Source organism: Sebastes fasciatus, chromosome 20 (genome assembly GCF_043250625.1).
Source record: "Sebastes fasciatus isolate fSebFas1 chromosome 20, fSebFas1.pri, whole genome shotgun sequence".
NCBI lineage: Eukaryota > Metazoa > Chordata > Actinopteri > Perciformes > Sebastidae > Sebastes > Sebastes fasciatus.
Window position 1 is genome coordinate 18,326,139 of NC_133814.1, and position 72,089 is coordinate 18,398,227.

Sequence of the window (72,089 nt, forward strand, 5' to 3'; positions counted from 1 at the left end):
GCGGGCCATGGTGATATATTGTCATGGCTCCCTCTATTTTCAAACGGATGTTTTTATTTATTTCATTTTCATTTTTACATCTTGATTGTGTATCACAGAGAACATGTCCTAATCTTCTCATGGCATCAAAAGCGATCGATTTACTCATGCTGGATGTTTGGTCGGTGACTGTTGAGATGGATAAAAACAACGTTTAGCCTGCCACAGCCTGCATGTGCTGCTGCTAATCTCCTCTGATCTCACTGCGCTGCCGTCTGAATCGGAGTGGGAGACGAATGGAAACAGGAAAAAAAAAAAGGGCTGCTGCTACATTTTAAGCTCCGGACAGCGTCCCTGCTGAGAGCCATCAAGAAAAGGAATGTACAGTATTGATCCGTGATGGGATGAAACTGTGACGCTGCCACAGGGGGAAAATAAATTCTCATATTTTTAGTCTTTTTCTTTTTTCTTTTTTTTACTGCAATTAGCCAGTTTTCATTGTGTATGTATGTATGTGTGTGTGTGTGTGTGTGTGCAGGGACTTTCAGTGTCTCTGATGATCTTCTTGTATTTTTTTTTTTTTTGGCGTTCATTGTCCAAAAAAGCTGCGAGGAGAGACGTCATCTGGAACCCTCCCCCCCCCCAAAAGAACGTTAAGTTTCTCATTGTGTGAGCCAGGGAACATTTTATGCGCAGTTGCTCAGTGTCCAGTGGACCATGCCGCTCACACCGGGGCAATATGGAGGCCAAGGCCATGGTCCTGCAGGTTGATTTGGTTTCCATGGTAACTAGTGCCGGTCATAGGCAGTGGCAGCAGTTGGAGGGGCGGAGCCTCTCGATGCGGCACTATAATAATAAGGGGAACCTGAAAGTTAACAGAAGAACGGACCATTTGAAACAACAACAAAATACCACTTAACAAATGTATCATCATTATTAGTGTAATTGTTAATAAGCTGTTGTTTTACACATTATTCCATGCTAAAAAGCTGATTTACTGAAAATGTTTATGGTTAATTGACCGTTCACTAAGCCCCACCCTCTTAGTTGCGATTTTACGATTGCAGTGGGCTGAGTTGTAAAGATAGAGTGAAGATACTGGTATCATATGAAACTAGAAAACCTAAGTCAGCCCGTGTCATACTAGCTTGTCGCAAAGGAGGTTAACTGATGTGTTTGGCTAACATAACGCTAACAAAGGGGCATACTGGAAAAGAGTGGAGGGAGAGAGAGAGGTTTGATATGCAACAAAGGTCCAAAGGCCGGAAATTGAACCCGGTACGTCGTATTTATATAGCATGTGCTGTAACCGTTCAGTTACCAAGGTGCTCCAACAGGGCTTCTTTTTCTAAATGCAACCTGTGACCTCACATAATACTGTATTAACTTAATGATGGGCTCCTGGCTTTAGAAGTTACTACTGTAAGTAGTAAGCTTGTTAGCAGGGCATGCCAACAATAGCAGCTCAGGATAGAGCAGATAAACACACAGTTTTATCTTTACACTTTCACTCTTCTGTTTTTGATTTTAGAAAGCCAAGAAATTAGACAGCACCCTCCAAACTCCTTAAAGTATCACTCTTATTACAGCCCCATGCACATGACGCACACTGCTTTAGCATGTGGAGAAATCCAAAGATGCTGTGCCTAGTTACGGTTGCTAAGGCTACAATTGGACAATCGCTGCTCGGGGGGGAGGGGCTTAGCGAACGGTCAATAAATCCAGTTTGTCACTCTCTACTCACTTAGTAATGCTGGGTTACTGAATCGCCAGGCGTCATTGTAGGTTGTGTACTGCGGGTGACTGTAGGGGTTCCCCGAAAACTCGCTCCCTGCAAAACAAAACAACAAATCAATTAGCATTTCAATGCATCAAACCATTACCCCGTTCACATGCAGTCATTTCTCGTCATTCAAAACAGGATGCAATTTGAGGGGGAAAATGATAGTCATCGATGTGTGGCCAGTCAAGCAAGTAATTTATTTCTTTTTCATTTCACTTAAGTTATGCAACACTGAACAATACAGGATGTGACACTGAAGGCGGCTTTCCCTGTCCCATTTATGGATATCTACCCATTCTTCTTCCTCCACTATATTCCAAACCCGTCTAATAAATACAGAGTGGTAATAAACAGTTTCATGCATACATTTTTGATATGCTGCAATAAATCCTGCAGCCTTTCTTGGAGGAATTTTTTTAACATCTCCAGTGTGAACCCGCTCCGGTCTGAGCTCTGGTGTTTGGCGCGACAGGATTTCATTGCAGGGGAACTAACTTGGAGCATGTCAGTGAGCACTGCTGTTGGTTCAACACGTTTCTTTCTTTTACGAGACAATAAAGGCTAGATTTTATATGAAGCTGGTGAGAAATGGCTTTGCTTTAACAGTGTTTTGTGCCTGTCACTAAATCTTAGTGGTTGTGTATAGGATGAATGGGTAGTAACACAAAACCACAAGCCATGGGATTAAGGCCCTCATCTTTTGCTTTGTGCCACATAAGAACAAATGGAAAGTAAAAGTATGTTTGACTTGACGCTTTTCCACCGACATGATTTAACAGTTTTATTTGTTAAAATCCTAAAGTAAATCCAGACTGCCACTGGGTGCTACCACATCTCCCTCTGTTTTTACTGGTAGCTGTTAAATGGACTCAACTGTTTGCAGAAGTATTTAAAAAATGTTTGTCTCTGTATTCAAAATAGCGTTTCATAACAGAGCTGTAAAGCACTCAAAGAGTGCACGCCTATGGTGTGCCAAAGTTTATTTAGACTGAAATGCCAATATAAATGCATCATTTTAATAATAGAAAATGTTTAGAAAAGAGATCTACATCAAAATACATAGTTACAAATTTTAGACATTATTTTCTTAAAAAAATACTCAAACTGATTAATTGATTATCAAAATAGTTGGCGATTAATTTAATTGTTGACAATTAATCATCGCAGCGCTAAAGAAATCCTTTAAAATCCTTGTTTCATGACCTAATTTTCAAGTTTCATTGATATAAAATCATTATTTTTTAAAGAATATCTGCTTACTAACAGACTAAAACAAATGGTACAGTTAATATAACCCTCTTGGCTGAGGTGATAACGAAACTCGTCATCGCAGCCCTTCATGAAGGAGAAAAGAGGACCAGCCAGAGCCTTTGATGGGTTGTGTGATTGGTAAATGATATGCAAACACAGGACACACTCCACTGGTTTCCCCATCCGTGTGGTTTAATCACATCAAAGCAAAATGCCGGCTGTGGTTTTGGTGAAAATGTGTGTGTGGTGGTGATGCTGGAGCTGAAGAAGCGTATAAAAAGCCCAGCACCAAAACTGCATCCCTGGCAGTGAAACACAAGCCTGACCTCCTCAGAGAGACAGCGATTTGAATATTTACCGGGCTCCCATGCCTCTGCCTTTTGACCCTTAACTGTTTGCTGTGAACCTGAACTGCAGGTTAAGTAGAGGAGGGGAAAGGGATATGCTCTGGAGCGCAGAGGCTGGGGAGGGCTGGTAGTGCCGGTTATCGACGGCCGGTGTGAACGGCCACTCGGGGAGATAATGAGCCAATAAGGCAGAGAGGGAAGCAGGAAGGAAGGGAGAGCGAGTGTCCTCTCCCCTGTCTCTGATCACTTATTCAGCCTGTCTAATCCAATCATACACACGGAGCTAATATAAGGATGTGTGTGCCTCTTGCTCTGCAGGTCAATATTTATCGCCCTTCTGCGTAATTTGGCGCTAAAGTCTCTTCACTCTGCTTCTGTAGCTTCTACACCTGTTCATTTTCAGGGTAATGCCACCTAAATTAAGTTAAATAGACCCCCTAATGAGAATATGAAGCGATGACGTCGTCTCTGACTCACCAGGAACCATCCCGGCGAGCGTGGAGGTCGGGTAGCTGCCCTGGCCTGTGGGGGGAACGTGAGGGGGATACCCGGGTAAGGTTGTGTTGGCCATATCCCGACCTGGAGAGACAAAATGAAACAAAACAACAAAACACACTTCATCAGATTAACACTTCCAGTTTTAATCTGGGACTAGAAGCATTAAAATAATACTTTCTGGATTGAATATTGTAGTGAAAGAAGACTTCGGATCAGCAATACAGCATCGAAAAACTACTCTATTACAAGTAAAAGTCCTGTTCAGAATTCTAATCAAGTATTATCATCAAAATGTGCTTACTGTAAATGTCAAAAAATACTCATCATGTAGATTGATCCCTTTCAGATCTTTAGTGTTATATATTGAGTCACTGGGATATTATTAGTGATGCATTTAATGATGTAGCAGGCGGAGATGGAGCTAATTTTACCTCCTATATACACTGTTGGTTAGTTCTGGCTGTTCTCATACACCGTTCATAGCTATACCTACAAAAAGTAATGCACTCGTGTATATAAATTTCTATATAATCGTGAACCAGGAAATATAAAAAGCCCAGGAGACCGCTGTTTGTAGACATACTTGCCAACCTTGAGACCTCCAAAATAGGGAGGATTTCAAAACCCAACCAACCAAACTAATATTTATCAGTTTTTATTCATTTTTTTGGCCCTGCCTGAGTATTTCTTTCAGTTAGCTCTCTCCATGTCTCTCACTCACTGAAGGCCCTTTCACTGCACTCGGAAACCCGTTATTTCCATTGGCATGCGCCACGCCACTACGGCTTTTCGCTACGTCGAGCAAAGCCCGACTTTGTGCGCTACATGCTCTGATGTGTGCTTAACGGCGGCGACCGCAGCTCAAACTGCGCTGGGTCGCGAGCATAGACTGCTCATTTCCGCCGGGAAACGACATTTGGTGTTACTCTATTGCCGTAACAGTAGGGCTTTTACACGCTTTACAATTCCAGAAACACATTAAGATAATGAAAAGGAAAAGAAGTGTGAAGATTTGCCATAAATTGGGAGAAATACGGGAGAATTGTGACCCTGGGAGGATACCGGGAGAGGGCAATGAAAAACGTGAGTCTCCCGGGAAAATCGTAAGGGTTGGCAAGTGTGTTTGTAGGTCGTGTGAAACTAGAACTAGTCAACGTTGATTTATTATATTCACATCATTTCCGTGCTTAAGCTAAGCCACTTCCACGATCTTTTCCCAAATCTAACTAAGTAGTTTTGTTGCCTAAACCTAACCAAGTATTTCAAGCGCAGTTATTTGAACTCAAACCACGATCTTTTCCTAAGAAAGTTGTTTCCTGTAAAGACAGAAGTTTATTTTGCAAACACTGTATGCATGTAACAAGCGGAATGTAACACGTGATTCTGAACATTTGTAGGAAAACACATGAAAAATGAGGAATAACTTTTCGTAATTTATCATACGAACCGTTGTAGGAGGATACGTTGGTTAGTTAAATAAAACAAAAGGGCATAACTATAGCTGTCAAATAAAAGTAGACAAGTAAAAAGTACAATGTTTCCCTCTGAAATGTCATGGAGATGAAGAATAAGTACAACTATCTTAAATACAGTACTTGAGTAAATGTTTGAGTTTCTATCTCTGCTTTTAGTATTCAATTTCAAAATGCAAACCAGCTCCTGCACTTATGACACAGCCATTTCACCACAAAACAGGATGTTACTGGACATCATGACTCATCACCACCACCGCAGGTCAGTCAGCACAACAACTCATTGTAGTTAGAGATAGTTTCAAAGAACGTAGTGTCATTTACTGTAAACCGGTTACTGAACACCAGAAAGCATCAGTCCGCCTCTCTAGCAGTTGAACCAAAAACAAGACAACAGCTGCTGCTTCGAGCCAACTAACTGAATACTGGGTCACATAAATATGTCTCCTCATTACAGAGTTCAAACCAAAGTCTAAATATGGCAGCCTCTGTCTTCCTCTGTGGCTGTAAAGTCCGAGCTCGGTGGCCCCTCTGCAGAGCGTCACCCGTCCGGCTGCAGATATTCAGCTCTGTAATTGAGAGTGACGGTTGGGTTGTCCTCGCTGGCCACGGGGACGTTGGGACAAAACGGCACGTAACCCCAATCTGCACAAGGGCTGGGGTATAGGAGAGGCCCCAGTTATATTGTCAGCTGTGAGGGCCACTTGGACTCAAAGGGAAAATCATCTCCCAATGGAGCTTTAATGAGGAACTAGTGGGCAAATGCACCGCAGCACCACAAGAAAACTGTTGTCCATGTTGTTGCCTTTACAAACTAACTCTTGACTACCTAAAGGAAAACAGATCAGGATGGTCAATGAGAATGCTACTATATTTTAGATAATTTTGCAAAATCATACCGGTTTATTCATCTTAACTGAATGTTGTGTGTACTCTTTTGTAATATGACAGTTGTCTTAGTCTGTTTATGTTGTTTCTATTGTTGTAACAATGTTTTTATGCTATCTTCTTGGCCAAATGTCTCTTGAAAAAGACATTTTAATTTCAATTTAACTTTTACCCGGTTATATTAAGGAAACATTTTGCATTTATGTACCTGGTAGAGAAAACCCCAAATTATTTGTTTTTGTACGTTGCACCACAACTGAATGGTTTCAGTTTATGCAAAGAAAAATAATATGTACTGTAATAGAACAAAATATTCGGCAAAAATAATCTAAAAATTAATTTCATGCTTCATTCCGAGAATCCAACTCTATTGAAACACGTCACCTCCCAAGTACAAAACACATTTATCTGTCCAAATATCGACTCTTGTTGCCAATTAGCATTGCTAATGAGACCATAAACCACAGGCAAATTTAGATATTGACTTAAAAATCCAATTCATACATGAGCAATATCATGAGAAACTTATTTGTTTAATTGAGGGTGAGCGAATGGGCCCTCTGGGTGTTGAAGTACCTGCTACTACAGGCTGGCAGGCATACTGGCTGCAAGGGGGGGGGGCTGGGGAGTGAAACGGCTGGTGAAGAGGCAGGGTGGCAGGCCTGGAGGTCCACGAGACTCAGGCCTGCCAGGGAGGAGGAGGAGGAGGAGAAGGAGGAGGAGGAAGTGGGGGTGGAAGAAGGAGCAATGGAAGCCATGTGTGGCTATTACACTAATCTACGACAATGAAATCATCTACAAACACGTGCAAAAAATACTCAAATTACAGCAACAGGACTTGTTTTCAAGGCTGTTGTCATGTGACACTTTTAGTTTAAGATATCCAATGAAGTGCAGTTATTCAAGTACAGTACTAGTTTTGAGGTACGTTAATGTACTACTTCGATTCAAACACATTTCTGAAATATTGCACTGTTTACACCACTGAATCTATTTTACCGTTAGTTACCAGTTGCAGATTAAGATTGTACATACAAAACATATTGCTGGTAACTAACGGTAAAATAGATTCAGTGGTGTAAACAGTGCAATATTTCAGAAATAGTGTTTGAATCGAAAGTAGAGTAGATTAATACTAAACTACTATAATCTCACTTCATGATACTTAAATAAAAGTGTTACATTACAACAGCCTTGAAAACAAGTCCTGCTTGCTGTAACTTTGAGTATTTTTTGCACGTGTTTGTAGATGATTTCATTGCTACTTTTACTTAAGTAAATGATCTGAATACTACTTCCACCGCTGGGAATGCTGTCCCAAAAAGGTTTTTTCAATGCTGAGCTTCCACCTCTGCATTAGAAATATACCATACTGGTGTCATAGAGTGCCAAGAGTCATTACTGGCTTTCTGTGCAGCAGCTCCAAGTTTGTCAGTTTGCTTAACTAAAGAGAGAATTATTCAAAGTCACTATATTACACAATATTACAGAAACTACATATGGGAAATATATTTTGAAGTGGATTCCGAATTAAAACACATGCCAAAAAAAGAGAACTTTTTCATTTGTGATCATGAATCGTACGATAGAGAAGCGACTCAGTCTTACTGCTTTCTATTATTTGCAGATCTCAGCACTGATGGCTGTATTGTATGCGGCCTGCTGAGATGTGACTTTTGGTTAAAGCGGCGAGACCGGAGGGCTGCGGCGTTAAAGAGCTTTACAGAGAAGAGTGAGGTCATGCCGGACCTTTCATTTATAATAAGAATTAGTTAGCCACAAGCCAGTGCACATAAGTCAAAGGGAGCCGTGGGAGTACTGTAGGTGGGGGGTCCAGCGGGGGTGAGGCCATTGTGTGTGGGTGTAGACATTGGTAACTATTGTCTAACTGTCTCAGCAAACACTGACCCAATCTTTGCTCCATTATTATTGCAGCAGTTACAGCAGTCGTACATGTTTAATAAAAGTAAATACTCTTATCTCTTCATTACCTTGCTTCAAAGAGATGAAATGCATAATGAGGGCCGGATCCCTGCCTTTACTGTTCAGTCTTAAACGAAACGTGTAGTTTAATCTCTTTAAAACGTTGCTAAACTGCAATGCTAAGAAATGCTATTTTTACCTAGAAAGTTGCTTTTATTGCAACTAGAGATGCTTTTCCCTCTTCAGATACTGATTCTGAAACTCCCATACACCAAACTCCATTCATTTTTGTTTAAATTGTTCTAAAAGGTTTATAAAATTGCATTTTTACAATTTTATAACATCAGAGAATGGCTAAGAAACTGTTCTTAATGTGGGTCGGTCACTTCCTGATCAATATTAGCCCTGATACCGATCCAGTGTATTGGATAAGGGCATCAATACTTTCAACTTAACCCACATTGGGGACTTCAATCTTCATTCTAACCTTAAATAGCAACAATAAAACACACAATTTGGTGTTTCTTTTGCTTCGTTTTTGGGAGCAGACGAGTGAAAATCGCCATGTGTTTTGGTGAAAGCAGGAGTTATTATTTTAATGTGCAAATATACGAAAGCGGAGATGTGGAGAATATGTTTTCTTACCCAATAAGAAATCAGTTAAATATCAGTCTTTTCCCATCACATTTTGACTGATAATAATAATCATAATAATGCTGTTTTTGTGTATTCCGGGATCCAGTGGGCAGCGACTGCCAGCAGCTCTGTGACTGTTGCTTTATGTCCCCTTTAAGGCCCTCTTTTCTGAGAGGCGCCAGTTCGCAGAACTCTCTGTACACCAATGATAGCCTCATTAGCTGCTTCCTAGCCTTTGTTGTTTTTACAACAGAGATGTGTGTCCAGATTCTCATTAAAAGACGGGCTTCTTTATATTGTCTGCTTCCTCTGACAGTCCCCTTAGATTGAACGCCAGCAAATCAAGCTATTTATTTTTGCCTCGGCCCTCTTTTTTTTTTTCTTTCCCCCTGCAAAAATCAATTCAAAGATTTTTTGGTTTGCTGTTACAAAAGCCTGTTGATTTCCGTCTTAATTTGAGAAGTGGCTTGTAGCAGTTGAGCGCCGCTGAGCTGGGAATACAGTATTTCCTGCTTTTAGTGTGCCTCGGATATCTGATTTTTTAAAGACAGGATTGTGCTTGTGCAGGTATTTGACAAACTGAGAACAAATGACAGACAGTAGCACTGGTTATTTCCTTGATTTGAGTGACTGAAAACATCATACAGTTTAAACTATTTTTTCAACACTTGTGAGAAGACAAACAAAGATTTTCCACAACAACGTGACAAGAAACTGTTATGCGCGTTTTTCTTTACATTACCATCATCTCAGTTCCTTAAAACGCAAACAGAAAAGCGAGATGACCTTCCCTTTATTTGGCACTGGAACAAAGTCATTTGCGAGCGACTCTTTTGCTTGCGAGAGTATTAAATTTAGCATGACAGGGACACCTTCATGTTTGCTACAACAACAACCAAAAAATCTTTGACCTCCGTTTTTCTAGGCTATATGCAGAATGGGGCAATTTATCACCAGCCAAAAAATCTCAGCACCCTAATTAATTACAACTAAGTAAAGAATGTTTGGAGAGCCAAATTGCTTTAATTCCCCAAACGCCGGCTGAAAGTCATCCATTATCAAATGTGTGCTCAAAGGTTAGTTTGCTTTTGTGAAGACGAAATAAGCATTAATTTCGGGGGCCTGCGTTTCCCCCTGTGGGGAGACGGGCGAGCGGTTTGTCATGAAGGCCACACATCACTTACGGCAGGTTCGCCGTCTGATCTTTGCTCGCTGCTCACTGGACAACGGCGGGTCCTGGTACTTCCTGTGTAGAGCACTCACTCACCTTAATTGAATGTTAAGTGTGGATGTTTTTTTTGTTTAGAGAATTGACAGGAGTGTACAGCTGCTTGAGGAGGAGAAGTGTCATTGACACGGCGGCTTTAAGCCTTTAGAGGCCTCCATTAACAGGCCCAGCAGGGAATATGTTTAAAGAGTCTTCAGTATGCTGAGTGGAGATGTGTAAAACTCCCACTGAGTGCTCGAGGGAATCCGCTCTTCAGCCTGAAGCACCATCAAGAAAACAGGTGACTAATTTCAGGAAATACAGAAACCCTCTATAGAAATAGTGGACAATCGGCCGTATCGAGGCCATCTCTCCATTTATTTCTCAAAAAATACACAAAAAAGTTCCTCCCGCTATTCACAAATTCACCCACGGCTCACACTATTTGAATTTTAAGCAGTTCGAATGAAGAAGAATAAGAAGAAGCACTTTGAGATGAAATCCATCTCTCGAAAGGGAATTCATCAAAGAAATTACTTCCCATATCAACAATAGAAATTACCTCACAATATGCAATTGTCCTATCCACATATTCATGGAACCCTTTGGTGTTTTTATGGGGTAAGAGGGACTATTTAGCAGGTAATACAGCGTTAATGTGGAGGAGAGGGAGAGAGAAGAAAAAAACAGTTTTAATGGAAGTGGCTCTGAATTTCGATGATGTGCACAATGCCCTTAAATCCCTTTCTTATTTGAGCCCGCTTTGCAGGTACTTTTTGAGCCTTAATAGGATAAGCGGAGGACACAAAAGATTTCTATCTCTCAAGTCTTTCAGTTCACTGAGAATCCCGATCTCTCTGGCAATGAGCACTTCATGAATCATTCATTTTTAATAGATTATGCAAATTCCGGGACATAAAAATCAACAAGATCAATAACTGCGGGCGTTTTTAATTGGTGTTGGGAAACATTTTAAGGATGAACATAATCTCCGGTTCTTTCCCCCGTAAAGACACAATTAATTTGAAATTGGATCTCGGCCTAAATACTGCAGATAATTTACTACTTTTTTTGCATGGCTTAAAATTCCTCTGGTGGGCTTATCGCTGGCAAGTAAACTGTAATGCTCAGCCATTAGAGAGACCACACACCTGAATATCACCTAATATGCACACAGGCAGCCACTGAGGGAAAACCAAGCATGAGGAGCCACTAACCAAATACTAATTACCAAAGTGGAAGTTTGTTCCATTAGTTTGACCTCTGCGTGCTTTATTTCTCTGCCACCAGAAAAAGGGCATGGAATAAACTTAACACAAAAGCATGACAGACACACACAGACACTAGGGCGGGGATGATTCACCTATCTCCCAATTCAATACTATCACACTACATGGGTGCAGATTCGATATGTATTTTTAAATATTACGATTTATTGCAATTTGTGTCAAGTTTTTTAACACTAGACCATGGGAAAAAGTTAAATCACACACTTCTAGGGACTTTTACTTCAGAAAATATCTAAATTAATACAGTAACAATGTTTGATTTTCAGCAAGTATGTAGTCAAAGATGTCCTGAAGTCAAATATATCAGTAATTGTCAGGAGGTATTTATCAAAAAAATTCCAGCAACCCGAAAATCAAAGAATAAAAACATTTCCCTCACAGATTAGTGGTATTTTCCCTTTAATTTATAAGGGACATGTAATGTTTTATACTTCTGGTGAATATAATCCAATCAATCTTATTTCCATATATGTATTTTGTATCTACAGTTCCCTTTGTTAACACCTTATTTTGAAAACCAGACGTAGTGACATGTGTATACTTCCTCTTAACTTCTCCTAGTGCGTCGCTAGCTCTCCCGTCAGCTCCGTTCTCTTTATACATCCATGGTCAGCTCCATCGGGGCCGTTTGAATGCATTTTACATAAATGTCAGTATATGGGTGCTCTACAGTTGTAGCGTAGGCCGATTTGACCACAGAGATGCGAGTGACGGCCGGCTTGACCGCACGTTACTCCAATACAATAACGTTTCCTATCCATGACAGAGTTAGCATGCAGCTTTTAACCATGATATCTAGCTCTGCTTTTCCTGGCGATGTGTGAAACCCAAAGTGTTTCCATCCTTTACTGTATGTGTCGTGTCTACCACGTTGGATTTAAAATGTGAGAGTGCAGGTTGTATCAACGCTGACCCTCCGCAGTTTTCTACTTTTTGTTTCGGCTCGCGACGGCCGCTTGCTGTTTGTTTTGGTTGACGGATACGGAAAGGATACAACGTCACGTCACTCGGACTACAACAATAAAAGCGGTAACTTCCTTTTACCTCTGCATAGACTCAAATGAAGCAAATATATCGATTCTGGCGTTAAAAAAGCTATTTCAAAATTGCGATACATAGGTGACTCAATATATTTTTTTTCCCACCCCTAACAGACACACACAGGGGTATACATACAATCCCATCTTTCTTCCTCTACATGTCTCTTTGCACCTGTAAAGCAGTAAGGAGACCCTCTCTGCAGATCTAAAGTATCCCAGGTGCAAACAAAGCCGCCTGCATTCTACGGGGGCCATCAGGGCACAAAGGACAAACACACACCTTTCTTCTCAGGAGGCCTGCCTTACCGGGGAAATCTACCTCCCACATATTAATGAGAAAAGGGCCCTTTCTTTTCTCATAAGACTGCTGCTTGGCTATCATTTGAGAAAGGGAGAGGGGGGCTGCAGCAATTTTCAATCACCCTGTCCTCCCCCACGCAGAACTCGTTGCCTTTGATGGCTGCTGCATAATTATATGAATTTTAATAAAAGCTCTGTATATTAATCTCAGGGCCCCCCGACAGTCATCGTAAACTTTCAGTAAACTTAACCTTCTTCTTGGTAATAACACGGCAACAACGAAACAATATTTCAATTAGCCAGGCAGTCATTAACTGTGACAAGGAGAGGAGACGACGAGGAGGAGGGAGAAAGAGAAAGAGAGAGAGATAGGAGGAGGGTGAAATAAATGATCATGGTGTTAGAGTTAGGCGGCAGAAATGCCAGAGCGTATTTACCGAGGCACATTACTCGTTGCTTTGAGACACACAAACTGTCTCCCGGCGAACAAATCACAGGAGCAACACAGCAGCAGCCGAGTCAGTCCTGCATGGTGGCCTTTTTTTTTTTTTTTTTGTGCGAGACCTTGCTCTGATACACAGTCATAGTTCTGATGTGCTGACACCCAAAGGTCCTTGTCCAGCGGTGACTGAACAGCCCCCCCACCACCACCACCACCCCACAATCTCTCTTATCACCCTGCTTGCTCAGCAGACGGGGGACAGCTGCTAAGCTTTTATCGCATCGTTGTACCACCTTTTCAGCTCAGAGTGAAATGGTATTAAAAAAGCCTTCACACTTAACTTTTTGGTTTGCTTTTATTTTCACATTTTTTCGTCAAATTGCACAAGCATTCTTTAGTTGTTTTCGTTCTTTTTACATGGTTGAAACCCCCTCAGCTGAAGCTGTGGCTCGACAGCGTAAAGGCGTATACTGTACGGCACTTGATCTTACCTACAGGGTAGCTTTGCGACACGCTGGGGCCCAGGTCTGGGTTGACGCTGGAGGATAAACTGGGCTTGACTTCGTCCAGGCTGGAATTCAGGGCAGGGAGCGAGTACTCATTAGCCTGGGAAAAAGGACAGTTGAATCATTACACAACCAAACAATACCAAGATGGAAATCCTCCCTTCTCCTCCTCCATTAAGCGCTCCACACAGAGCCTGGTGCGAGTATAAATTTGTATGAGAGCATTGTGTGTGTGTGTGTGTGTGTTCAAGCTGCAGGGTGGCAGTTCAAGCATATCATGAATGTATTTTGGTATTGTCTGAGAGGAAGTGGGATTTTGAGATGAGTGAAAAGCCAAGGCGTCAGCTGGCCCTTTGTGCTTGACTGCAGTCCTAGCCCTGATCAGCCAAGGGAGAAAGCAGTTCTGCTTTGTTACAGGCTCACCATGTGGCCCTGTTTCAGAGACACCATTTACCTTTTTTTTTTTTTGTGCTTTTTTTGCTTTTAATTTGGAGTCTAAACCACCTTTAAATTTCATTACCTCTTATCTCTGAATAGAATCACTTGTACAACCTGCACTTTTTGTTACCATTTAGCTATTTCGCCTCTCGTGTGCATTCAGATGTTGTATTAAAGGACTAGTTCACCCAAATCACACACAAAAAAACACATTTTTAATGCTAGCCATGTCTAGCGATGCAAATAATTTTATGTGCTCAGGCTTTGAGATGTCTACCTCTGAGTCTTCCATCTCAACCCCGCTTTAACGTTGGTGAGTTTATTTTTTCAAAAAACATTGACATTTTTTTATTAAAAAAAAATGTGTATCGTTTGAACATTTTCTAAACTGGTGCCAGCTAGGACTGCAACTAACAACTATTTTCATTGTTGATTAATCTGATTATTTTCTTGATTAATCGATTAGTTGTTTAGCCTATAAAGTGTCAGAAAATGGTAAAACATGTCAGTCAGTGTTTCCCAAAGCCCAAGATGACATCCTCAAATGTCTTGTTTTGTCCACAACTTAAAAATATTAAATTTACTATCATAGAGGAGTAAAGAAACCAGAAAATATTCACATTTAAGAGGCTGGAATCAGAAGAATTTACTTTTTTTTTCTTTAAAAAATTACTAAATCGATTATTAAAATAGCGGTTTTGAAATTTCCATTTCTGAAACTTCCATCTCCACCCCACTTTAACGGTGGTGACTGGAATTAGTGTGTTTGCCTTTATTTTTTTCAAAAAACATTGAACATTTTGATTAAAAAAATTTGAAAATGTTCTATCCTGTGCCGATATGATACCCGAGTTATCCGAGTACCAACAGCAACGCAACACTTTTAAAATAATTTATACCTGACACTTTATTTACAGAACTGTTCTTATCTTTTAACAAATTAAGTCAAACTTCTTAAATGTTTGATTTTTTTCTAAACACAGCTGAACCCCAAATAGTCTAAAATCTGCAAAATTATGATTTAAATCAGATTCACAAATAAGTAAACAAAACTATGAATCTGACCAGCAGATTTTTGATACCCAGGGCCAGTTTGTGCCACAAAGTGTGTCTTTCCAGAACAATGTCCTGGATAATCAACTAAAATCAGTTTTAATACGGACTGTTTCCTGAGTAGAAAGTAGTTCCAGTAAAAAATATTCACAGTTAAGTCTGTCTGGATGTAAATAAAACCAAATGTGTCTTTTTGTAATTTTGGTGAACTGACCCTTTAATAAAAAAAACACACATTTAAACTCAATCTAAAAATAATCTCTTCCCAGCTTGTCTCCCATCGTCATGTTTCTTTTTGTAAATCCACTAAAAGACACTCGTGGCAGATGTTGGCAGTTTTCATTAATGAGATGAGACTTCCGGAGTCTGAGTGTTGACAATGTTTGTCCAAAAGCCCAGTGTGAGCCTGAGTGGCTCAGTGGGCCGCGCTCCCACAGGGGGACGCCCGTGACCCCGCTCTTGTCTGCCACTATCACCGATAAACTCTAATTGTCTGCTACAACTGTTCACTGGCACAATGTCGGATGTTTTCCTCTATTCTCGGAGGCTTCAGACGCCAAACAGACGTTTTATCATGCAGATAAAGGGCAGAAGGGGGAAAAACTGAAAAGATGGGTCTGAAAGGGATGACCAAATGGCTAGCAGAAGTGTGGGAGGGGTGAATCCATTGAGTTTTGCATCTCCAGAATGGGTTTTTAATGCCTCGCTACAGAACCCAGACACTGGCTAATAGGGCCAAAAAGAGAAAAAAAAACGTGAGGCACCCATGAAAGGGAAAGTGCTCTGATTAATATTGCATTAAATTAAACCTGATTTTTCTATCCTGGCCTCCTTTTTTTTCTCCCTTACTTGCCCTCTTTTTTAGTCTAACCCTTTTCCCCCTGCCTTTTAATACTCTCCCTGACGCTCTTTGTGATTGCAAGTCATTTCCAATTCGTTTTGGTATTGATCTTCCAGTAGAAATCAGTTTTGTAATTAGCTGCAAATTAGGCCCTCTTCTGGAGGTGAGGCCTGTCCCACTGATTTATCACCTGCGTAATTCGCCCCGATTGGAGAGAAATTAAAATGAACTCAATTAGGGCGACTGCTTTTGCTTTATGGGTCCGACTTGTAGTTCGGTGGGAGAAATTAATAGTCTCTTGTTGTTTAATAGTATAATGAAAGTAAATAAAGGTTATCCATTGTAATAAGCCCAGAGCTTTTAATAAGCGGCGGTTTCTGGCTGTCGTTTGTGGCGTGGGGGGGTGGCTGCTCCCCAAATGCCTCTTAATTTTTGAAATGAGGATGGATGGCGAGTGTGGGTTTAATATGGAGCAAGAATACATGCGTTCATACATTTTATGAATACATGTTACAATCGAGACTGCGTCAGTCATTAAACATGAACGTATGACACAGAATTGGAAAAATGAACAACAAAGGCAAGAGTTGAATAACACAGCAAAAATGGAGAAAATCTAGGTATTGATTAATTTCATGTTGCCTTACTGTTATTCTCAATTATAGGGGATACAAGGAATGTGTTTTTCATCACAAAATCAATAATGTGTGGGAGTTTTCCTGGTGATCCCTCCAGCATTATACATGCTTGGTTGTAATCCAGTGCTTGGACGTCTCTGACGTTTGTTTAATTAGCTTTCTGGGTTGGGAATATTTGTGACAAAAGTGGAGTTTTTTTTTTGTGCTTGAATCAGCATCACATGCACAGTTTGGGTGTATTTGCTTGTATGTGATGAAGAGCTGCAACGATTAATCGATTAGTTGTCAACTATTAAATTAATTGCCAAATATTTTAATAATCCACAAATCAAGTCATCATTTTCTGATTCCAGTTTCTCAAAGGAACAGTGTGTAATATTTTGGGAGATCTATTAGCAGAAATGGAATATAATATTCATACCTATGTTTTCATTTTAATCACCTGAAACTAAGAATCAATGTGTCTTCGTTAGCTTAGAATGAGATATCATGGTGTCCGCCGTGTTTGTACAATAGACCAGAACGGACAAACCTTTCAAGAGAGCCTTTCGGGTTTTTACATTACCTGAAGGCCACCGTAGTTCTCCGACATGCTTGTGAAACTGCGGTAACGTGAGCCGCAGAGTGCAAAACCGTGGTACTGCCATCTGCCGTCTGACTTCCGTTGCTCCTAAAATAGTGTTATTATGTTAAGGACGGCCTCTGAGTGAGGCGAAAGGCATTACAGTTTTGCACTTGCAATGGGAGGAGTGAGTGGAGGGGTACTCAGTTGGTTGCAATCTGCAACCACACCACTAGATGCCGCCAAATCCTACACACTACCTATAAATATGTTTTTTTTTTTCTGGTTTCTTTACCCCTCTATGATGGTAAAATATCTTTTGAGTTGTGGACAAAACAAGACATTTGAAGACGTCAACTTGGGCTTTGGGAATCGTCATCTCTCTGACATTTTATAGACCAAACAACTAATCGATTAATCGACAATGAAAATAATGGTTAGTTGCAGCCCTAATGTGAAGAAAGAGCAGAAGTGAGTGGGTGAGTGAGTGAGTGAGTGAGTTGCAGCGCTACTAACCTGTTCAGGTTTGACGTGCTCCGATGTGGGGAAGACGTCAGGGTACGAGGGGCGTTCAAAGACCCGGTCCAGCGCTTCCAGCTGCTGCTGGGTGAAGGCATCTGCCCTAAGGTGTTTCCGTAAACTCTCCACACTACCCTGAGAATCACTGTGTGGGCCAGAACCATCTGAACCATCTACAAGAAGAGAGAGCAACAGTCGAGACACTGACCCCGGGAAGCTGGCCTTTACTTCAAGCTATAAGCACTTTATATTCTCCTCATGTGTTTTCTGCACCACCTCTGTGGGGGATCTGAGGAGGACAGAAAGGGATGGAGTGCAGGTTTTTCCCCACTCCTTAATGGCTGTAGTGAACCACTGGCTACATCACACAGGTTTTTTTTCCCCCCTGCACACAGTAGTAACACCATCATGATCTGAAAGCCCTCTGGTAATTGATGGATTACCATCACTTGCAAATATATATATGTTGTGGCAAGCATGTATACTAATGAAAGCAGCAGCTAGCCCATTATTTTCCTCCTTCTTTCCTCCCCAAAACCCCCTTGGTGCTCGCTGAAATCAGTTTTCTTTTAAAGCACAATTTCCCTTTCACAATTCAATACTGCTTTCATTCCCTGAGAGCGTGGCGATTCCATTTGGAAACGGCGGCGGAGGACAAGACGCTTGAATAAAATCGTACAGTCTGGTTCAATCATCCTGCTCTCCAAACACAGGAATTCTCTCCTGACTCCTGACCTGATTACCCGACTGTTGGGAGAGGGATGCCTTAGCTTTTCCCGTTGTCACTTGTGTGCGGACGCTTTAAAGCCTTTACAGACCATCTTACCATACCTCCCTCCCTCCATTACCCCCCCCTTCTCCTGGCTGCAGCGGCTGTGTCTGTAGGTCTCCTCCCTGGATCCCAGAAAGCTTCAGCTCCCTTACAAATCTGTCATTCTAAATTTGCGGCAGATTATGTTCTCCCCTCAGTGGGAGAGCGGTGATATATGATATGCAAGGCCCCTATTGATTGCCTGATCTGGTGGCAAGAGGGAGCTGAAATGAACTTGAAATGAACATCATGCCTCAACTCATTGTGCGTATAATACTCTACTTAATCCCACATTTTTCTCTGCCATGGAATTCAATTGATCAATCATGTCTGCGTGATAGTACCATTTGGGAGGGTTATTGCCGTTCTATTCTGCTGCTTGACCTTTTTTCACCGGCTGAGGCCAGAGGATGAACCCGGCTCTCCCATGAGGGGGCTATAAAACAGAGCGTGACTGTGTCTGAGCACGTGCGAGTGTGTGTAACCTGAAATTGTGCTGATAGCTGCAAAAATGTCAAGCAATATATATCACGAGTTTGCTAACAATATCTTGTCTATTTTCACTACGCAGATGAATACAGGAATTATTTACAAGCGATGCACCGTTGGATCGTTCTCGGTGTCGATACTGATCTTGTTAGGTTGATCAGGTTTTGACCATGATGTAATAGATTTTGTTACCTTTTCACTGTCATTATAAAAATGAAAGCCTTTTGCTATCAGTTCATTCAGTCGTAGCGGGCTGCAGAATCAGTTTTTAGTGGCACAGTAATCCCTGTCCTCATGGTACCTTACAGAAGGGTAAAGGTTCAATAAACAGGTGAGGTAAACCAACCTGATCTCAAATAGTTTGACATTGTAAGGACACTACGTGTCATGAGAACACATTTTAGGCTTATCGCGTGTCATTTGTACGCCATGCAACAAAACTACGGTAACATTCGCAGTTAGGTTTACGTAACAAAACCACTCACTTAGGTTTAGGCAACAAAACCACTTAGTTAGGTTTAGGAAAAACATCATGATTTGGCTTAAAATAAGTACGTAAACTAAGTACAATGCAAACGAAAACAACATCATATAAGTACGGAAAACACATCACAAACGTCACTAAATAACAGGCCACAAATGTCACTAAAAAATATGTCACAAACGTCACTAATGTAACTTGCATCACTAACGTAACTTACAAAACACACCGGTCTCCTGTTTGTTGGACCCATCTACCTCCCCTCCCGCCTGCCATAAACAGTCTTACACTTTTTATTTTACGTCCCTAGCTCTGAGCGTAGCATATTTACGAGGATTCGTTCTTATTGCACGCTAAATGCCTTGCGAATTATCGTGTCATTCATACGCCATTTAGTGCGTCTGGGCTGGGGATTTTAAATATGGGAAAAAGAGATAACTGATAGCAGATCGGTACTCAGTATCAGCAGAGACCCATGAGTTGAGGTATCGGTATTAGACCCAAGAAGTTGCAATCATTTACCTCACAGTATCATCTGTTATGTTGTTTAGCTTGTGAAACACTTAATTTTACCCCTAAATTTCCTTTTACATCTCCTTATATTTAAGGGGGATAAAAACAAACATTTTCCACACTGTATGAAAGTATGTCACTCTCCAGTGAAATCCACGTAACTCCAAATTTTGTGACTTTTAGGTGTTGATCCTTAACCATTTAAAAAAAATTCAACATATTATCTCAAAAAATAGCTTTGCCATCTGGCTTAAATGTATGTTTTTTCAAATGGACACTGGTGGGTGCAGTAGAATATAAAAGAATAGTTGTAGTGACACTGGCTCTGTGCTCCCTGCTTCCGGTCTTTATGCTAAACTAACACCTGACTGTAGCTTCATAGTTAATGCACAGATATGACTCTTGGGAAGAAAGTGAATAGGTTGAACTATTCCTTTTAAGAGGTTAATACAACTGCCTCAAGAGAGAGAAAACAACAGCTCATCTGAACTTCAGGTGAATATTCAGCATGTTTTCAGTGAAGGCCCTCACCTACTATAGCTGCTGCTTGTCACTTTATCAAACTCAATTGTTCTCTTTGCTACCAAAGCAAATAGACTCATTAATTACTTTCCATCAGCCGGCCCGAGCCACAACACCTGATCAATACCCCCCCACCACCATATTTGTCATTCACCACTGAGGAATACACTTCCCACACACAAGACAAACCATCCTGGGTCAACCTACATACTCTTCCTCCCACTCAGTCCCATCTGCCCTCTCAGCTACTGACTCCCATCTGACAAATCAGCAACGTGCGCGTTTTGGTGATGAAGATGATTCTGGTGACATTTAGAGCGTTTATGTAGCCGCGTAATTAAGCTTCCTCGATCATAAATCAGGTTTATGCATCCTTAATCATTTTCGAGACTGTCCTCCTTAGGAACAACTATAGCATCAAAAACGCCATTTGTTTTCCGTTCAAGTGACAAAGCCCTCTAGCGGTTGTTGAAATTATGACTCTCGTCCGTCTGGAGCAAAGGAGGAAGTAGTGTTATGTTAATATAGAGCCGCAAAGTGTCAACAAAACGAGTTAACTGTTTCCGTTTCCTACCAACAGTCAACGTTGGTGTCTTTCAACCATGACCACGATCGTTCTCTGCAATCTAAACCATGTGGTTATTGTTGCAACCATGACAACGAAGGTCCCCTAACCTTAACCAAGTGGTCATTTCTCATTTTAACCCAAACTACACTACTTCCCTAACCCTAACACTAAATCTTACAAAATCTTAACCAACACTTTGTAAGATTTATCTTCCGAAAACGCTTCTATGTTGTTCTGAAGGAAAGTTACCAACAGCGTATTTTGTCTTTTAATTTGGAGGACTTGTTGTCCTTTTCCTACAATAAGTGAGGCATGAAAACACTATTTTTTTCCCCAAATTCAGAAGAATACCGGTTATTTCACGAGAGATTTCTGTATTTGTGTTTTTTCAGTGCTCAAAGTTGGCGGAAAAAATATAATCAATAATTAATGTTAAATAGAAATATTTACTATTTGAAAGAAAAGAGTTTTCGTGTGCTGTTAAGTATCTAAAAGCACTTATCGTCACGACAAGAAGTCAGATCCATTATTTGGACATTTCCAAATGTGCCCATTATGCAGCGGTGATACTAATCTTTGACCACAGTGGCTTTGTCGGTGCGTTACACGCTTGTCCCGCTCTGTGGTCGTTTATTGATCATTGCCGGAGTTGAGTGTATTCATCTTGACATCGGTGCGCATTAACACTCCGGTAACGAGGGAGCAGCCTCTATCAGATCAGATAACCGGCTCTATAAAGCAGACTCCTCTCTGCGGGTTTGGCACCCAGAGGTCACGACCCCTAGCGGGAGGCTTCAGCCGAGGCAACTCTGGGACTGGGAGTGAGTCTGAGTGACGGCCCGCCAAACAAAAACAAAACAATTATCATGAATGAAGAGCAGGTCGAGTAGTTTTAATAAAAAATCTGGCTCTAATAGAGGAAAAGAATGATTTTAGAATAAAAGTTTAAACTTTTTCTCGCCATTAAAATAGTTTCTAAGTTCCTGTTAGAGGCACGGGGAGGTGAGCCGCCACCTTGAGGTCATGAAAGCCCCTCCTCAGATGAATGAGCTTACCCCCCCCTCAGTCTGATCCTTGTTTAAATAACATGTCAACATACATACGCTCTCATTCCCTTACCACATTATGTATTTCACAATAATACACCTCTATAATTTCCCGCCTGATTCAATTCTCGGCTAAATGAGATCAAATTAAAACAAATTGGATGAACTCAGCTGCATTTTGTTTTGTCTAATTGAATTGTTTTGATTATGTAAACATAAATGAAATACTGTGATATGTTTGTTCTGCATCGCCAAAGATCTGTTGATTAGTGTTTGATAGGGATTGATGGGAAATTAATCAACAAAAAAATTGATAATCGATTAAAAATGGACAAATATTCTGTTTGCAGCTTCTCAAATGTGAGAATTTGCTGCCGTTGTAAATTAAAATGTTGGGGGTTTGGGGCTGTTGGTCAAATAAAACAAGGACATTAGAAGTAGTATGAATATTTTCTGACATTTTATATGCCAAACGATGATGAAAGTTATTCCTTATTTGCAGCCCTATGTCTGATCCCTCATAATATTCAGGGGGGAACATTTTGGCAACATTGCTTACTGTCGGCCATCAATTCGCTGTGATGTTCCTGAGCTTTTAAAGGCTTTATTAATCTAATTTGGAGGTTGCACTTAGGTGCTGACATTTTGCTGCGCTCTGAGTTCCTGTGTTGGTTCTTCCTCCCCCCCATAACAGATGCTGATACACAGAGCAGGGTGTGACGGCGGCCCGCTCCATCACTCATCTCCATCCACACAGTCCTCATGACGCTCAGAGATGAGAAATAATTAATTCAACAGCTACTGAAGCACAGAATCACATCCATTCTGACTGCCACTGGCTATTGTTGTTGGCTTTTTGAAATATATGATGATCATCTTTATCATGAAATCTCTCTCTCGGCATTTCTCTCATAAATCAAGAAGAAAAGCGCGGCACAAAAGCAAAGAAAGCGAGCAGTAATGGCTGAAATTAAGAATCATCTACAGGTCTGATTGTGCAATTTGTGGGCCGCTCTGAAAAGGAACGTGTGATATGACTGGACACACTTCATGGACGCTGCATGTTCTCAACAGACCTCCGAGCTGTCTGCTCGGGTCAATTCAGCTCACTCAAAACGTTCACTAATAACACGAAGGTGAACAAAAACATCCGTGAAAGCAGATTTGTACTTAAACATCAGACACTGTATGACAGCTTTTTATTTGACCCTGAGAGGAGCAGCTTCTCCTTTGTCTTTTCTGGAGCCTAACAGCGTCAGTGGGGGTGGAGGAGTGTGGATGTTAATCTGTGAGGTAATAGCTTTTCTCTGCAGAATTGCAAATTCTAATATATGTCACTTTGTAGAAGGTGCGGACAGCCGTGGTCACCATCTCCAGAGGTCTCTCTCGCTCTCCCCCACTCTGTCCGTCCGACAATGGCATGCCAAGTGTAACATGCTACTTTTAATTTGCAATAACACGTGACTATCGCAGATTAATGGCTCTTATGACACCTGTGTCCCTGAAGCTCCTCTCGCCGAGACCCAGTGTACATAACGTGTGTCACACTACATTATCTCTACATCCCTCCTGTAATGGGAGACCTTTTTTTAAGGGCACTGCTGACTTGGAAACTTAGGAGCCTGTCTTGCCTGCTTGGCAGAGAGCCACCGCTACTGCCTAAAACAAATACTCTGGGCTGCACAGCCAATCCATTTCACACAGCGCCCTCCCCTCCTCCTGTAACCCTTCCCCTCCTTTTTCCTTCGCTCATTTTTGTTCATGTTTTCAACCCTCCATAATGACTGCTTGTGCCACAATCATCATGAGGCTTACCAAGTTAAATAGGGCTCAGGCAAGCTACTGTGCTGTGAGGAAATTTAATCCACGCATTAACTGACTATAGACTACTGCCTACTGAGGGAAGCAAAATATGTCTGAGTAGCAAACAAGGCAACACTGAAACACAGCTAAAAAAACACACTGCTTTAACCCAAAAATGACCATGAAACACCTTTCTAAAGCAGCACAAACATGCTTCGTACTTCTATTTGTTTGATTTCAGACCCAGGATTTTCAAAATACTACGGTTTATAAATAGATTCTTGGAAATCCTTTGCCTTGTTTGGTTAGTAAAAAGACTACCCAGTACTAGGGATGTGATGGTTCAATGATCAACGATCCAATATCATTGATTCAAAGTGAAAACATCAATACGTATCATCATATTCAATATATGCCTTTTATTTTGAAATTCCCATGGCATGTCTGTAACCATTTCCATCCAAGCGCATCTCCTTCCTACAGAGGCCAATAATAAAATTGTCAAATCATATGTTAGTTGCTTTTTGTGGGTTGATATAAATGTAGCCGATAGTGTTAAATAGACATAGGTATCGTCTCATATCGATCGCAGGCCCCTGAATTTAATCGGATCGAATTTGTATCATAGCAGACATTGGGATATCAGCAAATATCGTATCGTTGGCAAAAGAATCAATACAATATCATATTGTAGGGCCGTGTATTGGCAAGAATCTGGCGATATGATACGTATCATGATACAGGTATTATGATTCAATATATTGCAATACAGTGAGCAAAGCGATATATTGGGATTCAAAAAAAATAAAATTATGAAAACACACCACCATATACATAAAATCGGAGTTAAAACAAAGTTTACTTTTTTATGCAATCAGAACAGCGGGATCTGCATTTGCATTTATCACAGAGGACGCATCTCTTTGCAAGTGAAATAAATTATTGACTTGCATGTTAACTATTAATTAAAAATCTATAGTGTTTTTGAGAATCGATACAGTATCGTAAAACATAATATTGCGATACTTGATATTTTCTACATTTTCTTACACCTCTATCATGTCGTGATGAAACTTGTGATTTACAGCCCTAACCACTACACTTGTGGTTATAGCATTTGATCCTTTCAAAGACATATTTCTTAAAAAGTGACGAAAGGTGTTGTTCTTTCAGTGTAAATGTTACAAAAAAATGCATGAATGCAAGCAAAGAAAGAAAACAGTTGATGGCATTAAAAGCAAAATAAGGCATCTGTGATGATTTTCATTCAACAATACATCCCAAAAAATAATAATGCATGGTTATACAAGGCCACATACACTCCCGTTGATGACACTGGAGCTACAGCATAAATTTCAAAATAAAACTACTCACTATTTTCACTCAATTTCCACCAAAATTGAAAGTTACTCATGATTGCAGAAAACCTCACATCCAAATTTAGTGTCCTACGGCCCTTTTTCAGAGGACACTTCGGTCAACCAGCTGCAAAATCTTGAAATTCGGTTTATTTTTTTGTCTTTTTGGGGGAGTAAGGTGCACTTTAAGAGAAGACAGCAACAGGACAATAGTGTCTACAGGGTAACATCGTATGTAATATACTATTCTTACAAACTGTGGCTCGAGGCGAGACATTGCTTTTGCAGCCGTGTGTGTGCGGCCGAGGCCTGGGGTTTATGTTTTGGAAAGATAAAGTATCCCTGACCCCGTGGTTCCAGGTAGGCACCAGCTGGCCATTGAGAGAGTATATAAGAACCACAGCTCCCTCCGTCAACCTCAGTACAAGTCCTACCCTGATACACACACACACACACATGAGCGCACACGCACACCCACACACACACACACACACACACACAGCTTTCTTCTCTTTCATCGTAATGCTGGCCGAGCACCTAAATCACAGAAATGGCAGCACATCAGGGGAATCATTTGAGACTGAATAGCCATAGAAACATGGCGCTGTCACCTGGAAGACCTCCACAAAACAGGCCAGCTCTCCTCCTCACACACACACACACACACACACACACACACACACACACACACACACACACACACACACACACTCACGCACCTTATTCCTCTCCATGCCCTTTAATACCTCTTTGCCCTTCAGTAGCAATCTGCATAGAAATGTGTGCATTCTATCATTCGGGGACTAGACATTACACCCCGGCTAATATGAGAGGTCCTCGAACGACTGAAAATGAACCCTCGGAAAAAACGCCAGACGTTTGCATTATGCCGCCGCGATTGCATCTCTTACAGGGAAAGACTTGATTATGTCATTTGCCATGTCCACGTCATGCTGGTTTTTATATCTTTGCCAGGAAATCTACCTCTGACAGGTCATTAGTCATCCCTCCCCTCCCCGCACGCACATAAAACATCAATTCCACTCAATATCCCGCAAACCCCCGCGCTTCTCAACAAACGCCATAACAAAGAAGACGCTATGTAAACTGCCGCCGTGCTCTGATTAGCTCTCATTCCCGAGCACCGCAGAAATAAGGCACTCATTCCCCACCCTGTTTGAGATAACTGCCCCCTTTCCAGCAGCATCCCTCCCGTACCCGAACATGCTTTGCAACACGAGTGCATCTGTTTAGCTATTCTCATCAGACTTATGTAGTGACATTAAGGAAGCCTATTGCTTACAGAACCAATAATCTATATCGCCTCAGGCCCCCTTATATCCACTACTTCAGCAGCAAGAGCCACTTTTGTTAAAGGGAGGAGAGGAAGAAAAAAAAGCCCCTCCACAGAGCTGCAGCGGCTTTCTTGACTGACCTGGGTGGTTGGCTACATCATCTTGACATGTAATTATCTAAAGCCCTTTAATCACTTCCATAAAGATTAATTGCAGGAGACAACAGCGGAGGTCGTGTCTTCAAATCAAAAGACTCCTTGGCAGATTGACACAGCGGTGTAACAGAGTTCAGACTTAAGGTGTTTTATAAGGGTCATCTAGTGGAACCGAAGCGGGTTTTAATGCTGTAATTGCAAGTTCAGCAAAGTGGGTTTTATATAGCATAAAAGCTGCACAGAACTCATTTTTTGTAGGATTTTAGATACTTTCTGCATGCTAATCCTGAGCTTTTTTTCTCTCCTCAAGACAGAAGAATCATCTTACCTTCATCTCTTTTCCTCTTTTCACCGTTGGATCGTGGAATACCCAGAATCCCATTGATGGAGTAGGATCCTGCAGGGTCGTTGGAGGCGCTGGTTACAGGCGGAGAGGCTGTGCTTGGTACTGGGGAAAAAACACAGAAAAAATTAGCTTTGCAATGAAAACATGCATGTTACAGTATGTGCTGATGCTTATGCTGTGAGCTTACCTATAGTATGGCCCGGTGTGGACAGGGACGACCCATCAGGAGACGGATGGAAAGGCTGCTGGACTTTTGTTCGGATGATCCTGGTGGAACAAAGGAGAAGTCAGTGCTGCTTTTTCTATCACCAACTTCCTGGAGACGCCCCTAACATCATGGAGATATCGTGTGATTAAGATATCAACTCATACGCAAGAAGGGATCAGCGGCTCTACCTTTTTTATAAAGGTGAGGTCTGGAGAAAAGTCTTCATTGCACTTTTGGTCTGAGTGATCTTGCAAACAAAGCATGAAATCACATCAATTCACCTCAATGATCAGCTTCACTGACTCTACCTGGCCCACACTAATCAGCTCTCCCCCCCCCACCACCCTCTCCTCTTTCCCCTCCCTCTCTCTCTCCCCACTGTGGAGGGAGTTTCACCACCGGGAGCCGATCGCAGCCCTTTGCTTCCCAGATCAAACATCTCTGTAGAGCCAGCGGCCCCCGTGTGCCAATGCAGGATGAGGTCGTATTGATCGGGGCTTGGGGAGAAAAAGTTGGGGATTAGTCACACGGGCAAACAGATGCAAATAGAAAGCTATAAATTATATGTGACAGGAAAGCAATAGTTCCTTATTGCCTTGCACAAGCTTACGCCAGCATTAGATTCCTTTAATCTGAGTGGCACTTGGGGAGAAAGGGAGCTGTCACAATAATTTGTAAACTTTAAAACTATTCATCATGTATGCCACGAGAGCTATTTGAGAGCACAAAGGGGAAAAGGTCGGGCGAGGACCGTGGACCTTTTTAGGGTTGATTTCTTTGCACAATTTAAGATTTATATCTTTGCATGTTTTATTTCAGCAGAATAAAAAATATTCACCCGCTCAGATAATACAGTTTTGAACCAAAATACTCTCCAGAAATGCATCAGATGATTTGGATATTGATGTTACTGTAGGTGCCAGAAGGCTCCAGAGGAATAAATCTGTCACAAATAAAAATAAAGAAAGAAAAACTCCCCTCGGAGGCAAAGCCAACCTAACAACAAGGCTTCCCAGAGAGCGCATATTGACGTTTTAATTTTTTTCACTTCTCCCCCATAACAGTTATTCGACCCCTTGACTTGTGTGTGCTACATAAATTCAAAAGACTTTATTTGGTATCCATGTTCTTGATATTGAATAAGCAATTTGGGAGAATGAATTAATGACCCGGCTGTTGCTGAAAATCCCCCGAAGAAATATTAAAATTGCTTTCCTTCTGAATCAATAATATCGAGCGCCATTGAGGACCTTTTTTTTTTTTTTATGTCTACCAACAGGGTAGCGTTACTTGTTGGTCATAGTGGCCCTACAACACTATCTCTGTAGCTTTTAATAATGCATGCAGGCGAAAGGTGTTTAAATGGAGCATCGTCTTTTGTCAACAGTCCTGAGGTCAGACGCTCTGGTCCCAGTCACAATCATCCAACTGGAAACTTTGACTCCAGTGTTTTTTTTTTCTTTTTCTGAATTGCCTTAACTGGGGAAACCCCCGTTATAACACCTGGAGTAAAAAACTTCTCTTGTTATTTATTTACAGACACTTTTTCAAGGGATTTTCAAACTTGAAGTAGCATCACATGATCTCGAGGCACTAAGGATGCTTTCATTGATTTTTTTTCGCAGACTGCTCCTTTAGAAACTCATTGAAATGTATTGAAATATTAACCTCCACATAAATCAAAACAAATGCGTCTCATTTGTGTGTGTATGTGTGTGTGTGTGGCACAGAGCAACGCATTGAAATCTGCTTTAAAAAAAGAGAAAATATTCAGCATTAAGCCGTAATAGAAAATTCAAAGTAGCTCTCATATTTGACTGATAGAATTACAGTTCTTTTGTGTTCACAATTTAATTTCCCACATAAACAAAGACACATAAGCCCCCTCACTTCCCCCCCTAACCAAAATTGAAAGCTTTAATTGGAATTGAAAAAACTTTATATGGGGCTCTTTTAATGATATTAATGTACATTTTGAATTTATCACATACATGTGTCTGAGCCTCCTTAAATAGGGCTTTTTAAGCAGCCACGAAGCATGAAATGAATTTTCTTCAGCCTTTTTTTCTCTATTTAAAAGATGTCTTGTGTGGAGCTGTCCGTGCTCTTCCATCAGCTCATTAAAATGTAATGCTGATGCTGGCTCTATGGAACAGTGCCTCTTAACCAAAGTTCATCACCAGGGATCTCTGGTGGTGGAGGGGTGTGGGGGGTGAGGCGGGGTGAGGGTGTGGGGGGTGTCCTGGGTCCTCCTGTAGCTACCACTCTATAACCATGGTGAGTTTCTATATGAAAACTGAAGATTTGTAGCATAAATGATGACACCTAAAATGTTAAATATCAATATTTTACCCTTTTTAAAGCCACAATTAAGGCTGCACTTTTATGCATCATCATAATGTTGCATCAATATTAATTAAAGCGAGATATCACCTAAAATTTTGATGCAATGATTTAAATCAGGAGCCTTATTTATATTCAGGAGGTGATTTTTAAGGCTTTTTTGTTCTTGCAAAGTGTTTTTTTTTTATTTGGCATGTTATTTTCACATGATGCAATATTTTCTTCAAAATAAAATCCTGCAGAAAAGCCAGAGTTTTGCTCAGCTCTCCTCTCTGTGTGTGTGTGTGTGTGTGTGTGTGCAGCAGCAGCACCACCTCAAATTGTAATGCAATGATTTAAATCAGGAGCCTTATTTATAATCAGAAAGTGATTTTTAAGGCTTTTTGTTCTTGCAAAGTGTTATTGTTTTATTTGGCATGTTATTTTCACATGATGCAATATTTTCTTCAAAATAAAATCCTGCAGAAAAGCCAGAGTGTTGCTCAGCTCTGCTCTCTCTGTGTGCAGCAGCAGCAGCTCCAGCAGCAGCACATTAGATGTGCTAAAGAAAATTGGCCTGCTTTATAGCGCCACGGGATCTGGTCACCGAATATTGATCGGTTTTCATCTCGACAGATTCACTCAGTCCTGGATGTACTGCTGATTGTTGAGGGAGTTTGGTCTGAAAGATTGAATTGCACCTCAGAGACCTCAGGCAGCCTCATGCACTATCGGGCGAGCAGGTCCAGCACAAAGTTTAGTCAAACAATAATCTGCTGCTCTTATGGCACAGATACATGAGTTATTGCATTCAAGTGTTTACATCCTGCAGCCCAAATTTACAAAATGAGAAAAAAAATTGCATGTATTCTTTCGTTTATATTAAAATGATTGGTGTCCTACCTGTTAATGGATGAGACGCTGGGGACAGTGTCGTTGTCGCAGACAGCCTCTGCCAGCAGTCTGTCTCTGATCTCCCACGCAAACATGGTCGGGTTTTGTCTCTTGTAGTCTGCGATTTTGTCCACCACCTTTGGCGTGGCCACTTTAGGTTTAGAGCCACCTATCACCCCGGGTTTGATGCTGCCAGTCTCGTAGTATCTGCAATAATAATAGCAATAATATTCTCCAATAGCAATTTTTAAGACGCAATTATACCCCTAGTAGAGTACTTTTTTTTTTTTTTTTTTTTTTTTTTAAACAAGAAAGTCAAACTTTTCTTCAGCAAAACATCAAACTTTAATGTTTTGTGTCTAATATGCGTTTTCGAATATTAAATGATGTCTCAAAACAAACATATATTTTCTTAAAAAATGCAAGAAAAACGCATAGTGCATGCATGCATATCCTCCTGGAAACCGAGTAAAAAAAAGTCTTCCAATTTATTTATTTTTGTGTGATTTCCTTCCTATTTAGGGTTAAAAAGAAAATCTTACAATTTAGACTTTTTAATTTTTTTTTCAAATTTTTGCAATATGTCCACTGTAGTGGACTATTTCAGTGTGAAAAGACAGCCGAATTTAGTAGATACAAAAAAAAAAAATGGCTATAGAGTGATATTAAACCAAGAATACATTCAACTTGATTTAAAAAAAACATATGACATATCACTGGAAAGCCCATGATGTCCTCTTTAAGGGGTTGCTAGAGTAGGTCAAAAGAGTAAAAGGAGATGCATGTGGACAAAATGTCCACTAGAGAGGACACATGTCAATGGGGTGGGTCTCAGGAGGATATACACGGCAAGGATGTAATTCTGCAAAATGTAATCTTTACAATAAACACCAACATACATATAAAAAAATGGAGGAGAAGCCCACCTGAACTCTAAGAAATAGTGTATAATTTACTAAAATAATCATTTCAGAATTAAAAAAAAGCTGAGTTTTGCAGGTTGAGCTCTCTCCTCCACCTCCAACATCGTGCATATATATATATTAATATTTATTTATTTCTCCATCCATCCACCTCGTCGCACCCGGCTCTAGCAGAGTGTACCTGTCTGCGGGGCTTGTCCGGAGACTGTTCACCCACCTGCCCAGGATCTTGCTGACGCAGCCGTGGCTGACCCGCAGCTGTCTGGAGATGTCGCAGGGCCGGACGCCCTGGTGGGCGAGCTCCACGATCCGCTGCCTCACCACGTCCGGGAGGGGTCTGCCGTTCACAAACACCCCGCCGAGCTGGTTCACACCTCCGTGCCCTACGTGGGACACAACAGCCAGAAACAAACACAAGCGTAACATTACATAAAGCAGTGGTGATGGAGGAGGAGGACGCATGGTGAGTTTGTTTTTCTAATTATAGGAGAGAGAAAAATATCATGGTTTCCTTTTCTTGTTTCTATGGAGCAGGTGGATTTGCATTTATTTGTTTTATTATGGAGATGCATGAAATTGCTGCACAAAATTCCTGTTCATTTAAAAAATATATAATTATTATTTTTTTAATTTTATGGAATCAGAAAATTGTTTAATGCTATCATGGAGATGCCTTATTTTCTGCACAATGACAATATAATAGGCTAATATTTTGTCATTTTTCCAAATAATTCATGGGTAAATTGGATGTTTTGGTGATTTAAGAGAAAGCAAAGAGTAGAGATGATCACATCACTGTAAAACAAGTGTCCATAATGAATGTTTTTATTTATTATCAGGCCTTTTTTTGTTTTCTAATTATAGTAGAGAGAGAAAAATGATGGGATATCTTAAGATGTCATGGTTTCCTTTTTTTTGTTTCTATGGAGCAGGTGGATTTGCATTTAGTTGTTGTATTATGGAGATGCATGAAATGCTGCACATAATTCCTGTTAATTTAAAAAAATATATTTTTTTTAATTTTAAAAATGATGGAATATAGCTGGAATATATCTGAGATAACATGGTTTCTTTTTCTTGTTTCTATGGAGCAGGTGGATTTACATTTATTTGTTTTATTATGGAAAAGCTATGAAATGCTGCACATTATTCCTGTTCATTTAAAAAATATATAATTTTTTTTTGAAAAGTTGTTTACTGCCATCATGGAGACGCCTTATTTTTCTGTGTTTTAAACGTTATATAAATACAGAACAATGACCAAATAATAGGCTAATATTTTGCAATTTTTCCAAATAATTAATAGGATGATTTGGTGATTTAAGAGAAAGCAAAGAGTAGAGATGATCACTGTAAAACAAGTGTCCATAATGAATGTTTTTATTTATTATTAGGCTTTTTTTTTTTATGGAAAAAAATGGATATTGCAGCAGGAAATGTGTTTTATTTATTTGCATGTTTTTGTCCATACTTGTTGGTCTATTTCTCTTTGTGTTTAAAAAATATATATTTAACTTACAATAATGCTTTTATTATATTTTTAAAAAATAAATAAAACACAAGGTTACATTCAAGTGCTGAACACCTACTCACACTGCATATTATTTTGCATCTGTCTAACTGTGCAGCTTTAAAAAATAATTAAAAAATATATTAGTTTATTTGAGTCTCCAGTACTTTAAAGTTTCTCACAGTCAAAAAAAAAAGAAAATATATTTTCTCAGCAGAGCTCCACCACGGCTCATGTTATGGCTATTAAGTTACAAGCTCCCTCATTTTCGCTGCACGGTAATTTTAAATAATTGAACGAGCTTTGATTACTCATATTACATATTATTTAGTAAACGAAAGAAGGTCATCCATTATTCACACACACATTCACCAAATTACAAGTATGTGGACTTAAGTTGGACTCAATGCTGTTATTAGAATAATAGTATGTGACTTATTATTATTATTATTAGGCCTAAACACACACACACACACACACACACACACACACACACACACACACACACACACACACACAGTGCGCGGGAAGCTGGATACACGTGTAAATTAAGAGTACCTGCATGTTCTTTGTTTACTATGACAAGTTTCTGCATGTATACAGAAGTATTATATTTTTTAAAGAATTTTAAAGCAGAATATTTGCTGAAATGTGCACACATAAGACATGAAGCTATTTATTCCACTATTATGTTTCCATGTTTGCCTCTATGTCAGTTTATTAGGCTGTTTTTATGCGCCAAACACGCACATACAGCTCTCTGCTGCAGGCCTTTTTTTGTAATATGCATTTAATATTATTTATTCTTATTATTTCTCTCCGTGTTGTATAGCTGCGGAGAAGCTGGAGGCTGATACACGTGTAAATTAAGAGTACCTGCATGTTCTTTGTTTACTATGACAAGTTTCTGCATGTGTACAGAATTATATTTTTTAAATTTTTTTAAAGCAGAATATTGGCTGAAATGTGCACACATAAGACATAAGGCTATTTACTCCACTATTATGTTTCCATGTTTGCCTCCATGTCACACTAGCTGCTGAACCATAACCTGCACTTTATGATCCATTTATTTGTCTACATTTTGATTTGAATGTTTGCTTTTATTGTTTGCTTTTCCTGCCAAGAGCTGCTAAACTGTTTTTTCGTTGTTTTCAATGACAATGACAATAAAGTCTCTATTCTATTCTATGTCAGTTTATTAGCCTGTTTTTATGCACCAAAAATGCACATACAAGCTCTCTGCTGCAGGCCTTTTTTTGCAATATGCATATAATATTATGTATTATTTCTCTGTGTTATATAGCTGCAGAGGAACTCGGGTTTGTGCTACTTACGGTGCATCGCTGTGAAGGGGTCTGCTTTACAGTGAATATCCATTGGATAGCAAAGGAAAGACAGATAATCAACTGAAGTCGCCGTTTTCGCCTTCCGATCAAGGGTGAAAATGAGAAGAAAAAAAGGTGGCTCTCTCTATACTCGATGGAGGGACTTATAGTTTGCCCCCTCCACCCTCCTTGCAACTTCTTTACCCCCAAAAAGTTGCCTCTCTCTTCAACAACAGTCCGGTGCTGGTGCGGAGGTCTGGTGGCAGGTGCGCAGCAGCAGCAGCAGCAGCAGCAGCATGACCGGGATAGGAGAGGATTGTTTCAGTAAAACACGACCTGGGTGTTTTTTTCTTTCTCTCAAAAGCAGGTGAAGCAGTAATTCTCACACAAGAGTCTTGAAAAGGAAATATCTCCTCGGTATCTCCTCAATCCTTGGTGGCCTTGATTCACGCGTCGGTGGTGGAAGAAAACATGCGCACTCGTATGGTTTCTCTTCTCTCTCTGTGTGGATGCGTTATGCTGGATCTTTGGGCTGGGAATGAAGCGTCTCTCTGTGTCTGTGGTTTCTAAAAGCTGCAACCCCTCCTCTTCTCCTCTTCTCCTCTCACCCCTCTCCTCCTCTCTGCAGACCCCCCCTTTTTGCTTATATGGATGACTTGTCAGACAAAGGCAATAGATGCCAACACTTTGTGATTCGCCAACGCAAGAAAAAAACAAAACTCGGGGGTCCAAATGAGGAGGTCTGTGGGTCTGACACAGAGGCAGGAAAGGGGAGGGAGATAAATAAGGAATGGATTCGGAGTTTAGAAATATCACATTATATTTTTATTAGACATTATAACAGCTGTGAATTATATGCTCGCTTATACTGGAAGTTTTGAATCAATGAAAGAGATTATTTTATTTTTTTTAATTTGTGTTTCTTTCTGATCTTTTTCTCTTTTTCTCTCTGGATATTTATGTGTCCTCACAACCTGGATTTAGCTCCAACCTTTGAATTTTTATTTCATTTTTCTGTCTTTTATGTCCACTCTGGAACCAAAGTAGGCCTCAAATAATTTGTTTATAGCTTTAATTCTGGTTTTATTTCCATATAAAATGTTAAAATTGGTGGCTAATATATAATTATAGGTGTATTGACCTTTTTTTTTTTTTTTTTTTTACATTCAGATGATGGTGTGATGATTGTAGTGGTCCAAACTGGGAGCAGTGTTGTTGGTGGTTTGAGGTTGGAGGTGAAACTGCAGCAGTGCTTCTGAGCTTCTGTAGATGGCGCTGTATAGTTTCTCAACATTTTAAAGGTGCTGCCAGAGTCCAGAAAAAAGTAAAACTTGGGGTGCACTTGAGTGCTTGTGATCAAACTGAGAAGTCAAAATATATTCTTCTGGAACAATAATCCATCAGGTGTGGATCCATGTAAGGTATTGCAATGAATTAAACAGCAGATAATCGGCTACTTGGCATAAACCTGCAGTTTAAAGTCCTCTGGTTGGGAAGTTAAAACTAAACAATGCAGGATGGAGTCATGTGAAAGTCAAGGTGCTTCGTTTTGGATCCTATTAATATCATGTTTTACATTTGGAATATATCAAATAAAAAAAAAAATTTGTTTTAATTCACCATATAATTATTTTGATTAATATATACTGTAAATTATAGAATACATATAAATAATAACAACAAACTGAATTTGTGAAGCACTTTTCTTGACAAAGTTTACAAATTGTTTTACAAGGGAAACCAAAACGGAAGACAAATTAAAAGGAAATACAAGTGAATAAAGAAATGCAATAAAATTATATTATATTCATTTAAATTATAATTAAAATACAATAAGATTACATGGAAATACATAAAAAATACAATGAGATAACATGAAAATACATTAAAAAATGCAATTAAAATATATTAAAAATACAATAAGGTTACATGAAAATAAATTAAGAAAATATAATTAAAATACAACAAGATTATATGGAAATACATTATAAAAATACATAAACATAAATAAATAAAAATCGCAAGTTGATCGAAATTTCAGTCAATTATATTTGTCATTGAATATTTCTCCATACATGGAGTGACAATAATAGTAATTTTTAAAAAATATATTAAATAATTAATACCACAATAAAATCTATTACTAAAATTTCAAAATAAAATACATAATCTCAGTCTTATTCTCCTTGCTATTGTTTTATGCACGCGCCCTCACCACATATTTGGCCATATTTTGGGGGGTGTAGGTGGAGTTGGGTGGTGGTGGAGGGGGTGCACCTCTTAGGGGCAGACGGCCACATCTCTTGCTCTGCCTCCTGGTCAGGTTAGGGGATGATTTCTCTTTTTGTTACTGTTTTTGGAGTGAGCTTCTGGTACAATATGTAGCACTATAGGCTGTAATTTCACACCCGGCTGCACATTTCCCTTAAAGCTACATTCTCCCTCATTCTCCCCCCTATAAGACCCCCACCACCTCCCTCAGTTTCATCTCTCTGGTGCCCTCCTGCTCCCCACAATATGATCTCCCCACTGCAAAAATTAAACAGAAAGAGGAAGAGGAGGGGGTGGAAAACAAAATGTTTATTGTTTTTTTAGTTTTTTTAAAGAAAAACATATATTCAAATGTTTACTTTATTTGGTTTGTTTGAACAGCACTGTGTGGTGTGTGTGTGTGGTCAGATGGGCCTCTCTTTTTTAGCTCCATTCAGCTGCTACAACTCAGAGAGCTCCTACAAAGACATTTAAACAATACAAAAGCTGTTAATTAAGTTATCAATTATCACCTTTTTTTTTTTTTTTTCTTCCAGTTTTTCCTTTTATAATTTAACATTAATACTTGTATTCATTTGAGCCAAAAACAGAGACAACTCTGGGTCAGAGTGCTCCTAAAAAGACATTTAAACAATACAAAAAGCTGCTAATTAAGTTATCAATTATCACATTTTCTTTTTTTCTTTTTTAATAATTAAACATTAATACTTCTAATAATCTGAGTAAAAAAAAAAAAAAATCAGCCCAAATTCACCAGTTTCAGAAAAATATTTGCAAAAAATTTGCATCAATTACTGACTCATTTCCACTGTGACACACACACACACAAACTGCAGTATTTAAGACGACGCAGGCGCATGTCAAGAGTTTGGAAAATGTTTTTGGAGCCCGGGTGCACCCATTAGGAGAGGTGTAATGTATTGACAGAGAGCAATTTATCTTTTGCCCCGCTTCCTAATGGCCTGTGCAGAGAGGAGAGAGGAGAGGTGGCATGGAGGAGGAGGAGGAGGAGGAGGAGGAAGATGAGGAGGAGGAAGATGAGGAGGAGGAGGAAGCAGCACCAGAGAGGGTCCAGCATGCAGCTCCACTCTGCCGAACATCAGCTCACACATCCAGGGGAGGACTGTGGAGATGGAGGCTCCTGTGTGTGGTGGTAAAGAACTTTTATTTCTAGAGGTGTGAGAGAGGTGTCATTTATGTTTTTCTTCTTCTTCTTCCTCCTCCCAGTGTGTAGACTCTCGCGTTATTCCGACGTCACCAATCGATGTGAGTTTCCCTGCAGAGGGGAGCTGACACCACATGGTTGTAAGTTGAATATTAATCCTTTTCGATTGAAGGGAGGGGTCTGCCAGGAGAGTTATGGATGCATTTCTAATTCTTTAAATCTGAGGATATGTAAAAAAAATAAAAATGTATGGAGTTCTGCATGCTTAAATAAATAATATGTCAGGCTTTTTATGTGCCAAAAATATACATTAAACATCATCTATTGCTCTTTAAATAAAAATAAATAATAGAGGGGTCTGCCAGGAGATGCATTTTTGGCTAATTTAGATCTGAGAATATATCAATACATTTATGGAATTCTGCATGCTTAAATAAATAATATTTTCAGGCTTTTTATGTGCCAAAAATATTCATTAAACATCATCTATTGCTTTTGAAATACAAATAAATAATATGTTTAGGCTTTTTATGTGCCAAAAATATACATTAAAAGTCATCTATTGCTTTTAAAATACAAATAAATAATATTTTCAGGCTTTTTATGTGCCAAAAATTTACATTTAACATCAGATATTGCTCTTAAAATACAAATAAATAATATTTTCAGGCTTTTTTTGTGCCAAAAATATACATTAAACATCATCTATTGCTCTTAAAATACAAATAAATATATATTTTTTCATATTTGAATGGAACAGGAAGTTGAGCTCCTGTATATATACCACTAACAGACACATCTCCTGCCAGTGTTACTGTATATTGGATTTGCTCAGTGTGTCCATGTGCTCCAGCAGCGAGCAGCCACAAACACACTCCCAGGCTACAAATCTCTGCTGGCGTGAACAGATGGATAAAGCATCAATTTGATTCCGTCCTCGACACCGTGAAAGATTGATTTTACACTTGCTTTTTTAATTTTGCCCATAATTAATTGGATCATTACAACAGTTTTTTCCCCCCATCGATCCCCTCGTTTAAATGTAAAATTAGAAGGTGATCTATGTTTCTTATCGTTAGGTTTATTTATTTATTTATTTGTGTATTTGTTATGTGGAGAAACATACAGCAACAAAAAAAAAATCATCTTTTTAATTTTTTTTTTAATATATTTATTGCTAGTTATTTGAGTGTATGTTTTCTGTTCAATGCAGTAAAACCAAATTATATATTAATAATGCAGAGTTATAAACTCACAAAGTGTGGCCTATTGATTTAAACACACACACACTGGTCCTCTTCAGCAATCATAACGAAAAATCGCTATAATATTTATATAGTTTTCTGTATTTTTTTATATATATAACGTTATTTTCCAGTAATATATACAATTTCAGATTTTATTATAATTATTATGTGCATTGTTTTAATGTTAATTTGTCATCAGTTGTCTGCATCTCTCTTTAATGCACCTTAACATTTTTTTTTAAAACAAATATTCTGCAAATAAATAGAATAACATGTAAAAAATTGTGCTTCTGTCAACTATAACTCCTCAAATATATAAAACCCACACGTGTTTTCAACTTTCACGTGGTTCACGTGACAGGCAGATGATCGACCAGTGTTATCTCACACATTAACTATATAAATTATTTATTTATTTTTAGTTGTCTTCCTTGAGTTCAGGGATGTGTTTGGTGAGAAAACCCATTATCTTATATCTGTAAATATTTTTATTTGTAGAATACATTTTAAAAGCCACAATACATTGTATAAATGATGAATTCAAACATTATAATATAAAACAAAAAGTCGCATTTTTTTTTTTTTTTTTTTTTTATTGGTGGTTCGATTTCCAATTTGCTGCCTCCTTATATTTAAACACTTTTTTTTAAAGTGTGCTTATAAATAAATATGTCAGTTTAATGCAGCCAATTTAACCGTTTACTGTCTTTGATGGGGAATCATCAAAAATTAAGAATAGACGTAAAAGTCAATGCGGAAGTTTACAGCAGCGAGTCAGGGTCGTATTTCAGATGATAAAACACACACAGGATGGAAGGACTTTGAGCTGCTCTCACTCTTTAACAACTCCTATATCCAGTTTGGTGTTAACTCCAATTATAATTCCTCTTATAGCTGCATGTTGGCAGCTTATTCAGCTGATGATCTGTCATTAGTCCTCACACACACACACACACACACACATACACACACATGGTGGTTCCAGTGATTTTATATTGTATTAAAGATCCAAATGCAAGTGAGATCAGGTTACATTACTTTGATTAGAAAACACTTTGTTAAATTACTTTTCATACCCTGAGCACAAAAGCAGTCAGACAGTTGAGTTTCTGAGCTTTTCCATGCCTCAGGTACAGCAAATCATTAAGAAAAATTAACATCTCATTTGCATTTAAACGTGAAAGAAGGGCCAAATTACAAAACATCACATATTATTATTAATATTATTATTATTATTATTATTATTACAAGCTTTTATATCTCTACAGTACAAAATTTCAGTATCTTATTTCCTCCCCCCCCCCCCATATAGCCTAAAAAAATTACCATTAATATTCAGAATATTTCACACACACACATGTATGTCTTTCTACCTCCCATGCATTAAGTTGGGGGAATAAAGCGCCAAAGACTTAAAATACACACTCGCTCCTCATTCATTATGCAGATTTGCACGTAATTGTTAAATATGCCCTGCAGTGCTGGATTAAAAATAGGACTGTATCTTGTCATTTTCAAAAATATATTCTCTCCGTGTTGCATTTTATTGTACTGGGAACAAGAAGGGGCTAAATCCCTTCTCTTCCCTTCATCAAACTTTCCACATGAATAGTTAAATGTGTAACCCTCTGGTTGGAACTTACTGGAGAGGCGTTCAATTTAAGGGCATTGGAAAACTAAAGTCAGGAATATTTTTGGAGAGATTTAGCTTCGCTTTTTCGACAAAAGTCCATCCTGATATCCAAGTATGACATTTTTCTTAATTTTTCTATTTTATTATTTAAAAATCTGCACCTACACCAACCACCAAGAGAAGCCTCTCTTCCAGTGGATAAAGGCAGCACACACCAGTCCTCCCATAAGGCCCTGGGTTCATCACCGTGGGAGAAGCTGGATCCTTCAGTGTATGTGTGTGTGTGTGTGTTTGTGTGTGTGTAGAGATCAGCCCGAGGCAGCTCGGAGGTGTCCCGCCAGCTGCCTCCGTCCCAACCAGACAGCCAACAGCTTCCAATCACATGTCAGCAATATGGGAAACAGAGCTTCTGTCCAGTGGGCCGCTGACATGTGTTAGCCTATGGCATCATGTGAATGCATAATGTAGCAGTCACCTCCTGGTGGCACGCTTTGAACTCACAGAATTTCTTTTAATTCTCCCCTCTTTGTCTTTGCTGCTTGTCTTCATTGTAATGATGATATGATAAAATGTCAGCTGCACATTTGCTGATTAGTTTGTGTGTGTGTGTGTGTGTACATATATTCCTCTCCCCAGAAATCTACGGATGAGCAGCTCCCGCATAAGCTCCTGATCACTTCTGTAAATGCTTCCTGTCACCTTCAGTGGTGTAATGATCATGAAAATTGTGACCTTGATCTATGGAAAGCCATAATGTGACTGAATGGCCTCCTCCCACGCACTCCCGAGCTCGGAGGTATATATGCTAAAGGACGGCTCCGAGGAAGATTGTTTAGTGGTAATAAAAAGCCAGTAGTTTGGCTTGTAATGGTTCGGGCATTCCTCCTCTCCGCAGCCATTTGGCTAAATCTCCAGTGATGGAGGCCTGTGTGAATTTAGATGAGAATCTGGGAGATGTTGACGCTTGTCCTCGGGCACCGGGGAGATTTTATCGTCTGGTGGTCCAACATGATCAACTGTGTTTAGGGGGAGAGAGAAGAGTGCAACACTGATGTGATGTCCTGTGCTTATCATTTAAGTGTAAAAATCCCTTCTTGGTGTTATCGTGCACATATAGGAAGTGGAAGGTTTATTATCATTGTTTACTTCTGGACTCAAGGAAGAGTAATCTGTGACTATACCCATACAAAATCATACTTTTATGGTGTCACATTAAGCAGGAGTTTGTTTTCTAAAGTGCATTGTTTTAAATAAAGAATCTGTTTATATGAATTTGAATGTGTGATTTGTTTGGCACAACTTTTCCCCCCTCCCCCAATGTTTGTTTTTCATTTCAAGTGAAGATAGAAAGAAAGAAATCTCTGGCACGATGTCGCTCGAATTCTCATTTAGTCTGGAAAATCTGGTTGGAGCAACGTTGTTTATGATCACACCCTTGCCAGCTTTTCATATTTAAACGAGCAAAGGTTTAATTACCAAATGATGACAGTGTCATATGGTGCCATGATGGCGCGGGGTGTCTAATGAATGCAGGGGAGCGAGGGATGCGTGCGCGACACTGAGTGACAGTGGGATGCACAGATCAAAACAGGAAAAAAAAGAAAAGGGGGGAGACAGTAAAACATCTGTAATTTGCAATTCACTAATGTTCAATGGTTGCTCATGGATTAAGAATTTTAAACTATTGTCTGGCAGATGGAAGAGGAGAGGAAGGGGAGGGGTTGTAGAGGAGGAGGAGGGGGCTTCTAAGCAGCATATTTACATCTGTATATCAACCCTGGATTCAGTAATCAGACTCAGGGAAAACCAACAGCCTCCAAAAACACTCTCGGGGCGTCGCGTACCTATTTTCCAGCAGCACAAAACATTCTCCCTCTTTTTTTCTGTATTTAAATTTGCCAGGACAGCTTGTAGATTTGTGTGCACGACTTGCTCTATCTATCTCGATATAATCACGAGACAGTTTGGAGAGCCGGACCCAGGGTCTGCTCACACATCAGAGTTAATTTCACCGGGATGTTGATGTGCTCTGAAATATTGCGCTGAAGTAGTATCAGTTAGTGGGCCGCCAAAAGATGTACATGCTTAACCAGGCGTGAAACCTCGCTGAATTACACAGTATTTATACTTATCTCAGATCAGCGCATTTGTCACTAAAATTTGGGTCTGGTTGCCTGTCGGTTTTATGGATCTGTTTAATGATGCACTGTGTAATGGCGTTACAATGTATAGTGGCACATTTCACTCAGTGGCGTCGATAAATAACCATGGCAACCTTCAACTTTCATTGCTACTCAGAGGCTTCTTGTATCCCACAATCCTCTGCGTTTTTGTTGAGTCTGTTTACCTTCAGTTTGCAAGTTTTAGCTCCTCACCAACAATTGATGTACTTCATATGATGGAAGAAGTACTCAGACCCTTTAGTTAAGACAAATTGGATCATTACAACTGTTTTCCATTGATCCCCTCCTTTAAATTTAAAATCTATGTCTCTTATCATTATCAAGCCAAATCATGATGTTTTTTTTTATTACTAAACCTAACCAGGTTTGTTGTCTAAACCTAAAGTGGTAGTTTTGTTGCGGTTCTTGTTTTGTTTTGTTTCAATTTACAACAGTAACCACGTGTTTAAAACAGTTTAAAACTGTCACCGTAATCCAGAAGAAAATACGCTTCCCTCGAAATGTAATGGAGCAGCCCGTTCGCACGAAAAGACATATAACATATGATAATGCGTGAGGCGTTTAGCATGCAATAAGTACCCCTTTCCTGATTTCTGTGTGTCATTTGAACGCCATGTATCCTGTACTGACTGCAATGTAAACGCATCTGCGTATATATGCTACGGTAAGAGTTAGTGACGTAGTATAGAAAGTGAGGTGGATGAGCCCAACAAAACACTGGACTTTTAACCAGGAGACTCGTGTTTTGTTTTGTAAGTTACTTAAGTGACGTTTGTCACGTGTTTGTCACGTGTTTGTTATTGCCATTTGTCACGTGTTTTCCGTAGTTGTTTCTGTACGTGTTCTGCTTAGGTTACGTACTTATTTTAAGCCCAACCTTAACGTTTTCCTTTACCCTAACTAAGTGTTTTTCTTGCCTAAACCTAACCGCAGACGTTTGTACAAATGACACACGAAAAGCGGCGTACAAATGACATGCGAAAAGGCTAAAATGCATACTCATGACACGCGGAATGTCCTTGTAATGTCTTGCTATTTATGCGTCTTCCTGTGAGACTGGATTTTGTAGGAGACGGTGTTTATTTATGCTACACAAATCCAGGTTTATTTTTTAGTGAAATACTGGATAATCTGACCTCTTCAGCCCTCTAAAATAACTTCCTGGTGGCCATGTTGTCTAAGATGTATACCACGTAAGTGCAAAATCCCTGGGTTGATTCCAGCCAGGGACATTTGTTGCATGTCTGTAACCAAAAAAAAGGTAAATCATCAAAAAATACAAGAAAAAAGACAAGCAGTATAGTTTAGAAAATAGTCAAACTATTCAGGATTTGAAGTAAAATGGCAAAAAGCGATTAATGTCACTGGTATGCTCCTTTAATCCTGGATTCATTCAACACTAGTGGACTGTGGAGAGCTCACCCTTTCATTAGTAATTAAGTGCCGTTGTCATGCTGTGACGTGATGAGTTTACCCCGGCCATCCATCCTGTGACACCGAGGGCTCCTCCCACTGAATCACACACCAGGAAACAGCAAATTATCCATTCAGACACATACGTGTGAGATAAATATTTAAATATTTGTGCCTCTTCTGACCCGAAAAATAAGCTTTTGTGGCTCCTTTTTAATCATAGTCTTTATTTAGTCACACTGAGGGACGTGCTCTTGTCATGTTGATGTTGTTTTAAAGAAAAGAGCTGACTCCTTGTTTCCGGTGCATGCTGGATGTACTCGGAGGCAGACACATGTTGTAGCAGTTGTTGCCAGCGATATATCGAGGCCCTCTGACTGTACAGGTCTCCCATGGCTCCCTCCCCAGGACTGTGAAAACATCTGTCACAGCGGCTGCCATTTTCCTCTGTGGTCAGAGCGTCAGGTGAAGGTGCTGCCTGCTAGCCTCATGACATGGTACACATGGGTACCTCCAACAACAGTGCTCATTAACAGGCAAATGGAGCAGGAGCCCCAGCAAATTGAGCAGCGTTTCGCCAGGATCGGCCCTGCCAGATTGTTCAGATCGCCAAAGTGACATCACCAAGTGCCAGCCCCCTTTGCCCCACCACCCCCCCCCCCCACCAGCCTCCAAAAAAAAAAAAAATTAACATCCCTAATCATCTGCCAGGCTAAACATTATTCTTCATGATTCAGATCAGCCATGCTTGCCCTCCACTCACAGAGTATCTCTCCTCTCTCTGGGCCAAAAGCAGCCAGCCTTGGACTGATTGCTCAGCCTTTTGTGCCCTTCGTTTGTGAGAATGGCAAATCGATTCGAAAATCATCAGCCATGAGCAGCGTCTCATGCAGAGCTGGGCGCGTGAGTGTTGCAGATATGAAATGGAAATCAGGAAAACAGAAAGTGGGGCCCCTGTTTTTTTTGGAAAAAAAGTGTCACTGAAAAATAAACTCACAAATAAGTTTTTCTTTTTGCATAAAAAATTATATGATTGAATCTGTGATTGCCTCGAAACAAAAAGGGGGTCACTCCACCACCAAATTTCAAAACACAGGATTAATATTGTCACAAAACAAATGCATTAGTATAATAATTTGTACGCTATTCATGTTTTCTGGCACTTTTAAAGGTTTGTTTATAACATTAAACATTTAATTTAAATTATGATCAACCGAAAAACACATAACAAACTTTTCAATAACTGTATGTGAACTGAATTTAAATGTATCAGGCTGTTCTCATATACCGTTCATAGCTATACCTACAAAAAGTAATGCACCGTAATTCATATATATCCTACAAAAACATTTTGTATGTAATCCACGTAATTGTGAACCAGGAAGTATAAAGAGCGACAAACGCCAAAAGAAACCGGACTTTCGTCTAGTTCGTACCCTCGAACTCGTACGTCAACGTTGATTTATTTGTCACGTAACTACCGTACTTAAGTTACGCCACTTACGGAGTTATTTTGACCCCAAACCATGGTCTTTTCCTAAACCTAACTAAGTAGTTTTGTTGCCTAAACCTAATGAAGTTGTTTCCTGTGAAGACGGAAGCTTATTTTGAAAAGACTGGAGCGGAAATCGTCACGTCTTGCTGGACATTTGTAGGAAAACACACGAAAAATGAGGAATAACTTTTTGTAAGATATCATTCAAACCGTTATATAAGGATATTTATCATGTATATGTATATATTTAAAAAAATAAATATTAGACCTTCAATAGCTAAATAATCTAATATCTTTATTTTTTAAATAATTTAATTACATTACTTTGATGTTAATTTCCACATTTTTTTAATAATCTACTCTTATGTGCATTGGTATTTTTCTAATATTCTCATGTAATATCTTTATTATATCAGCATACTGGAGAAATACAATGTGCTTTGGTACAGCATATTAGACTCTTTTAGTTGAGCTCCAAATGAAAATAAGTCCTAAATAAATTATTTTTGCACTTTCCCATCCTAACTAGAGATACACCCTCAAATTTGACCAAAATAAAGCGAACCACGAGAAGAAATATCAACAAGAGGACCAGAAAGGAAGCTTGGCATATCTAATTAATTACGGCATATTACAATGTTTGTTTACAGAAAATGAAGTGCTACAAGAGGCCTGATGTTAATTAATTTAAAGTGTACTTCCCCCCTCACTCCCCACAATGTGTTGACGACTGCTACCGAGGTACTTTCATGGCAGGTAAACCTATGTCTCATTGGATTTCCATCAATGGCTCTGAGGTGTGTATGGAGCAAGAGCTTGCCACACAGATTAGGGAGAGTGTTAACATGATTGCTGATTAATAACGCCAATTAGAGTTCACGGCAAGGCGACGAGAAGAGCAGATCAGCGTGATTATGACAAGAGCAAGCAGGATTGTCTGAAGTGTACTGACTGAGGAATCGCAACGTACATAAATAGTGTCTCGTATCACGTTTCTAATGTCCGACAACATACATATCTGTCCTCCAGGTGTATTTTTAGATTTTGCAGAGTACTGTAAAGGAGTAAGAAGTGCTTATCCATGTGTCCTGTTGACTTTTTTTGTTGCCACTTTATCAGTGTGTCTGGGAGTGAGGCGCAGGGCTGCACACACAGTATAACCAGAGTCTCAGGAGGTCCCTCTCTGGACAATGATGTATTTAAGCCCCTCCAGAGGTCAGATGGACTCTGTCCAGAACATCACCTGCAATCAATAGTGTTGGTAAACCAGGCACAACTGAGCAGACATGGAGGGTCCTCTTCTAAACACACTGTGAGGGAACCGCATGGGCCATTGCACCGCTAAAACTGTGAGAAGAATGGCTTGACGTGCTGCTACTTAAGCACCGGCGACTGAGGGAGGACTTATTTATGTGGGGCTCCGCTGGCACACTCACATTGTTGTAACGTTTCCCCCAAAAACTGGGCGGTGAAAAAATGTGCTGATCCCACTGAAAAAAATAAAATAAAACGGCATTATATGAATTTATGTAAAAGATGTATTAATTCACATCAAGGTCAAGTCTTATTTTGTTTTTATTCATATCCAAGGATTGTTTTGCAGATTCTGCATTCAAAGACAAACAATAAAAATGTTTAGTCTCATAACCTCAACATGTTTAAAAAGAGTCGATAGTCTCTGATATAAAAGCTTTTCTTTATTCATATTTTTTTGGCACCTAGGGGTCGAGTTGACACAACTAAAGAGTCACTGACATGACTTTTTGCACTTTGCGTTGGAGTTACAACATAAACAACATTAACTCCAAAATCGCCGTTCTTGCTTTTGCTGTGTCATTTGTACGTCATGTCTGTGCTGTGAAATAGTCACGAAACTTAATATATTATTAATTATATAATTTATATTTGAATGTAATCCATGTAATTGTGAACCGGGAAAAAAACACACAAGACTTTCGCCTAGGAGACTGCTGTTCATGTCCCGTGTGAAACCACAAGTCAAAATCGATTTATTTGCCACGCAGCTTCCGTACTTAAGTTACGCCACTTCCGGAGTTATTTTAACCCAAACCACAATCTTTTCTGAAACCTAACTAAGTAGTTTTGTTGCCTAAACCTAACCAAGTTCATCTATTCCTAACCCTACCTTAGTAGTTTTATTTTGAAAAGACTGTAGTGGAAATCGACACTTGTAGAAAAACACATGAAAAATGAGGAATAACTTTTCGTAAGACATCATACGATCCGTTGTATGAGGATACGTAACATGTATATGTACATATGTATTGAAAAAATTTAATTAAATTAAAATTAAACTCCAAAAAGGACTCACAAAGCTCACAATAATGGCATCTTCTGCTGTTTCCCTTCTACTCTTCGGTCGAGTAACAAATACGACTTCCAAGAGCTCAGATCTTTATCTAAGCAATCCTTTCCAAAGTGGTCTGGATTCAATCATGTGTCTGCGAACTTGAGCCCCCCAAAAAACAATGAATGCAGAGGCACCGAGTGTCAACTGCAAGTGAAGAATCGGCGTAGTCATTTAGGCAGCACCTCACATCCTTCACAAACAAATGAAGCCCCCAGTGCTTCAAAGTGAGATTGATCTCCTTTTGAGACTCGGCGCAGAACACCGGGATTCTGAATATTGAGAAAAAGGTGTCTCTCTCCATGGAAACCCGGTAGGAGCCCGCCCTTCCCCCCTATCCCATCCTCCACTGGAGTGATGTAGAAAAAGGGGACCCGGCGGAGTTTTCAACTTCATCAATATTCACTCATTCATCGTGAATCCTGGCAGCAAATTCTCGACTGTATTACCGGATGGATGTTCTCCTTTGTCACTGCGAGGAGTGTCTGAGATGGAATTTTAAATTAGAGTAAAACAATTCCCAATTTTTATGGACTCCGGTCACAGCCATATATATCACTTAATGATGGAAAACTTTTCAATTTTCCTGTGTAGGCCTTTGGCACAATCCAGCCATTAAATAGGTCAGGGATGAATGTACATAGTTTACTCTCAATCCCATAAAGGAGATGGGAAATCCTGTGTTATGTTGTTACAACAGCTTATTTAAAAAAAGCATAATCAATAAGAAAAAAGGATTGAGCTTCACCTGCATGCCTGATTCTTTTAGCCCATTTAAAAACGTCCCTTTTAATGAAATAAAAATAAAAATCAGCTGTTGATAAAGATGTTTCTCGCCAGTTTAAAAGCCAGTGAACCCAGTAAGTGAACGGATCATAGCTGGTCACCCCTCGCTCCTAATGACCCATGTCAGCATGGGTCACAACATCTGCAAAAGCCTGTGACGGAGAGAAGCAGCGAAACTCTTTTCAAGGCGCGCTGTCAATACGCGTTGAAATTTGGTTATTGCATGATTAGCATGACAAACTGCCTGCAGTGTAATTAGATTAGTGTTCATACATATCAGTGTGAGAAAAGAGAGACCTTTTTTTCTATTTGTTTTTATGGTAAGCATCCAAAAAAATATACTTTCTGAAAGAAAATACAACATGTGTTGGTGGATAGTAAAATATAACAGAGCAGTGACATGTTTACTGTTTTTGTCGACACCTATAAAAGAAATCTAACAATAATGTTTTATCATCAATGGGATGAAATTGAGTTTTTTTGTTAATGATTCCCTTGGTGTAATTCAATCCTGATTAGATGTTCTTTTAATCACTCGGCTCGAAAACCTGAATTAATTACAAATCTGCTACAAAAAAGTGTGTTTTGTCATAAAAATGTTAATTACCAGGGGGTGCTGACCTCCCTTTTGGCGTTGTGTATCCCCAGCTGAGGACAGGGCGTTTGTCCACTGTCGCCACTTAATGACGGTAATATTAAACACTCACAGAATGTTGTCGCGCTTTTGTCTTCATTCATATCGAAATGAAGTTCTTGGAGGCCCACATTTATCAATCACGGCAGGGCTCCAGCTGTTCGCGAGTCTTTGGCCTGGCTTCAACAGCCGGGCTTACAAATTGTCTCTGAATGGAGTCGAGCAAGGCCCCTTCAACCCCCTTTTGTCACTGTCTCCTGACAAATGCTCCTCGGCTGCCTCTCCCAGACACATGCCTCCTTCCTACCTTCTGCTCCGCGCTATCAGATGGCCTGCTTTGCATTCTCGCATGGTTCACTATGAGCGGCTTATTCTCCAGCATAAGACAGGGTTATATCACACTCACAGTTATGGTCTGCATCTACACTGCCAAATACTTTTTTTTTTCTCTGTTTGGCTTTCAACTGGTATAATTATGCAAAAGCGTTGTACTGTTTTCTCAGTTTAGTCAATACGCTTCCTATGAATCTATGAATGGAAGATACTTGCTTGTCTTTACATTTGCAGTGATGTTGTGAAGTGACGGAATTAAACAAAACAAAGTTTTACAATCGGTTTATCTTCCATCAATTTGATGCATGCCATGATTTTGCATGACCAAAAATGTATTTAAACGTGGGATTCTACAAATATAAATGTTGGTTAACAGGAATTTTTAGGGTTGTTTACCGTCTACTTCATTTACTTGCAAATGCAAGTTGATCAAACATGGGTCATTTGATGAAGTCCTTTCAAAGAATTTAGAGAGATTATCAATTTGGATTTTATAGATTGCAACTTCTCTTTCACGTTTTAATCTTTTTTTGGGTCCCCATTGACTTCCACTAAATGTTTGTTGGTCTTCCTGGGGTGCACATCGAAAATTAACAACAATTTGAAAATTAAACGAAAGAAGAAAAAGTAGAAAAAAACAAACATAAACAACAGTAAAATAATAATACATTTTAAAACTTTTTTTTCCTGAAAAACAAATACATTTACATTTTTAGGGTTGTTTACCGTCTATTTAATTTTTGTCTAATTGCTAATGCAAGTTGATCAAACATAGGTCATTTGATGAAGTCCATTCAAAGAATCTAGAGAGCTAATCCATTTGGATTTTGTAGAATGCAACTTCTTTGTTAGTCTTCTCTTTCATTTTTTATTCTTTATTTGTGTTCCCATTGACTTCCACTAAGTGTTTGTTGGTCTACCTGGGGTCCACATTGAAGAGTAAATAACAATTTTAACATTTTAACGAGAGAAGGAAAAAGCAGAACAAACCAAACATACATTTTGTTTTTAAAAGTTTTTTTCCTGAAAAACAAATTTGTTTACATTTTTAGGGTCGTTTACGTCTACTTAATTTCGTCTAATTGCAAATGCATGTTGATTAAACATGGGTCATGTGACGAAGTACTTTCAAAGTATTCAGAAAGCTTATCAATTTGGATTTTGTAGAATATGCGACTTGTTTTTTAGTCTTCTCTTTCAATGTTTATGCTTTCTTTTGTGTCCCCATTGACTTCCACTAAATGTTTGTTGGTCTTCCTGGGGTTCACATTGAAAAATAAACAACAATTTGACATTTGACTGAGAGAAGTAAAAAGCAGAACAAACCAAACAGATAAAAAAAGAAAAGAAAAATAAGTCAACAAAAAATAATCTCGGTTTTCAAAAAGAAAAGACTGTAAAAAGTAAAGTGTAAAAGCCATAGCTAGCTCGATAACGTGTTCCCAAGTGACTGGATAACAACATTTAGAGGAAAACAAAAAAGAAAAATGACAAATCAAATGTCAGCACTAAGAGTTTGTAGTTATTTGTAGCTTAAATCTGAGAGAAAATCCAGCATGTCGAGAGGTAAATAGGAGGATGTGAAGGAACACATAAAGACAAATCAGTCGTCTACTAGAAAAGCTTTGTTCTCTCTCCGTCCGGCATCATTTAGAGCTGTCAAACACCGACTGCCCTCCGCTGACCGACAGCCAGCACTGAACCTACATGTTGAATCATCTGTCAGACTCTCAATAAAACTCCCGCTGACGGAGACCGACAGAGACTGACAAGCTACAAGTGCCTCCAACTGCTGCTCACCAGCACTTTGTAGCTGACAGCAGACAGTTTTTATCCCTGAGTGATTCTGTGTTGAAGGACAGGCAGAGCCACAGTTCTTATAAAAGTTCTTATCAAAGTTAAAAGCAGGACACGTCAGTCTCTGAAGTCTTCACATGAACTAGAAATGATGAAGTTTGTCAAAGAAAGTTGATGGAAATGATGGAGAATAGTAGCAGGAGTTTCTTCCCGATTATTATACTTGGAATATTCTCCGGTGGCTCACCGTTCACACACACCTTCACACAATACATATTTTTTTATTTCACATATTTAATGTGCAACATCAAAGGGTATTTGTTATATTTGTATTTTTTCATACTGTTAAATAAGAGCAATCATCCTTCATTAATTTCTCCTTACTGTGATTGTGGCACAAAATGTCCAGATTGGCTGTGTTTTGTCCAGAAATCTGCACCAAATAAACACGTTTAAAGAAATTCAGTCATGCGTCACATGTTGCTGGACATTTGTAGGAACATGCAAAAAAATACGTTGTTGAAAGTCGTGCATGCTGAGCGTCACAAAAGGTATTGACCTTGAATGGTTAAGGTGAGGGCGGGTCGTCGAGCAGCAGGTCTCGCAAAAGTTTGCGCAAATCCAGGGTTACCATCTAGACACAACCCTTTTTTAATCTTTAAAGGTGTTAAATTCAAAATTCTGAGCATTTCTATTGCCTCCACATGGCTCTCAACATGGCGACGGCTGAGCCAGGAGCTCGCAGCTAACAGTGTAACAACGGCAACACTGCTGAGGGGGAAACCGGAGGGTGGATGCTCAATTCCGCACTGCCGCCATCGATCAGGACTGAGTTATCAGCTGTAACCATCGTAAAGAGCAATGCAGAGCGGTTACCATGAGCTAGCCAGTGGGCCACGCTCACACACATGAACATGCATTAAAAGGCACGTGAAGCCGGCCCGGCTACATCAACAAAGCACAGAGGGAGAGTGACTTCATTCTCTGCTCAGGTAGACGTTACTCCTTTATATCTTTACATAGCAAATAGTTGTTTGCTGCTATATTAATGCTCTGACTATCGTATAGAGAAACTTTAATTAAAGGCTCCTTTGTGCTTCCTACACCATACCTGTACCAGCAAACATACTTTTGTATTAAATGAGAGATGGTTCAGTTTTGGTAACTTTAAAAACATTGGTTACGACGTCAGCAGAAACGTCAGTCAGGGGTTTGGTCAGAGCGATGTCAGTAGCGGCTCAAAGTAACAGGGAAGTTGAACATACATTTTTTGTAAAGCCCTTTGAAGAAATTGTTTTTTAACATCAACAAGGGTTCTTTGAATTTAACCCTTTTTGTGGAAAAAATTGCGAGTAGGCTAGGTAATATTGCTGGAAAATAAGAGAAAATTTCCTATGACAACACTGTTTCATCTGATCATATAGACAAGTTTAATCCAAACCCATTTCCCACTTCAGGTCCTGGCCTTGAAATGCGGTTGCACTAAACTACTCAGTCTGTACAGATTTCATTGCAAAAGAAATGCTGCATCATGTCAAAAAACGGAGGCATTTACCAGCAGATAAAAAATGAAATTGTCATCTGAGAACAAATGAAATGTTCAGTTTGTCTTTTGTATCCATTTCAGAGGAAATAATTAAGACAGATGGGCAGATGAATTAGCTGTCCTCCAAGGTCAAACGCTGATTGCCTTATTACTCTATTATTTCACTCTGGTGGAACTATTACCGCTGACACTTTTTCATGATATTTTTGTACATCCAGAGAGTGAGAGAGATACAAATTGATTGTTTGGCGGCCGAATCAGTCATAGTCATCTTCGGCGGATGGATTAATGGCTTTGATGGCTGTTGCAGGTTGAAGCAGAGAGACTGGCTGGAGACAAGAGAGATTGGTTTGAACCCCAGGGAGCTGAATGGATGTGAGTCGCATGTAAGGTTGCTTGGTTTTGTTTAGAGGGAGGGGCCGGTGAAAAATGTGTGTGGTGGAGTTTGACTCGTCCTCAGGATGCACTTTTGTTCCTTTGCTATTACAAGTGATTGACTACCATGTTCACGCTTCCCCAATGTGTGTCAACCAGACTTAAGATGTCATCTTTAATATCCGGCTTTTTAACTCCGTGGAGTTCGAAGTGTTATATTTCCTGGGGAACAAAACCCTTAAAAGACCCCTAAAGTTTTCATGTGAAGATTATGGTGGAATTGGCATGGGGTTGATGCATTTATGAGGTAAAAATAGTTTAAAGCAAAAAGCATAAAGGGACTATAACTGCATTTTGTTGTGCAACCCTGTGCTGTACAATGGCAATAAATTAACCTTGAACCTTGTAAAACAACTGAATTTGATCCTTAAAAAACCAACGTGAAGCCTTAAATGTTCCTTATGCATCTCAAGCTGCTCTTGCGTTAAATATTAACAGTTTTAATAAAATAATCTAAGGTTAATTCAAGCACCCTGCCCCTTAATCTTGCAAATTATGGGGAATTTGAGGCATTTGAGGCATTCAGAAATTTGATGGACCTTGAGTTGATAATTAGTTGTATGTGTATAGGTGGGATGATTAAGGCTTATTCAGTCTTTTATATGGGGTGTTTGTTTGTTTGTGTTATTGTTTGGCATTGGAATACCACCTGTTTTTTATTATGCTTATTTTTTTTAATTTTTTTTTAAATGTAAAGCACATTCAGTTTCTTTGTAATGAAATGTGTTCTATAAATAAAGCTGCCTTGGCTGCCTAAAAAACTGTCTTTATCACTGTACACTGCATGGTAGCACCTTTATGCAGCACAAATTCATTTTAATTTTTGGCAGTTTTGTTCCAAATAATTCATCAAGCAATAATCCAAAACATCTAAAAGTAATAAAAAAATATTTTTCTTGTGTGACAGAAGATGTGACTAAAATGATGAAACAATAGCTCTGCTTTAACTTGGTGTAAAGACTGAGATAAACTTGTCCACTTAAAGCAAAGAGTCAGTCATAAATATTGCAACTTAGCTTCAAGGAAACTACAAAATTAAAAGTACTGAATTAGCAGAAGTATTAGCAGGGACAGTGTGTAGAATTTGGCGACATCTAGTGGTGTGGTTGCAGATTGCAACCAACTGAGTACCCCTCCATTCACTCCTCCCTTTCCAAGACTGCGGTAACCTGAGCCGCCGAGTGCAAAACTGTGGTAACGTCGTTCGCCTCGCTAAGAGGCCAGTCTTACCATAATAACACTACTTTAGCAGCAACGGAAGTCGGACGATGGCTGGCGGTACCACGGTTTTGCTCTCTGCGGCTCAAGTTACAACAATTTCACAAGCATGTTGGAGAACTACAGTGGCCTTCAGGTAATGTGAAAATGTTAAAGGCTCTCTCTAGAGTCAGTGTTTGGTTTGTCCGTTCTGGGCTACTGTAGAAACATGGCGGAGCAACATGGCGGACTCTGTGAAGAGGACCCGCTCCCTAGATATAAACGGCTCATTCTAAGCTAACGAAAAAACAACGATTCTTAGTTTCAGGTGGTTATACACTAATGAAAACATAGTTATGAATATTATATTCCATTTCTGCTGTTAGATCCTGCAAAATGTTACAAACTGTTCCTTTAAGTGGCAAAAGGACATGTTCTCACTGCGACGAATTGTTCCTGTCGGAGTAGTGTTGATGCAACATGAGCTATGTTCATTCATCAATAATGAAAAAAAGGTGGAGGTACAAATAAAATCATCCCAAACTATATTTCATTGCATGGTGCACAGGTTGAGAAATTAACAAAATCTTCATAGATGATGTCTAAAAAAGACTATTTTATGGTTCCTTAAATGGCAAGTCAGTGATATTTTGTTTCGATAAAATGTACAATATTTCACTATACAGTGCAGTACAATCTATATGTACATATTACTACCTCTTACCAGTTGTAAAATATTCTTAAAGCAGAGGCAATTATACTTTATCTCCTCAAAGAATCTGGTGAAATTATTCATCTCCACCTTGTAATTCCAAATATTTGTTGCAAGCACTTGATTGGGGTCATTGCCTCAGCACTATATCAGGGGAACAAGGAGTCCCATAATGATTTATTACCAGCCCAGCTGCACATATTATTATGAAATGAGTTTATTAGTTTTAAAGCTAGCAGTAATGTGCTTTTGCTTTAGGGGAGCAGGCATGGGTGACGAGAGCCTGCATTAACCACTTGACGTGAAGGCTCCATTGTACTACATGTATCCCTAATTTGGTTCAGTAGCGTGACATCATGCACATTGCAAAACAACTCAGCTGTGGTGCGTGATTGTATGAGTTGGAATAGAGAATGAATCTTGCATTGTTTCCTGTCATGTCTAGTGTTTTCATGCAGACATCTAAAGATTTGCAGGTTTTTTTTTATATAAGAAATAAAAGTTTTCCAATAGAAAAGTGCAGCATGAGGCTCCTCACTTCCTGTTTTCATAGTCACAGGAGAATAATAACTAAACAAGAATGTTGTTATTCTGTAATGGGAGGGAGACTAAATGGTTTCCTCTCACCATTATCAACTCCATTTCTTCCTCCCATTCCTTCTGATGATCAATTAGATCTTAATGGATAGCCTGCTGTGCTGTGAGATGATGACCAACATGTTTTTGTGTTGAAACTAAGTATAAATGACGAAACCACACACAGCAGCCAGCAGCACAGTGAACTGAGCAGCGTCCCGTTCAAATCTGTCTCTATATGTTTCAGTCATTGATTACATCGTTTTAAACGCGTCGTTATTGGATTTGTTTGTTATACTGGAATCATTTATTTCCACTGTGGGGTGTTTAAAATGAATGTTAACGTCTTGAGCCTTAATGAAAGTTTCTATACCAGTAAATCCTTTAAGCGTTGTTACCGTCTGCTGAGATTTGTCTTCAATGTCGACCTGAAATTTGACTTCTCCTCACTTTTTGTGTGAGGAAATATAATTATATGAATATAAAATATAAATGTATTTTTTAAAAGATGATGTTTTTTGACATATTTGTGGCCTCTGGATGGGTGTTTCCCGTGGCAGCAGTTAACTGTCATTTGACGTCCGTTGTTGTAAGGAGATGTGCTATCAACGTACATAACTTCTTGTATAGTCTACGACAGTTGATACAACTAGCCCACATAGTGGCGCTTATTAACGATTTAAGACATTGGCCCCTTTATAATGTTCAACATTTGGGAGGACCCATCTTGCTATTAATTTTGTATTTCATTCGGAAAGTAGAAGCGAGCGAGCTAGGCTAACTCCACATGGAAAGTGGAAGCTTGCTTACGTTATAGCACGGATTCCCTTAGACAGTACCAAAGAAGTGAAAGTCAATTTCAACATCAGTGCCAAGCAGCAAAGCTACGCTTCCGCCATTTTGGACTGAAAGCGACTACCAGACGGCAGTAAAACGTCCGCCTAAAAACTGCCATACTAAAGAAAAACTAAATTATTTCTATTCTATTGTCATTTTTTACCAAAATGGCCTGTGTTGAACAGTACATTAATGTGTAATATGACATATTAAGTTGGATATTTTTCACTATAAACTCTAAGAGTGTGAATAAAGTGATTTTACTCTATTAAGCATCCTTACTGCACAATTTGCCTTTTTAGACCAGAATGGACTCCTAACTGGTCATCCGTCTTCATAATAGAATACAACAGTATAACATGGTGTTTCAGTCCTATTCTCATTTCAACACAAATGGCAAGTCCCTGTTTCAAATGACAGCACCATTAGTAGGATAAATATTCTGAGTGAAAGCAGCTAAAAGCAGCGATATTCACCTGCTAACCCGGCACACATTAAGAGTCCTGCTCACCCTCATAATGCTATAAGTCCTCGCTCACTGCCTCTAACACAAAAGCCTGATCAACATCCAAGGCTGCCGCTTGTCAGCTGAGGAATATATAAAGATAAATGATATTATGTTAAATTCCACTTAATGACAAATTTTTAATTTTCTGAACATGGTCATTTTCTGGCTAGTGAATCAAGTGTAAGGAGCTAATTACGTGAGGATCTGAGCAAAAATAACTCCTCATTTTCAGGGATAATGGAAGAGAAATGTTGTAGATTAATGGCACTATTTATCTTTTTTAAATTTCTATCTTTCTCCGGTGATGGCTGCGCTCCCCAAGGAAAATATTCATAAAATGAAATTGAAGTCGTAACTTAATAGGTTATTAAAATTTTTGAGTGCATATCACTTCTCTTTTCGCAGCGCTGTAAATTTAAATTGAAGTTTGTGGCATTCAGAGTCACCAGTGGAGTTTTTTTTTCTTCTTTTTTTTTTTTATGATGGCACAATAGAGGAGGAACATGCATCTTTGTCAGGAGGTATTTGCTATTCTAATTTTATAGCGGGCCAGATTATCAAAAAGAAATGTCACAGTGTTGGCTGCTGACAACACCTCAGCCTTCAGCCATGTGTTTCCATTAGGGGCCCCGGGCCGTCCAGGGGTTTGTTCCCTCTATTATTTTCCATTTCAGTCTTTTATCTTGATTTAAAGTGAGGCTTGCTGAATATTCTCCCCCCTGCCATTCGATTCCCCTTTTAGGAAGTGAGAAATGCTACACTGTGTAAGGTTTCACAAGAGGGACCGGTGCTCTCTGGGGAGGTGATGTAGATCGGTTCAAGGTGGAATAACTATCTTTAGCCATGCAGCGTGTTTGGAAATGCAGAGAGAGTACCTGGAAGGAACAGAGAGGCAAAGCAACCTGCAGCGGTGTTTCTCTCAAGGTCGTAGGGCAAACCTTTTCCTCTAAGCCAACTTTATGATACATTTTTTACTGAATGCATCCCGGTTATTATGAGGCACGCCACGGTCCAATGAGTTCGTCTCAGTTATTGGTCAACAACAATGAAACTGTTTTTATTTGGCTTTCAGAGGCAAAGTTTTATGTCTTTGTTATGTGTCAAATTTTCTATGAGTGAAAAACATTTGGTTGACATTGGCGTTACCTGCTGTTGTATGAGTAATAATAACAATCATTTCAAAATCAATCATTTTTTTTCCCTTAAAGGAGCTTAATATTGGATTGGGAGCATTTCTGTTGCCTCTCAACGGCTCTCAACATGGCGACAGCAAGCTGCAGCTCGCAGCTAATGGAGCTAACAACGCTCAACAGTGCAAACAACAGCAAAAGGGGGAACCGGAGGGGTGCTACGCTATGCTATATTAATGCTCTGGATATTGAATTTATCACCTTTAAAGGTGCAGTGTGTAGGATCTGGCGGCATCTAGCAGTGAGGTTGCAAATTGCAACCAAGTGAAGCTTCTCTTGTGTGCAAAGCTTGTAGGAGAACTACAGTGGCCGACGCGAAAACGTGAAAGCAAGAATGTCCTTATCTAGAGCCAGGGTCTGGTTTGTCCGTTCAAGGCTACTGTAGAAACATGGTGGACGGCTCCGTGAAGAGGATCGGCTCTACAGTATATGTAGATATAAACGTCTCACTCTTAGGTAACGAAAACACAACAGTTCTTATTTTAAGGTGATTATACACTAGAGAAAATTTCTGCCAGTAGATCCCCCTAAATGCTTCACACTGTTCCTTTGAATATATATTTGTATCTTCTTCTTCTACTCCTTCTTAAAACACAATATGTAGAAAAGTATCGTGGTATTAGTGGTAAACTTTCCCTTTGCCACAAACTGGGCTTCCACTTTTGATAAAGGTGACATATGAAAATTACCTTAACTGCTATTACACCAAATAAGGAAATATTTAATGTTCTATATGTTATCATGCTATGCATGAACACATTTATATTTCTCTTGTAAAAAAGAGTCTCTTGTTGCAAAAAAGTCATTCACAGACAAAGAAATGTGCAGTATGTTGTCCTACATAACTTACAGTGTATATGGAGCTGAACTCTGTCTGACCTCTCATGGACAAACTGTTACAAAACTTCAATAACAGAAATAGTGCTTTGTAAAAAATACTGTCTACATCACTCACAGATACAGATCATATGAAAATCCATCAATGTTTTATAGCTGGGTATATCAGTTCAAAATTATGTTTGTGACCAATTCTCATAATAATTGGAAAAGTAAAGAACCATCAAGGTGATAAAACAATGTAAAGTATGTCTTTTGAGCTGCTAAAGAGCGCCAGAGTTAAATAATGTTATTTACAGTATTACTGTATTTTATATGGAATAGGACAGAAGGGTTTAAAACCTCCAAAAATAACATTTTTAAAGGGTAACTACACATTTTCACCTGTATTTTTGAAAAATTCAAACACTTTTTAGAGGTCACTTGTGCAGCAACATTGTCATTTTCAGTGCAATTATTCTCAATGCAACCAACACATTTAATATTGGATTGAATATATGACGGCTAACCAGCGTGCTATGACCTCATGAATGAGATGTGTTTATCTCCCACAATCAAATACAATTCCAAATCAAATGGCCTTGGGTTTGCCCAAGTCTTCATTCTTTATATACTTCTCCAGCCTGGATGCAGCCCCTTAATTGTGAATCTTCGGCCGGTTATGAAACACTAATAGTTTTAGTGAAGTCAGAGCGTCAGCCGAAGACAAGAACCGAGGCCTATTATATCGTTTGACTGCTTCAAGACAAACTGGAGCGTCGGGATGCTCCAAAACACTCAGCCCCGCACAAAAAGGCGAGCTGGAGCGCCTGTCAGTCAATCATCCTCTCCAGCAGACTCATATTACTTACAGTCTGAGAAATTGTGATACGGAGGTCTCCAGTTGGTTTGAAATTAATAACATTTTGTTCCCCCATTTCAAAAACGGACACAGCGCAAATTTATCATTTCTTGGGCACGGAGGCTGTGTAGCATCCCCTTAAGGACCCCTTTCTTTTTTTTCCTTTTTTCAATTTCTATTTAGAAATTCTGCAAGCTCAAAAACCTTAAAGTATAACATATAGGAATGCTCATACAATCCTGACCTGTTTATGCGGTAGGTATAACGCTGATAGGCTGTCAAGCCCCCAGCGAAAAGGCCCAGAATGAAGCGAGCTATCCTTTAAATTGCCGGGGTGATATTCGCAGATAATAAAAGAAATAAATCAGACAATGGGGCTGAATATTTCATTTTTTATCCATATTCCTTATGGGCAAAAAAATGATACAGAAATGTAAAAACAGCAATTCCACTTTACCCCCTCTGGAATTGTAACACTTGAGATGCTGTTTTCGCGTCTGAAGACAAAGTGCATGCTTTCCCCTCAGCCTGCAACAGATAAATCTAATAGGCAGCCAGAATTACTGGTTGTAATGTTGTGTAGTCTTAACCTAGTCTGCTCTCTCACTATTTTTATTTCTGTCAATCTCTCAAACTAATGGATACTCTGCAGAAATAGCTGGGGACTGCTTTCTATTTATAGATTTATAGAATGTAGCACAAGGCCAAAAAGAGGTTAGACATCATGACGACTCTGAATGTGACATTTTACCTTCTGGTTTCTTTTGAAGAAAGTGTGCTTAAGAGTACTAAAGTGTATATATATGGCACAAATCTACAATGATCTATTTACTGACAACATGCTCTCTTCTTCCAGCTTCAATAACAGGAAATGTGTTTTGTAATGACCTAATAAGTCAGAAGTTTATAGCACTGTTAATACATTAAATCATATGTATGTCATTTTCTCACTTAAAGGGATAGTTCAGGTGTTTTGAAGTGGGGATGTATGAGGTACTTATCCACAGTCAGTGTGTTACCTACAGTAGATGACTGTCTGCACGACCCCAGTTTGGAGAAGCAGACAGGAGAAAAGTAATGTACTGCTGTGGACGGGGCCGGCAGCAAAACGTATTTTAGCCACCTAAAAGAAAGGTTAACGTAAAAAGTGTACGCTTTTAGAATATTTTCGCCGGTTTACCTTGCTGTGAGACAGCTAGGCTATACAGTCTATAGGTCTTTGCACACCAAGTCCGTATTTTTCATATGCGTTTTTTTAATCCGCCATCAGATAAAAAAACGTACAGCACAGAAACCTTGCACACTGAGTCCAATGCGTTTTAGTATTTTATTTGTTGCAAAAATTCGCAATACGAGACAAAACTGAATTAATTAGTGCAATGGATATCGCTAGTCCAAAACGGGTCTTATGAATGAATGACATAAGCAAGAAGCTATCGTTTAGCTGCCAAGAGCACAATAACTACTGTCTAATCTTTCCTACATTCTTTGTTTTGTGAACATTCCTGATTACAAGCTGTTCTGCCACAATCTATCTTTAATTTCCGCATCTCTGTATTATTTTATTTCTTTATTGTAAAGTGCTTTGTGCTGGAAGACAAAGTGAATATTTATTATGCCATTTTGGATGATGACGTTTGCACAGACAGTGGCTCTGAGTAGTCAAACAACCCTCTTTTGCCTTTTGACGGATGCGAAAAAATGCCAAACTCAAACCCGTAAACGAAAGCTTTGCATGTGTTGATTGGCACAACATGAGGTCATATTTATTTTTAAACGTGTGACAATTTCGGACAAAAAATACGGACTTGATGTGCAAAGGCCTCATGTTTCCGACAAGGCACTGAAGTCGTTATCTATGCTCTCAACGAAGCAACCAGACTCCATTGTTTGTGTTATTGTGTGACTTTGGTTAGTTTGGATCAGAAGAGACCAGAAACATCTGTGTTCTGCGAGGTAAAATTACAGTTTTTTTCAATGGAGTCTGGTGGCTTTGGCGAGTGCATAGATGGAAACAACGGCTTCAGTTCCTCGTCGGAAGGGGCTGTCTGATGGCAAAGTAAATTGGTATAAATATGTACATATATATAATATGAATGTCATCTAATGTAGGTAACACACTGACTATGGATAAGAACTTCATACAACCCCACTTCAGAACACCCGAACTATCCCTTTAAGAGTATTAATATCCGTTTGCTGAGTCTGTGTCTCCATTGTTAACCCAATCTAATTTAACCCCATTATCACATTAATAAGATGTTTTTCACCCTGTGAGTCCCACACAGAGAAACACGGCGTCCTGCTGCTGCTGCTGTGTGATGGGTCTTTTGCTACACGAGGCCCAGAGCACATCGCTCATCAGCGAAGCCGCTGTACATTATGTTTCGTGAGATGACACCTCAGACCTCCCACAACCCCTGGGTGAGATTTCCTCCCCTCTGCAGTGGCACTTTAATCTTTATTTCGTCATGTCCGTCCTCCCCGACCTCTAATATACTGTCTCATTTCTTCTTTGCCCATTTTCTGCTAATTCACCACCATCTGCCTTAGCATCTGTTTGAAGGGAGGGGAAAAAAAAAAAAAAATCTTCAGGAAAAAGTCTGTTTCTTTCTTTCTTTCTTTCTTCTTCTAACTTTCTCTCTCTTGCTCATTGTGTCTCCCACCGTCTTTGTCAGAGCCGAAGCCTCCGCCCCCTCTCTGTCTTCCTTTTTCGCATAAGCCTCCTCAAACCCTTTTTAAGGTCTAATGCTACATGTAAACCTCGGACCTGCTTCCTCTCTTGTTCATGGAGGCCCCCCAAAGACGACGAAAAAAAAAAAAGGCAGAGGAGGGGAGGGTAAAGGGTGGGGGTCATATCCTTTCCATGTCCAACCGCTTAGTCAATAACCACTGTCAACAGGAGTGCACAAAAGATCAGAAAAGTGCAATTGTAATTTTCGGACAATGGCAGGGAGCTCTCATAAGGCCCGGCTGAAAAAGGGACACCACCTCCCCCCGTCTCCCCCCTCTCCTCTCTCTGGCTTCCTCTTTGAGCGTCTCTGACAATAGGGAAGCCTGCTGCATTGCCGGGGAGAGCCACGGGATCACCTCAGTCAGCCTGCGGATTACAGACATTCTTTGGCAGGGCCAGTGTTGCTGCGGAGAGCCCGGGTCCTCGCGGGCCCTCAGAGGCTGCAGCACCGCCTCGGGCCCCCCCACCCCCGCCTCCCCACCTCCCTTCCTTTTTTGTATTGTGTTCACATGTTTGACAGACACAGAGCCCATAATAATCTCTTTCCCGCAGGGACCTGCACCATTTGTTTGGCAGACCCTACAAACAGTTCCAATCCCTTTTCTCCCTGCCTTGTCTTCGCCGCTGTAGCCCTTCGCCATCATCTAATTAATGCAGCCTCCCTTTTCATCTCCACTTCCTGTTCATTGTTTGATCCTCTCCCCCCTCCTCTCTTAAATCCCAGATTTAAAAGTCACAGCCTCCGCTGGTTATCATACCATATTTGAGTGGCTGGGGGATTAAAAAGGTGTCTTTTTTACTGTGGATTATGACTTTCTTACATATTCATTGTTTTACCATTACTTCTCTTAATGTCCTCAGAAATGTAGTTAAAGAGGTCAGGATTGGTTTTAAACAGAGTAAAAAAGGATTAACCAGTTCATGCTCGCCTTTTATTTGGAGCGGCTTCATGGGATTTAATTTGCAGCTAATTGTGTACTTTCTCATTGTTCATGACATTAGCATTTTAATTAGGATATCCCAAGACACATATTCATATTCCGAGACTATATGCCTGAAACAGAGTAGATAGCTGTTACATAATGATATATTATTCAGAGTGATCACCACGACAACAAGACACTATAACAGCCGTATTATAAGAAAGGCGTTCAGAACAGTAAAAGGGCTGTAGCATGGATTTAAAAATAGGTTAAAATTCCTCGATTGCAACTTCATGCCCACTAAGAAGTTTTTGACCAGCCTGCAAATTTGTATTTTTTTTTTTTAATATTTAGCATTTCATTTAACTGTGAATAGGGTAAAAAATTATATTGCTAATAACTAATATCGCTAAACTAATAGATATTGCCATGAAACTTCCCCAGTTGATTACTTACATTAAATGAAGCATTATCTTGTCAAATATGTGCTAATTTGCATACAATACGATAAAATGACAATAATAATATAGAATAACATTAATAAGAAAGAAAGACAAGATAAAATGACAATAAGTGTTAGATAAAAAAAAAGTAATGACATAAATCAAATGAAATTCAGTACTATATAGATGAGGAAAATGAGGATTGTGTGTGAAAGTGAGTGACAGTATTTACACTTAATTACATTTCTTGAAACACAAAAGTGCCTGCAGTAAGTCCAAGGAACCTTTGGGTTCTCTTTAAGATGAAAAAACAGGTAACGGAATAAAAACCTTTATGTAGTTTGGCATATAAATGGTTTCAAAATGTTGTCAACATCACAAGATCAGATGTAACAAAAACAGATTCTTAACTCAAAAAAATACAAACTCTTTAAGTGTTGTTCTTTTACTACTTTGAATATTATTGCTTTATTACTTTTCCCTGCTACATCTCCTTATTGCTATTATTGTTTTAATTAATTATTTCAACTAACAATTATTATAGCTGCCAGAAATACAGTAATACTGTTATTGATTGTTGTGCTGTGATATTTATGTGTCATAAGTGTGATTGTCATGTCTCTTATGTATATGTTGTTAAAAAAAGTGAAAAATAAAGTTAAAAATGCAAACTTAAGGTCAACTTTCTTTTATTTTTAATTAACTTTACGATTATTTATTTATTTATTTGTTTATTTGTTTATTTATTTATTCATTTATTTATTTATGTCAAACTACTATGGTCAAGAACAAACTGTCATGCTGAATAAAACCAGACTAATTACAACTGGTAGTAGATAGAAGTAAACATTATTGCATTGACCACCTCACACCCAAATGAGGTTTAAAACATTTCTCATAACAAATCTCAGAATGTCTAAATATCACTCCTATATTTGTCATTTAAAAGTATTTTGTTTTGCAAATACATGAAAAAGTTTTCCGCGATGACACAACTCTATTTAAAACTTTGTTGGTTTGTTTTCATGCTTGTAGCTTTTTACTGTACTCTCAAACAGTATAACATTAGTTTGAGGATGTCTGTTACCTTTAATGATACCGACAGACAAGCATCTCCATATGGAGTGATATACAGTACAGCGTGTTCACCACTATAGCAACCTATTAATGCCCTCTCCCTCTGAGAAAGAGAGATTTGAGGAGCTATAATTGGTTCTCCTCACATGTATCCTCCCCAGTGTGCACCCTGCTCTCTCCACAGGGAGCACTTTGATGATAACTTGCCGCATTACACGCTAACTTTTCGACAATGGCTACACGCTCTATCTTTATCGCCCCGACTCCTAATGGCTATCTTGAAGTGCTGCCTCTGGCAATCCGGTCGCAAATAAATAGAAGCTGACACAGTAATTTACTCAAATCTTCTCTACAGTTTTGCCCCGTTCTCCCTCCAGAGATTACCCCTGTAACAACAATTATTTCAAATGTCATTGATTCCTGCCTGCAGGGCGCAGACAAAACGAACATAAAGTCTTTTCACATGGTCAGAATTAAAATATTTAGGGGTTTTCCGAGAACAGAAAGGGTCTCGTGAGGTGGATGACAAATGTAAGCATTGCTTGGTTGTGTTTGTGTTCTGGATCAGACATAAAATCAGCTGTTTTCTTCACCAAATGACTATTAACCTTTATCTAATAGGGGCAATGGCTCTCATTTAGAGAGAAGACCCAGCGGAGGACATATAATTCCCTTTCAGTGGAGTCTTGTCAGCTCAGTGCACTAAACAAGATGAACACATGGCCATAGTGCTGCCTTCTAGTTGAACAATCCTGCCCAAGACGTGGGATTTCATATTTCTACCTGAGATCTTTTAAAAAATATTGAAATTATCCTGTTAACATCAAACAGCTGAGACTTTTATTGTGATAGGATTAAGATCAGTTCATATTTATATGTATTTTAAGTTCCCAGCCTTGTATTTGCATGGTGTTTTGTGAGCGTATGTGTGTTTCTAGTAGGTAGGGGGGGTCAGGAAAACGTTTGTGGCTCATTTCCTTGTTTCATGTTGTTGTGCAAGGCACAGCTCAGTGGAGGGAATCCTAACATGTCACAGTGTCATGCCAGTGTCCCTGACTGGTTCTACATGACCTCTCTCACCCTCTGCTCTCCTCTCCACGGACTCTGCTTGGCCAGACACACCAGCAGATAATGTAATAAAGATATTTCTGCTCCAATAGGAAATAAAGAAAGTGTCCTTGTGTGACCGCCCGGTATTGAACTGTGCTCCTCTATGAACCTGCAGCTCACCTGCTGAACAGTGTGATCGTGGTTCATGTACAAGATAGTGGGGTACATGATGTGCTCATAGTGAAATAAAATACAGTATTTAGAGAATGTATATCTTCATTATTTCAACTATAGGAAATGTTTAGAATTGTTTAATTAGCATGTGGCTACTGAATCCAGTCATACTAATAGGCAGAGAGCAGCCATCTAACTAAAATGGAAGAAGTCTCTGTATGTTTGTCCTTCGATTTTCTCAACAACCGTTCATCCGATCGACTTCTCATTTGGCGGGTGTGTTGCTGGGGACCCAAGGAAGTGCAGTGTCAAGTGTGAACTTGTTTAGATGAGCGGTTCTCAAAGAAACACCAGCAACATCAACTGCCAAGCAGCAGTCGGACCGTTCCGAACTGGCACGTTTTGAACGCAAACTAGTTTTTATAAGTAAAGCATTATACAATCTAAATGTATCCATGTGAAACAGCATCATCTTTAGATTTTACAGAAATATTCTAGATCGATTTGTTTATGTCATTTGGTTTAATTTGCAAGACTTATTATGAATCAGTTAATGTCAAATAAAGGTCAGACTAACAAGAATTTGGCAGCTGATTACATGTAAATGGCGTGGCTTTATAGGGCACTGAGATCATGTCGTCTGAATTTTTACTTGGAATTTTGTGGGCTTTGAGAAGTAAAAAAGGTTTTGACCTTTTCCAGACTCTTTCCCCTCTCCATGCAGCTTATGGAAGTAGGTGAGGTTGTGCCAGAAATCCCTATTTTGTGTGTTTCAGCAACCTGGGGAGACTTAAAGTGCCACAAATTAAAACACATTTTGGGGCTTTAATATGCTGATTCCAGTATTTTAAACTCAGTATATTTAACTGCTTTTAGGCCTGTAGATAAATAAATAATTCTATTTCTGGTGGTGTGAAGAAGGCTTTGATGATTTTAGACGATCATGTTGGGAAATAAATGAATAAATAAAATATGAAAAATATACAGGGACAGGACAACGACTTCATGACCTCATGAAATGCTACCAGCTACGATCCTGTTTCATCTAGATACAGTACGTATGTATGTATGAAATTTAGTGAAGATGGGAGGAAATTTGTAGGAACAAAAGAAAAAAAAACAAGTAGGGCTGCTGCCTCTTAGTCGATTAATCGACTAATCGGTCGTTTTGGTTTTAGTCGACTAAGATTTCTTTAGTCGATTAGTCGTTTTTTATGCTTTTTTCATGCTCAATGACTTATTTCCAAGAAACCTCTGAGCACATCTCTGGTAAACACAAGATTTAAAGTGGTGCTTTTGTGCGATTCTTTTTGCAGATCTGTTGATTGAATCAACTAACAAAATGGTATGAGTGCTAGTTGACCTTCTTTGGTCGAGGACATCCATAAAATCAAATTTTCCAGGGAAAAATTGCCTCTACTTCTCATGTTATTATGAACCAAAAATAAATTATTCCTTCTCCCATAACCTCACCAAATATCAACATATCCTAAGTAACTTTATTGTCAAACAACATAACAAATACGATCAAAAGCATAACCTGATATCACAAGAGGAAATGATAAACAGTCCTCATTTTGCATGTTAAGCAAAACATAAAACGCCATCATGTTATATCAAATCCCTCATTTTACACCATCATCAACACCATCACGAACCTCTCTGGACGTTCTTTATTCGGTGTTCATGTCGCGAATACGACCTGCTGCTGTATATGATGATCAGTTTTAGATGAAGCGGTCTAACAACCTCTCTATGATTATTATCCCTTATAGCTATTGTCTATCAAACACCACATTCGGCTGTGATGAGCCCTGAAGCACCCAGAACTGTCCCAGATTGCTCAATAGTCAGCTTCTGGCCCAGTTTGTTGATTAGTTAGCCTCTTTCACATAAATACTCACTCACACAGACAGACACACAAATGAGAATTGCACCCATGGGACACAATGATTCTATCATACTTTAGCTAAACATAGACTGGGAATTAGTTGACTGGATAATCAATTTGACGGAGTGCCTCGGCAATAAGTGAGTGAAATGCACAGACAGTGCACGTCGGATAAGCCTGTGTAAGTCTAACATTTGTCACACAGATCACACGTGTAATCTGCATGAAGAAAGAGCCTGGAAAGTTTTGAATTATATATATATATATACTAACCATTTCCCCCCTAGAACCTGAACAGATCTAATATTTGTCTTTGTGCAGAAAAAAAAAGATCACACTGGTTTGCCTGAAGCCCATGAAGACTTTAGTTCATCCTATTTTGCTTTGACTATTGATTATTTTGTTGTGAAACGTCCATGATGTAAAAATGATCCCAATAAAAGTTCTCAGAGAAAATCAATGTGTGTTAACTGTGCTGTAATAGTCTATACATGTCAAGCCAAATAATATTTTGGGGAGGAAAAAATCTGTAGGCATCGTGTCAGCATTTTAACGGCAAAGCAGATAAGCACTAAACACCTCTAAAAGTAAATGACTTCTGAATAATTACTACCTATAACCTCTGCTCTCAAGGGAGCAATTCAGTGAGCCCAGATGGCCACCAAAATAGGATTTAGGTGCCAAATTGACAACATTACTCACACAGGGATTATCAATTACCTAAATATCAATTTCAGTGTAATCTCGCTGAAAAGGAAGGTGTCTTGGAGGAGGTGTCGCTGACTATGGTGAATGCAAGCTAGGGGACTCTGACATTTTTATGATGATTATCTTTCTGCAGCCTTATATTTCACAGTGACATTATGGCAGTTTATCACTATGTAGCCTATGTTTCCTTGTGTAGCTATACAACGTTACATATGAACAACTTTATACAGCAGTGGTGGAAAAAGTACTCAGATCATGTATTTATAGTGAGTAAAGGTAACAATACCACAGTGTAGAAATACACTGTTACAAGTAAAAGTCATACATTCAAAATTGTTTTTAAGTAAAAGTACAAGCATTGGCATCAAAATAGACTTTAAGTACCAAAAGTAAAAGTACTCATTATGCAGAATTGCCCATTTCAGGATAATGTATATCATTGGATTATAGTTATTGATGCATTAATGTGTGCATCACTTTAATGTTGAAGCTGGTAAAGGTGGGGCTAATATGAACTACTTTAGGCTACTTTATCTGGGTAGTTTGTGAATATCTTCCCGAGGATCAAGAACGTTTTTTTTATCTTAATCTATAATATTACAATTTATTTGTTGCTTATATGTTGTATTATTAATCTGAATCTGCAAAGTAACACAAATAACTAAAGTTATCAAATAAATGCAGTTGTAGAAGTAGCCTATAGTACAGTAGCAGAAAATGGAATTAGATAGATAGATAAATAGATAGATAGATAGATAGATAGATATTAACTTTATTGATCCCGAGGGAAATTCAAGTTTCCAGCATCACAGTTCCATAGTGCAAAACATGTTAGTAAAAAGGCAGTAAAAAAGTTAGTAGTGCAAAGTACAAAGTAGAAAAAAATATACCAGATATAAAAATACAAGGAGATGAAGAAAAACTGTTAAAACTGAATATAGTGCAGGGTAACAGCTGTGATACACAACTATTAAAAAACTGAATGTAGTGCAGAAGAGACTGTTAAAAATGAGTATAATGCTCAAGTAAAGTAGAAGTATCTCAAAATTGTACTTGAGTAAAAGTACTTTCCAACAACCTAGCAGTGTGGCATCTTATACTAATAATCCATCACATTATTATCAGTCTGTTGACTGGTTGTGATTGGCCTTGACAGACAGGTGTGGAGAGGAGACGAAAGTCCCGCCCACAAAGAATCTGATTGGACGAGCTGCCTTCCAGCTAGCCAATCAATGCAAAGCACCACTACAGCTACGCACGTACACAACGAATGTCAATTACGCACAACGTGGCGCACGTTTCTCTTGGTAAATAAATGGGTAAATATCTTGTTACAAGGTCAGTGTATATTTTAATAGTAGTCTTAAAACAGAAGCCTAGTTTGAGCTAGATAAAAACTGAACTGTCTACCTGCAAAATATGTATTAACTTCACCTGCCAGATGGTTTATTATCGCGAGAGTTCCAGCTGCTGTGTGCAAGGTAAAAGATGTTTGGAGACATTGCTAGAAATTCCAGAAAGTGTCACATATGAGCAATGCAAGGCTATATTTTGAGTAATATAAACCTGTGAATGTGAAATACATTTGACTGTGCAATATATCCTTTGATGCAATATACACCTCAAGTGCAACTACCTTTGTTTACTTTTTATTTATTACATCTACCCTACCTATTTTACAAGTGCAATTACCTCTGTTTACATTTCATCTATTTTTATATTTTATACTTCTAGTGTAACACTTCTGTTTATATTTATTTATTACATCTACTTTACCTGTTTTATTTGCTTCATAACTGTGTGTGTGTTTTACCTGTTATATGTTTTATCTGCCTCGTTTAGTCTTGTCAAGTATTTGTTTTAAAGCACTGACCAGAAGTGGCAACTGTGAATCTCGTTGTATTTAAGCTTTCTATTCTATTCTAAAATGTATTTTTTTTTGTTTTAGGTTTTGAAAGACAGCCAAATACAAGTGGCTTCAGGGAGGATTGAGCTGCTATGCAAACTGCCCATAGAGGACCTGCCTCCTGCCTGACAAGATTCTACCAACTTCAGGTATGTACATGATATAAACTGTATGCATATGCACTTTTTAAGTTGTTTTATTACAGTATAGAAAAGGCTGCAACACACTAGGAATATGACATGTTATTCATCACGAAATGAAACATTTCTGGTCAGGATGATATGATGCAAAGATGATACGATAACCAGCTGGCCAAATAAGAAACAATACATATTGACTTACTCATTCACAAGAATAATAGACATCCTGTACAATGTATTGCAATCTGGTACAGCAGCCCTGCTTTAAATCCTACTTTTTGCAAAGCTTAAAATATCCAATATTTTTGGAGACTGTCGGAAAAAGTGTTCACCGATTTGTGGTCGTTTTGGGGGCCATCAGTTTGTGATGGTTTATTTACCCCACTTTCACTGCATGAAGTGAAGCAGTTTCATAGACATTTATTTATATTAACATGGCTAAACAGCATTTATTTATCCACATAAAGCGGGTGTGTAAATACTGTTACATCCACCTGAGAGATGATGATGATTGCTAAGAAGCCAATAGGTATATAAATAGAATACTGTTTAGATGCTTTCATTACTCCCAACATCTTGATAATTTTTATCCGGCAGGTTTTTACGTGAAACCCTTCACCTTACATGTTATTAATTCTCCATCAAATCTGTAAAAAGTTTGGATGCATGTAGTTAAGCACTCAGGCAATGTAAATGAAACGTTTCAGTAAGTTTCTGTGACAGTGATATATAATACATAGATCATCTTCACTTATTTTGAATTGCTAATTAATCAACATTATTTATTCAGGGGAAAAAAGCAAACTTTGTAATTAGCAAATGGCCTGATCTGTTGCAGCACACTCAGCAAGAATT

The 72,089-nt window shown here is 39.1% G+C and overlaps 2 protein-coding genes across 2 annotated transcripts in view; one reads left to right on the top strand and one right to left on the bottom strand.

Annotated features, from left to right (window-relative positions):
• Positions 1 to 477: 477 nt before the first annotated feature.
• On the bottom strand, positions 478 to 35,018 carry LOC141758549 (paired box protein Pax-2a-like). The gene is made up of 10 exons (XM_074620087.1): positions 34,194 to 35,018; positions 31,528 to 31,741; positions 30,433 to 30,630; positions 27,187 to 27,266; positions 26,982 to 27,101; positions 17,610 to 17,785; positions 13,547 to 13,661; positions 3,838 to 3,939; positions 1,724 to 1,810; positions 478 to 825 (listed from the first exon to the last, which is right to left on the bottom strand). The coding sequence occupies exons 1-10, from the start codon at positions 34,234 to 34,236 to the stop codon at positions 704 to 706; spliced, it is 1,257 nt and encodes a 418-aa protein (XP_074476188.1). The 5' UTR covers positions 34,237 to 35,018; the 3' UTR covers positions 478 to 703.
• A 36,135-nt stretch (positions 35,019 to 71,153) lies between these two features.
• The window catches only part of LOC141758497 (cadherin-related family member 1a), a 120,675-nt gene continuing 119,739 nt past the window's right edge, over positions 71,154 to 72,089 (top strand). Inside the window, exon 1 of the mRNA XM_074619991.1 lies at positions 71,154 to 71,243. The gene's annotated coding sequence lies outside the window, so the exon portion shown is untranslated. The remainder of the gene's footprint in view (positions 71,244 to 72,089) is intronic.

Excerpts from the sequence above, each read along its gene's own strand:
- LOC141758549 (XM_074620087.1), bottom strand. The coding sequence starts at position 34,236 with ATGGATATTCACTGTAAAGCAGACCCCTTCACAGCGATGCACC. Across the intron at positions 31,742-34,193 it reads CCCCTTCACAGCGATGCACC|TGTCCCACGTAGGGCACGGA; the intron begins GTAAGTAGCACA and ends TTCTGGCTGTTG. Across the intron at positions 826-1,723 it reads CAGTAACCCAGCATTACTAA|TGCCGCATCGAGAGGCTCCG; the intron begins GTGAGTAGAGAG and ends TTATTATTATAG.